General features: G+C 39.9%; 1 protein-coding gene across 2 annotated transcripts; it reads right to left on the bottom strand.

Annotated features, from left to right (window-relative positions):
* Window positions 1-23,056: 23,056 nt before the first annotated feature.
* LOC109242764 (putative protease Do-like 14) lies at window positions 23,057-41,366 on the bottom strand. 2 transcript variants are annotated; one of them, XM_019409610.1, is made up of 11 exons: window positions 41,151-41,366; window positions 40,956-41,055; window positions 40,747-40,866; window positions 40,470-40,655; window positions 40,024-40,148; window positions 30,599-30,810; window positions 30,285-30,366; window positions 26,999-27,141; window positions 26,407-26,527; window positions 25,318-25,410; window positions 23,057-23,749 (listed from the first exon to the last, which is right to left on the bottom strand). In XM_019409610.1, exons 1-11 carry the CDS (start codon window positions 41,163-41,165, stop codon window positions 23,633-23,635), a joined length of 1,314 nt encoding a protein of 437 aa, XP_019265155.1. In that variant the 5' UTR covers window positions 41,166-41,366; the 3' UTR covers window positions 23,057-23,632. The 2 variants fall into 2 exon arrangements, with proteins under 2 accessions (XP_019265155.1, XP_019265156.1); XM_019409611.1 differs by lacking the exon at window positions 41,151-41,366 and having other exon boundaries at window positions 40,747-40,879; window positions 40,956-41,036.
* Between the last annotated feature and the right edge of the window lie 29,578 nt (window positions 41,367-70,944).

The following is a 70,944-nucleotide window of genomic DNA, read 5'->3' as shown; positions in this document are numbered from 1 at the left end:
GCTCAACACGTCAAAATAAGCTCCCACACCAACAGGAGCATTCACCAAGGCAACCAACAAGAAGCCCAGAAAACCCCAGCTCGGGAAGAACGGGAGGTTAGCCTTTACGCTATTTTTGAAATGTTGCAGGCACAACAACTGGCTATTGCTCAGCTGCAAAGTCACCAGAGAACTCCTAGCACGGTAGCACCGAGGACGGCTCCTCCAGCCAGCAGGTACCAGAGAGGTCAAGCAACAACGAGTCGGCAGCCGACCCGGCCATCATAAAGATGCTCGAGGACCTCACGAGGAGGATCAAATCGGGCGAGAAGAAGATAGAGGCCAACGACAAAAAGTTCGAGACCTACAATTCCAGGGTCGACCAGATTCTGGGGAGCGCCCCCGATCCTGAAAGGTGTGGATCCAATGAAGTTCGTGCAAAAGCCGTTTGTTGATACCCAATTTTTCCCTATATATATTTTATATGCAGAGTACCTTCAAAACAGCATATGTATGCATATATAAGTATATCCAAGTGTTTCCTTATTTTTCCTTAATTTTAAAGATGTTTTTAAATCAATTTATTCCCCAATACTAAAATGATTAATAATACGTAATTATCAAATTAAAAATACAGGAGTTAATTTTATAATTATAAACACAATTAAACCTTAAAAGAGGCTAATATTGCAATTATATGCACTTTAGTTTTAGACATACTAAATAAATTTGTAAAAAATCTGCAAAAATTATGTTAGCTATATTTTAGTGTAAATATGAGAGTCCAATAAATGAATTACCAAAATGATAATTTTGGGAATAATTATTGGGGTTTTCTTGATAAAATAGGACAATAAATTAATTTAAAAATCTTTTAAAAATTAAGAAAAAATAATAAAACATTGGGACATACTTATATATGCATATACATGCTATTTGAAGGTATTTTGCATATTAAAATATACAGGAAAAAATTGGGTATCAACAAGTATAAAGATGAGTAAAAATTAATCTAGATATTTACACAAGTTCAGATTTTCTAGCCAAAAAAAAATTCATTGTGCATTCTGAGCTGGTCCTATTAGGGGATCTTAATCATCCCTAATTCCAACCTTTTCCTTTCAAAGTTTTCTCTACTTAGTGCTTTAGTAAAGATGTCAGCAATTTGTTTATCAGTAGCACATAATTCTATGGTGATCAATCCTTTCTCATAGTTATCTCTTAAGAAGTGATGTCTAACATCTATGTGCTTAGTCATTTATGATGAACAGGGTTCTTTGTCATACTTATAGCACTAGTGTTATCACAGAAGATAGGAATGCAACCAACTTCAATGCCAAAATCTATCAGTTGCTATTTGATCCACAACAATTGAGCACAACAAGAGGCAGCAATAACATATTCAGCCTCAGTAGTGGATAAGGCCATTGAATTTTACTTTTTAGTGGCCCATGATACAAGACATGAACCAAGAAAATGAGCCATACCTGAGATGCTCTTCCTATCCACAAGGAAACCTGCATAGTCAGCATCAGCATACCCTACTAGATTGAAATTACTACCTCTAGGGTACCAAAGACACAGATCAGTAGTGCCTTTCAAATATCTCAGTATCCTCTTGACAGCAGTCAAGTGAGATTCCTTAGGATATGCTTGAAATCGAGCAAAGCCCTACACTGAAAACTATGTCAGGTCTACTAGCAATGAGATACAAAAGTGAACCAATCATACACCTATACAACTTCTGATCAACAGATGAACCAGGTTCATCTATGTCTAATTTAGTAGCTGTTGCAATGGGAGTGTCTATTTCCTTTGATTCATCCATTTTAAACTTTTTAATCAACTCTTTTGCATATTTTTGCTGATGGATCATGGTTCCATTTGGGTTTTGTTTGATCTGTAAGCCTAAGAAAAAGTTAAGTTCACCCATCATACTCATTTCAAACTCACTTCCCATTAATTTGGCAAAATCCTTAGTTTGTTAGTGGTTGCCCCAAAAATTATGTCATCAACATATATTTGTACCACAAGAAGATCCTTACCTTTTTCCCTCAGTAATAGAGTACTGTCATATTTACCTCTTTTGTAGCCATGTTCAAGCAGAAATTTGGACAGTCGTTCATACCATGCTCTAGGAGTCTGCTTGAGTCCATAGAGAGTCTTGTCTAATTTGTACACATGTTTCGGACACTCCTTGCTCTCAAACCCTAGAGGTTGTTTAACAAACACTCCCTAGACAGTTGTTCCTTCTCATTATTGATTATCTCAAACTCATCGATGAAGTCTAACAATAGTTCAGATAACCTTTCTTTAGACAGAAATTTAATCTTGTCTTTGAGATGAATCACATTTACCTCTTGTTCATCATCTGATTCTCCGAATCACATTTACCTCTTGTGAACCTTGTGTACATCTCCTGGATAGTTTCTCCTTCCTTCATAGTGGTATTCTCATATTGAGAATATAGTAGTATTCCTCTTGATCTCTTTACTTGAGGAGTTCCTTCATGAGCCACTTGTAAGGTGTCCTATATCTCCTTAGCAGTGGTACATCTTTGAATCCTGCTGTACTCGTCTGGACCCAGTCCACACACAAGCCATTTCTTGGCCTTGGCATTCTTTTCCCATTTTTTCAAGTCTTCAGTAGTGCAGTCAACTCTTGTCTTTGGCACGTCCACTCCTTTAACATTCTTCTTTGTAGTAGCCAGGGGACCATCAGTAACTATGTCCCACAGTTCATAGTCGTCTCCTATGATGTGATCTCTCATCATGTTCTTCCACCAAGAATAGTACTGACCATTAAAGAGTGGAGGCCTGGTAGTGGATTGCCCTTCCCAGTTTCCAGGTGGTACACTCATCTTGATCTTTTCCTAAGGTGTTAACCTCTTCAAGGATAACCCGCTCTGGTACTAATTGATAGAAGGACATGGTTCTTCTATGTGTTCCAACTACTACTGTTTGCGAAATAATAAGTAAAGAAAATAAAGAACACAGAGATTTTTACGTGGAAACCACCTGGCTCAAAAGGTGAAAAAATCACGACCTACTACTCAGTAGGATTTTCCCACACTTCCACTAAAATCACTGAGCCAAAAACTGCATTTACAAAAACTCTTTTGTAAACCTAGGATTAACTCTAATCCCGTTGTGGCACACGGCCTCAACTGTTGCGATAACTTCAAGTTAACTCTAACTTGAACACTCTAGGTACCTAATACAATTGCTTCTATAAAAGCTGAAAGGTACAATATAAAATCTACTACTACAATTGAACTAGAATAAAAGATAGGCACTTGGAACTGGTTCTTCTATCTTGTTCAAGTAGCTTCAGGATTGCACGCTTGAATCACACATAAATTATTTGCAAAATCACCTTGCTATTTTGCTCTCAATTTAAGTTTAACTTCTGCTTATGTGCATTACCTGTAAAAGAGAACAACACTGATATTTAATAGGTTAGTAATTAGAGATTGACTGGGATACAGACGCTACTCTTCTATCGTAGAAGAGTTCTAGTTGATCTCATACTCTAACACTATTCTCTTCCTAAACTATGTTTTCTTCATGTAAGGAGTCTTTCTCTCCTTATCCAATATCAACCTTTTCGATCAGATCAGGAGATATTACTTCTGATAAGTTAGATTTATCTCCTTCATGTGCATCTCACATGTTTGGATTGATCATGATTGTGCTTCACAAGATGGACCTAGTCCATGTCTGAGTTCTTTTGTCAGTCTTCAAAACTTCACCTGTACTTGGGCTAACACTAAGTTTGGAAGGGTGCTAACAATGTTTATGTGGCGATGGATTGGCACTTGGAGAGACCACATCTTGGATAATGGATTAGAAGTAGACTTGTGCTCCAAGGTTCAGCTTTCAACATGAAGGGAGTTCCTCAAAGGAAGCCATGAGGCTGTATACCAGCAAGCTTGTTGGGTGTGAACGAAAAGCTTGGTTTGTTCTATGCCATATTCAGTCACGATTACGAGATATCTAAGTTTGGACGAAGGAGACGTATAGTCTCGGAAATTTGCCATCTCTTCGGGCTGCAAAGAAGAAATAAAAGTCATCAAAGTCCAAATCAAGAATATTAGGATGGGCACAAAGGTCTAAATGAATAAAATTGCCTCCAATATTCGGGCCACCTTGAGAGTAATCTCTTCGATAATTAGGTTATCTTGAGAGTAATCTCTCTGATAGTTGGGCCACATTGAGAGTAATCTCTCCGATAGTCGGACCAACTTGAGAGTAATCTCTCCAATAGTCGAGTCATTTTGGAAGTAATCTCTTCGATAATCGAGCCACATTGACAGTAATCTCTCCGATAATCGGGCCACATTGAGAGTAATCTCTCCGATAATCGGATGATTTTGAGAGTAATCTCTCCGATAGCCGAGCCACATTGAGAGTAATCTCTCCGATAGTCGGGCCACATTGAGAGTAACCTCTTCGATATTCAGGCCACCTTGAGAGTAATCTCTCCGATATTTGGACGGGATGAATATCCATCCCTTCACATACTATGGTCACCTTTTTCATGCCTGAATAATCTCGTTAAACAAGAATATATTTTTCTCATTTGACCTACAAAGAAAAAAAAACGCAAGAAAAAAGAAGAAGAAAAACTTTACCTGTCAGATACGAATTTGAGCAAGTTTGCAAATTGCACTTGATGCTTAATAAACATATGAGCAGGGGTTTATATAGATCTCCAAATACGGCTATTAGTGGAATAGTACCGATGTGCGATCAGGTGTTAAGAGGCGGCTCTAGTGTTCTTTTTCCTAGTTGGATTAAAATCCTTTTCCAATTATGATTCTTTAAGTAGAAGAAAAGTTGACTTCTGTACAATTTTCAGCATCCCGTATCGATGGAGTTGCTGTTGCAAGCCTTGTCCATGTATACTTCTATAATTGAGAAATGCAATCCCATGGAATCAAGGTACTAATTATCACGTGGATAGACATAATTGATCAAAGTGATACTTTTATGTGGGACCACTAATCAAGAGAAGGTATCTTTCTTTTTGAATATGCTGCTTAAGTTCTATAGCATCAATAATCCACAAGTATAAGCAAAGATGTCTTGAGACTGGCGTATTGTTTACCGTGAAAATGGTAATAACAATTAAATTTGATTATGAGATTCTAAAAATACGTGATCTATTTTTATGCCGATTGTTAAGCAGTTGATGCTATGTGAAAGACTTAGCGAGATAAGAGCTCAAAAACAAGATATTAACCAAACTGAATCACTGTCAATCGGGGCCTCGAGATTACTTATTTGGGGCTTCGAGGTCGAGTCTGAAGCTCGGCTAAGAGCTATCGGGGGTAATCGATGGGCGACTAACAGTTAGAATAAACACAATGACGGATCTTTATGGCCAATAATAAGCAATAAATGATGAACAACAAATAGAACACAATGAATGCAAGCAATGAATGGAGCAATGAACTCAAGAGAATGTGTTAGAGAGCAGAAAGAATGTTCTTGTGTATTTAAGTATGGAGCAATAGATTTTTACAAAATGACAAGGATCCCCTTTATATACGAGGGGAAATTCCTATATAGTACAAAAGCATTAATTACCAAGATATGGGGCAGGTATAGCCACCTAATGCCCAGATACGGGTCAGGGCTAGACCTCTAGGCTTGTCAGCCTCAGTTGTGCGCCTAGGGAACTTTCCACTTTTTTATCATAGCTGTCGACTTGCACCGTCTCGAGGTTGAGCATCGATGGCCCTTCGGGGTGAATCTCGGTCGTGGTCCCGAGCCTTTAGTGAGCTTTGCTTATGAGGCGTTATAACGGCCAAAAATCGGACCCTCCGATTTTACCGCATATAGATAGTCCACGCGTTTCTTAATAGTGGAACGATAAGAAAAGATTTTGATATTTATCTCTTCAAACTTTCCCGCGATGATGTCATACTTATGACGTAAGCCTCCACGATAACTGAGGCGTCACGTCGGTTCATCTTTTTAGTGTCATTCAATGTACTGCCGATTCTGATTCTCCAGAGTGACAATATCGTTGTCGATTCAGTTCCCAAGAAACGCATTGATTGCGCCTGCTTATACGTCCTTCAAGGGCATTAATGGGGCCGCCGGTCACGCTACCACCCCTATAAAAGGGAACCTCCTGGAACCATTTCCTCATTCAAGTGTTTTCCAATATCCTTCCACCTCTTCCTTCTCTTCATCTTCATCCGTTTATACCTCTCATGTTTGAGGCCCGCGGCCTTAAGGTTACACGGTGGCGTTCTCGCCAGTTAGACCAAGCCCCTTTTTCAGGGCTTTCCCTTACCGAGCGGGATCACACCGTCTTGTCATTGTTGTTGTTGTTGTTGTTGTAGGCTCGAGATGGTGAGACACGGGGGCGATTTATTCCGACCTGGGAAGATATTTGGATTCTACACCACTGCTCACGAGGGTGTTCGGACTATACACCGCTGCTCACCCTCCTACCCCGGCCCAGTGTGGCACTTCATCCCTTTTGCTTTTTGTGGGGTGAGGTGGCACTTCTGGCCGGCGACTTGCACAGCACAATGTCCAAAGAAGTGGACTCAAATTAGTCGTGCAAGTAAGGCCGACGCCCACCAAGTCTTCTACTGGGCTGTGATCTTCTTGGCCTGGTGGAAGCCTTTGATCTTTGGTGGGCTATGGCATTTTTTCATCCCTTTCTGCTTCTCCCACTTTCCTCTTCTTCATCTTTTCGCTCGAAGATGTTGTTTTGGAAGGTCGAGACGAGGCCGTCGAGGAGGCGGTGCTCGAACATACTACCACCGAGGATAGATCAGACTCTTGGTTTTCATTGTGTGTATTTTCTTTTGCTTCTTTGTCTCTGTGTAAGGACCCTTCGTGGGCTTTTTTAATCATATGTAAGGACCATTCGTGGGATTTTGTAATCGATTGTTTATGAATACAAAGATGTTCCTTCAATTTGTTTCTGATGTATGTTATATTTCCCTTTAACTACGCTTGTGGAGAATCTGTGTGTCTGACCCCATCGATTGGTGCAAATATCGAGCCCGTGTGCGAGTATTTCTTCTGACTTTTGATTCATTAACACGACTCCCCGTAGAACCCTTTGTCGTTCCTTGGATCGAGCCCGGGTTGGACTGATAAACTCGGGACGCCAGGACCCTGACTTCGAGTTGAATGAGAGTAGGGCTTCGAATCCTTAGACCGAGGCCTAGCCTTCGGACCTGGCGGTAATCTTCGAGGGGAATTTTGCTCAGAGGTCCGAGAATAGGGACTGCCTTTAGGCTTTCGAGAGAAGTCCCCGGGTGGTGGTTTGCTCGAACCCGGGCCACCTGGGAGCTTGTTTCGAACTTAGTGTAGATAGCCTTAAGGTGTTGTAGATAGATCCCGGAAGAGGGTTTACCCGAATTTAGATGGTATTCCGAGGCCTAGCCTACATGAGTAGGTTTTCAGGGCTTTTTTTCTTCTTGAGAGAAGTCCTGAAGATCAGGTACCATCTCGGGACTTGTAATGATATCAACGATTACTTGGAGCATGTATTCTTTTCGATGGAGGTCCTCGAGGTCGGGTACCACCTCGGGGCTTGGTTGACGCGGGGTTTTCGACCTTAAAGCGTTGTATGGCGACGTCGGGTGCAGGATGTGGTTACGAAATGGCCGAGTCGACTCCGCCGGCGTATCTTTCCAAAGTGACAAAAGCTTTAGTAAACATTTTTAATCGTCCTTTGAGGCAGGATGGTCGTCTCTTTTTCCATATAAAGGGTTGTCTTCGCCCTTTTGGAGACTCTGCTATTCTGAGTAGTTATCCTCTTTCACAGAGTTCTCCTTTCTTGCGCCAATTTTCCATTAACTCAAAGCTTTCACCCAAGTCTTCATTTCCCCTTCCTTTGTTTTACTATAGCCATGGCTTCTATGCCCGAATCCGCTCGGCAAGGAGAAAAAAGCTTTGCCTCTGGGCACTTTGCTTTGGGAGGAAGTCTCCTGCCAGAAGAGACTCCCCGTGTTTGAGGTTTTCGGGATTACACCTCGAAGCCCATTTCTTTAATAGGAGAGGAGCATCTCGAATTAGTGAGGAGAGACTGTGGATGGGGGGAGAAGGTAGTATTGCGTGTACTTTCCCGGGAGAGAGCGTTACAAACCACGCTGAGGGGTTCTTGAACGTATATACGTACCTCTTGACGCTAGGCCCCCCTGATAGGGTTGTGCTTGATTTCTGTCGGAAATACCGGGTCGCCTTGGCGCAGATTCATCCGTCATTTTTGTGGATATTACTGATGATGAGGTTCTTCGCGGAGAAGGCAGGGCTTGAATTCATGCTCAGCCATCTTATCAGGCTGTACCGGCCTTTTCACCATCGAGGCCTGTTAACCTTACGATGTCGGTCGGCCATGCCTTTCATTGTTGATGATGAAGAAGATAGAGACCGGGAGTGGATGAGTTGATTCGTCCGAGTTTGGACTGTTGATGTTATCCCTGTGGAGTTTGTGCTATTCCCTGAGCAATGGAATTATACACGTAAGTTGTACACATGTACCTTCGCAGTATTTCAATTATGGCGAAGGAGTATCCCGTAAATGTGCCTTCTTTTCCCTTCCTGCAGCGATTTTGGGGACGCCGGGCGAGGTTCCCGATCTGCCGAACTGGGTTCGAAAATTATCAACCCACTCGACTTACAATGAGCGTAAGTGGCGAGCTTTATCTAAGGATAGGTGGGAGGAAAAACATCATGGTATGTGTTGTGCAATTTTTTCCCTTCCCTTTTTTCGGTTGGAAAAACACTTTTTCTTTCTGCGTATTAACCCCGCTATTGCAGGCATAGGGGAGCCTTCCAATGCGAGGTCGTGCCCCTTTGGAGAGGGAGAAGGGTTGCTAGCTTCTGAGCTAAAAAATGATAACAATAAGAAAGAGATACCTTTGCAGGGCGACGGTGCTCAAAGCAAGGTGAACCTGGATTGGGGGCCCGGAGTGGAAATATTGACTGAGCCAGCTACGCCCGTGATTTCTAGCTTTGGAAAGGCGATTTCTCCTCTACTGTCGTTCCCTTTTTCCGTCGGAGGTACCTCGAGGGATACTCGAAACCCGGGGTCATATGTGCTGAGCGACCGTGCCTCGACCGAGGTCGACTCTTTCGGAGTTGAGGGATCCAGGCTAGCAAATGTGTGCTCGACCTTCGAGGAAGCCCAGCAGCTTCACTATGCGGTGAGTTTTGGCACAGGCCATTCGAGTTTCGTGCCTTCCCTTCCTTATTGGGTTTTCCTTTGCAGGCTTTTGACAAGCTTAAGTCCGAGCTACTTCGCCGTGAGGCCAGGCTGCGGAATGTTCTAGATGAGGAGAAATCCCTTAGGCTCCTTTGCGAAGAAAGGGAAGGCGAGCTGGCACGCTTAGAGTATGAGGCGAGTCGGAGCTTGAATTATGAGAGTTATTTGAAGGAGCAGGTAGTTTTTGTTCCGAGCGAGTGTGTGTTCTTTCTTCTAGCTCCTGAGGATAATGTTTCATTTATTTCAGTTGCAGAAAAAGACGGAGGACCTGGAGCGCCTTTAGAACGAAGTTGGTCGAGCCAAGCGCGAGTTGATGAGTTAAAGGCTCAGGCAGACGCTCAGGCTTCGGCGGAGAAAGGTGCTCTGGGCAAAGCCTTTGCCCTTGAGGTTCAACTTCGCTTAGCTCGTGATAATAGCTTGGTTCGAACAGATATGATTACGAAGCTCGAGTCTGAGCTTTCGAAGATAAAGGCCGAGGTCGTGGACGCCCAGGCTGAAGCCACAATGAGCCGAACTAAAGCCGACCAGAAAGTGGCGGTCTATTTGAAGGACATTGTTGATGCTCAAGCTGAGCTGAGGAGGGTTCTCGACTGCAAGGGCAGAATCAAGTAATATGCTCGATGTAAATCCCGGAGGGAAACCCTCGAGGAGATCCATGCTAGGGGCTTTGACCTCTCGGGAGAGGTGAAGCGGGCGAGGGCGAACGAGCGTGGTGCTCGGTTACTTCTGTCCGACACCGAGGAGAGCGAAGATGAGGCCGTTGGGCCATAGTCCCTAGGGGGGCGTAGATTTTACTTTCTGATTCTGCATATAGCATTTTCAAAGTACGTTTGTAACCGGAGCTTGTATTTTTTCGTATGTATGTATAAAGAAGAAACCTCGCGGTTTTGTTTCTCCTACATTTCTTTTTGCCTTGATTTTAGTCAGGTGAACTGATCTTTGAGTTAAGAGGAATCCTTAGATTCGTGGTATGGCCCTGGGGCTCATCAGGATGGCCCGTGTGCTCTTACGCGCTTGGTCGATGTGACCTTTTAGTATAAGCCGGCGACAAAGGCTCTTACGCTTTTGCTCATAGGCAGATTTAGTTAACTGTTTTGGGTTTGGTCTCCAAATCGGGTTTTGACTCGAGCTCATTCGACACTAAAGTTTTTGAATTTAAAGCTGGCCTTTAGGCTCTTACGCGTTGGGTCGGTACGACCTTTTGTATGGGCTGGCGATAATGGCTCTTACGCCTTGGGTCGATGCGACCTTTTATGTGTGGGCTGGCGACAGTGGCTCTTACGTCTTGGGTCGATGCGACCTTTTATGTAAGCTTTATTTTTCCCTCGATAAGGATTTTTTGAAATAGTGTTTGCCTGACTCTTCAACGGTTTAGAAAACCTCGATTGCGAGTCATTATATGGCGATGATCGAGCACCTCGGGAGGTTCGGCTTGGAAGCTGAGTATCTCGAAGCCAGTGTTTAGGAGCTAACATGGTCGAAGCTCTTTTTCCTACATCGAGGGTAGCCTGTTTAACCGGTTCTTTTCGAAGTTGATTCGAAGCAATTGAAGGCCTGTGATTTTGTAGCGACGGTCAGGCGTCCCCGGGTCGCGTTAGTTTGGCTGGTACAGCCTTGTGACCATAGTCATTTGTGTTTGGCCGGAGCCTTTTAGTCCCGAATGAAGTAGTTTTGGCGTCTATATCGAGGGTATGCCTTTTTAGGGGTCTTACAAGTTCGATATATAGCCTTAACTTTGAGATCGGGTTTATGCCTTTAGTAAGGTTTACAAGTTTTACATGCCTTTGAGGTCTTATAGTTTGGATACTTGGTACACGTATGGTTCATGCCTTGCTTGAGGTCGTACAGATATTGTCACCTGGTAAAAGTGTGGTTCATGCCTTGCTTGAGGTCTTATAGATGTTGTCTTTGCCTTATGTAGGTCTTACGAGACCGAGTTTGCCCCCTCGGGGTCTTATCGCCTCGGGTTTTTGATGGGTGGAGATTGGCGATAGTCCCCGAATTATCGAGGATTTTTCAGCTCGGGAGTCATTGCGATGGAGATGGCGATTGACGGCAATCCCCGAGTTATCGAAGATTTCTCGGCTCGGGAGCCATTACTTGCAAACTTGGTATTGCCTCGTTTGAGGGCTTACGATTCCGGAGTCTCCGACCCGGAGGTCATGTGGCTTTGAGTTTTCGACGCCAGTCCCCGAGTGTTCGGGACGTTTTTGGCTCTGGAGCTGTTTTTGTGATTTTGATGTTGCCTCATTGAGGGCTTATGAGTTTGGAGCTCTGACTCGGAGGTCATTCAGGCAGTCCCCGGGGGTTCAGGACGTTTTTGACAGAGGAGCCATTTTTGCAAAAGTACCGAGCTTCTTTGAAACACAAAATGCTTTTTGAAATTATTCTTCGATTGCTTGGTGCGAGCATACACGTCTTCGTTGTTGAGGGTTCAGTCATTCTATGTAGGCATGGTTCATTCGACCGTTTGCCCGGTACATTGTTTTTCCTATCGAGACCCTGTTTAGCATATCTTAGCTTCTCCGAGAAGGTGATCTTCCGTGGGGGATGGCCCCCCAGTATTCGGGGTTGATTGCAAGAGAAGCCTTGAATACTCGTTAGTTTTCCTTAGGTAGCATATAGGTGTTGCCTCGTTAAAAACCTTACCGGTAAAACCCTTATTGGGATAAAACCCGGGCGAAGGAAAAGAGTGCAATGCATGCTTTTGAAATCTAAGGCCTTTGAGAAGTGCTTCGGTCGTTTTGATTGGATACCTGCACTCAGGTTAGCATAGAGTAAAATTGAAAGAATCGGGAGGCGGTCATACCTTAGTGTAGAATGTGTCGGCGATGTCTCGAGCCCTGATATGTTTCAGTCGCTTGATGAGGATGCGGTACGGTCTTCTGCTTTGTTTAGTCGGGCTTAACCACTTGTGATGAGAATGTGTCAGCTTTGTTTATCCTTCAGCCCCCTTGACGGTAGAGATACTGGTGTTTCGGGCTGTGCCGACCATATTGACCGGTATAGCGGTTTCCACTTTCGTTGTTTTGTTCGCCCAATTGGGTCCGTTCAGGACTTCGAAAGGTGGGCATAATTTGGTTAAGCAGTCCGAGCTGATCTGTCACCTTTGACCTTATAATATTGGCCGAGCTATCTGGATTCACAAGCATATGTCTGATTCGAAATGTGTTTACAAGAAGAGAAGTTACCAGTGCGGCATAGCGGAGCCGAGATAGGGCCTCGAGTTTGCTTTTCCCTGTTGAGGAATGATTTTGCTTTCTTGGCCGGGGGTTCCTGTAGGGCGCCAAGACCTCAAAAGATCATATGGATGACATGTTGCGGCTCATCTGCTTCGTTCTTTCTGGCCGCCTCTCTTTCCCGAAACTGATTTTTGGCCCAGTCGCTTAGGAATTCTCGGAGGTGACCTTTATTGAGTAGTCTGGCTACTTCTTCTCGGAGCTGGTGGCAATCCTCGATCATGTGGCCGTGTGTGTTGTGAAATTCACACACTAAGTTATGATTCCATTGTGAAGGATCTGATTGTACAGGCCTGGGCCACCTGGATGGTGAACACGATGTCTGATACGTCGACGTTGAAGTTTTATTCTGACAAGCGAGGTGCCTCTATTGGCCCTGTGTGTATCAATTCCAGCTCTGTTGACGAGTCCCCGAGGATTCTGTCCTCGGTCCATCCTTCGATCGTTGTGGGGTACGTTGCGCCTCGGGGCGTTTCTCTTGTCTTCAATGTATGGCTAGTACCTTTCTTTGTTTGGTTTTGGTTCCTTTGCCAGAAGCTTGCTTGGGTATACCAAGCCCGAGGGGGCACCTAGTTCGTCGTCCTCGACCCTGATTTTAGATTGATATCGATTGTGAACGTCCGACCAGGTCACGATGGGATATTCAACCAGATTCTGTTTCAGCTGCTTTGAAGCCACCGAGCTTTGCTCATTCTAACCTTGAGTGAAGGCCTGTACTGCCCAGTCGTCGGAGACTGGTAGTAGTTCCATTCGTTCCATTTGAAAGCGAGATACGAACTCTCGCAGCATCTCGTTCTCCCTCTGTTTGATCTTGAAGACGTCGGATTTCCTTGTTGCTACTTTGATGGCACCAGCATGTGCCTTTATGAAAGAATCCGCCAGCATGGCAAATGAGTCTATAGAGTTAGGAGCTAGGTTGTGATACCACATCATGGCCCCTTTAGAGAGCGTTTCCCCAAACTTTTTCAGCAGGATGGACTCGATCTCGTCGTCCCTTAGGTCATTTACCTTTACCGCACAAGTGTAGGCAGTGACGTGCTCGTTGGGGTTCGATGTTCCGTTATACTTTGGAAGGTCGGGCATTCTGAACTTCTTTGGAATGGGTTTCGGAGCCGCTTCCTGTGGGAATGGCTTTTGCACGAACTTCTTTGAATCCACACCTTTCATAATCGGGGGTGCTCCCGAAATCTGGTCGACCCTGGAATTGTAGGTCTCGACCTTTTTGTCGTTGGCCTCTATCTTCTTCTCGCCCGACTCGATCATCCTCGTGGGGTCCTCGAGCATCTTTACGATGGCGGGGTCGGCTGCCGACCCGTTATTGCTTGATCTCTCTGGTACCTACTCGGCTGGGGGAGCCGTCCTCGGTGCTACCGTGCTAGGAGTTTTCTGGTGACTTTACAGCTGAGCAATAGCCAGCTGTTGTGCCTACAACATTTCAAAAATAGCGTGAAGGCTAACCTCCCATTCTTCCCGAGCTGGAGTTTTCTGGGCTTCTTGTTGGTCGCGTTGGTGTATGCTCCTGTTGGTGTGGGAGCTCATTTCGACGTGCTGAGCGTCGCGTGAAACCACGTCCACGAGAATCATTTCTGGTGCGTTCTTAGAGCTTCCTGGTGGTACACCAACACCTGGGACGTCAACACCATTTTCTCCATGGTCTTCAAGGTTGATGTATTCTCGTGCGTTTACTGAGTTAGACATTTTGACCTGAAATCAAAGATCTTGGGAAAGAAAAAGTGTGAAAGATAACTTGCGTTACGTAGTTAAACCAGCAACAAAATAATCACTATTATTTTTAGCCCCACGTTGGGCACCAAACTGTTTACCGTGAAAATGGTAATAACAATTAAATTTGATTATGGGATTCTAAAAATATGTGATCTATTTTTATGTCGTTGATGCTATGTGAAAGACTTAGAAGCGAGATAAGAGCTCAAAAACAAGATATTAACCAAACTGAATCACTGTCAATCGAGGCCTCGAGATTACTTATTCGGGGCTTCGAGGTCGAGGTTGAAGCTCGGGTGAGAGCTATCGAGGATAATCGATGGGCGACTAACAGTTAGAATAAAATTAATGACGACTCTTTATGGCCAATAATAAGCAATAAATGATGAACAATAAATAGAACACAATGAATGCAAGCAATGAATGGAGCAATGAACTCAAGAGAATATGTTAGAGAGCAGAGAGAATGTTCTTGTGTATTTAAGTATGGAGAAACAGATTTTTACAAAATGACAAGGATCCCCTTTATATATGAGGGAAAATCCCTATATAGTACAAAAGCATTAATTACAAAGATATGGGGCAGGTATACCACCTAATGCCCAGATACGGGTCAGGGCTAGACCTCTAGGCTTTGTCAGCCTCAGTTGTGCACCTAGGGAACTTCCCACTTTTTTATCATAGCTGTCGACTTGCACCGTCTCGAGGTTGAGCATCGATGGCCCTTCGGGGCGAATTTCGACCGTGGTCCCAACCCTTCAGTGAGCTTTGCTTACGAGGCGTTGTAACCGCCGAAAATCGGATCCTCCAATTTTACCGCATACACGTATGTATTTTGAAAGTGCACTTGGCCAAAATGTACCACGCTAGCTGATTGGAAATAATTATTTTCAAGAGGTGAGTGAACAAATATATGTTCCCAGTATGTTATATATGCATATAGCTAGACCTGTAGGCTTTGTCAGCCTCAGTTGTGAGCCTAGGGAACTTCTCACTTTTTTTATCATAGTTGTTGACTTGTACCGTCTCGAGGTTGAGCATCAATGGCCCTTCAGGGTGAATCTCGACCGTGGTCCCGAGCCTTCAGTGAGCTTTATTTACGAGGCGTTATAACGGCCGAAAGTCGGACCCTCCGATTTTACTGCATACACGTATGTATTTTGAAAGTGCACTTGGCCAAAATGTACCACGCTAGCTGATTGGAAATAATTATTTTCAAGAGGTGCGTGAACAAATATATATTCCCAGTATGTTATATATGCATATAGAGGATATATAAATGTATTATGTACGTTATACTTCCAGACCATCACGGGGTTAGGTGATTTCATACCCTTACAAGCTTTGAAGTAGGGGGCATTTGCGGGCAGTGAAATATTATTAGATTTAAATCCATAAGAAATTTGGATTTAATCTTAAATTAAATATATTTGGTCCGAATAAATGTTATGGGCTAATATAATTAGATCAATTATATGAATTCAATATATGTGGATTAAATAAATAAGTCTTAATCCATTGGGCTAGCCCATTTAGTTGAGCTAACGTGATGAGCCCACTTCATTAAGCCCAAGATACCATCTTCCTAGAGGCCCAATTTGGTGTCACGTGTCAAATGACGTGGTACGCCAAGTTAAACGGGAAAGCAAATAGGATCATGCCACGTGTCAAAATGACGAGGCATGCCAAGCCAAATTAAAAAGCCAGTGAAACCGCGCCACGTGTGCATGTGACATGTTCTGGCCAAGCAAATTCGGCCTTGTCACACTTCAATTTGATTGGTCGGAAAGAGTTTGTTCTTATCATAACTCTTCCCTCCCACAACTATAAATAGGGGTCTTCATAACTCAGAAAACACACCAGAAGTTATAACAAGAAGCAAGAGAGAGCTCGTGGATCAAACGCCGCAAATTTCTCTAGAAGTTCAAGAAATCAAGTTCAAGCTCAAGGACGAAGAACAAAATCAAGTTCAAGCTCAAGAACGACGAACAAATCAAGATTCAAGGACTATGAGTTTAAATCAAAGTCTGTGCTAGTTGAATCCAATATCATCGTCCATGGCAACAAATATAGATTTAAGATCAAGCTCAAGGACCCTTGAATTTATTTACTATTGGAAAGAAGAATCGGTTCATGGATATTGTACACTTAATTATTTAAAATCAAATACTACGATTGTTGTAATATTTTTCGGACGCAATTTATTGTCAACAACATCTAGGTAGATATATGGGGACAAGTGTTTTAGTCATACTTGCTTAAGGGAGGTGAGTCGCTGACGAAATTGTGTTCTAGTACTCTTGAAGAAGCTCGTAGTTCTTTTTAATTTCAATACTGTTCAGCAATTTCTTTCTTTTATTTTTATTCTGAAAGTTTCTTCATCCCTTGCAGGTAATTCTCTATTTTAATGATTCGTCTTTCGTTTGATTGTTTCGACCCGTTAAAATGCCGACAGTAGCCGAAAAGGCAAACAGAAAGGTAAAACATCTGAAAAGCTATCATAGATTAGATTTTGTTAGTGTATGTATTGTACCATAATTTAGCTATAAAAAAGCCACTAATATATTATCCCATTTTAACACGTAGAATAATACATTGGACATTTATGTTGATCTTGGGAACTAATCCATTTTATTAAATAAAATCCTTTTACGTTGTGCTACTAGACTACAACCCCAATATGTTTAAGTTTAATTATTTGTTATATTGGCAAAATTAATTTGGTTCTCCAAATGATATTGTCATAGGAAAACGCAGAACTACTTGTTTGTTTTTTTCCTTAATTTTGGATGAAGTACTTGTTGGTGCATGGAGCAGCATTTTATGTACATATTTTGGATAATGATCTTTCATTTTCTGTTCTTTATGAGCAGTGACAATCTATAAAAGCAACCAGCACGGAGTAAGAGATTATTTTTTCGTAGAAATAGCATGGGGTAGCCACTATTTGAGGTGATATTTATTTTTTATCCAGCAATTCTAATATTGAGCAAAAATAGTCATTACTTTATTAAAATTAATATGAAAAGATATTTTTACCCTTTCTTCCATTGTTTTTCTTTCCAAAGCCTCGCTTCTCTCGCTCAGTTCGATGCATGCCTATGTTCATAGATAAGCCTTGTAACTTTGAAAATCACCTACCTACTTGGCTGTTGGTTCGATTAGACTTTTGAGTACTTTTGCTACTGAAAAGCATTTCAAATCTAACTTACTCTCTGAAGCAAAGAACACTAGTAGTAATAAATAACCAGTACTTGCATTCAAATCTGATTTCTTGCTGCTTTGGGCAAAATTGTTTATGATTAGTGACATTTCTGTCGTAATAGTTGGTTGTAGTGGAACAAGTAAATGAGTGGCCAATAGAGAAACTTATACCATTGGAATTTGGAGATACAAATTCATATTAAGGAGTTAGATGAGTAAAGGACAATTGGTTCAGAACTTAGAGTTGGAAGTTCAAAAATTAAGGACATTGGTCCTTAACTTAGAGTTACAAGCACAAAAATTATGGAAAGTTAATCCTTAAATTAGAGTTACAAGCACAGAAATTAAGGACAGGTTGTCCTGAACTTCGAGTTCCAAGTTCAAAAGTTAAGGACATGTAGTCCTAAACTTAGAATTACAAGTTCAAAAGTTAAGGACGGGTAGTCCTAAACTTAGAGTTACAAGTTCAAAATCTAAGGACAAGTAGTCCTTAACTTAGACTTACAAGCTCATAAATTAAGGACAACTAATCCTGAACTTACAGTAACAAGCTCATAAGTTAAGGACACTTGGTCCTGAACATAGAGTTGGAAGTTCAAAAATTAAGGACACTTGGTCCTTAACTTAGAATACAAGCACATAAATTAAGGACAAGTAGTCCTTAACTTAGAGTTACAAGCACAGAAATTAAGGACAAGTAGCCCTGAACTTCGAGTTCCAAGTTCAAAAGTTAAGGACATGTAGTCCTGAACTTAGACTTACAAGCTCATAAATTAAGGACAGCTAGTCCTGAACTTGCAGTAACAAGCTCATAAATTAAGGACAGATAGTCCTGATCTTAAAGTAACAAGCTCATAAGTTGGACACTTGGTCCTGAACTTTATGAGCAGAAGGATATTTTCGTCCGGACGGGTAAAGTTTATTAAAGCAATGGCTAAAGACTAAAGACATTTTAACCAGTGGCATAAAAATAAATACATGTCTTATTAGTGGCTAACTGTGCACTTCCCCTTATTCTTCAACATAAATACCGAATGTAAGTTGTAAGTGCTTTCTGCTATGGATCCAACTGCATATCCATAAATAGAGTCCAAAATTTGATTATCCAGTAATTTGATAGATATAATAATGGGGTTTAACACCGTATACCCCTCTATAAATCTCTTTACTTACTATGCCTTAATTATGAAAGTTACACTGTATACCTATAAAGAAATCAACTTTAAACTCTTTCATTCTACCCATACCCTTAATGAGAAGCTTTTATAGCCACACAAATGCCATGGCCCCACAAACTTTTTACCCCTTAAATTTTTAAGACCACAAGTTTCAAAAGTCTTCTTCTTTTTTCCTAAACTCCGTGCCGAGTCAAACTACCTCATTTAAGCATTTCCTAGATTTGGAATACAGTATTCTAATTTGGAATACAGTATTCAAACAGAACATACTATAATATTCTAATTTGGAATACAATACTCAAACAATATTTTAATTTGGATTACAATATACAAACCAAATATTCTACAATTTTTCAATTTGAAAAAATCTGGTTTGAATACTGTATTCCAAATTAGAATAGGGATAATTTCACATAAATACAACTCACACACCTGACTTGCAACATAATAGCCTAGATACCACTTTGCAAATCTATAGCCCAAAAAATAATAGGCAATTCCCGAAAGACAGCTTATTTTGCTCCCTCTGTATACAACCAGTTGTTTTCATTCTGTTGATTTCCTTTGATTATTAAGCATTTGATAAAAAAAATGCAGATCAGCAACAACGCAACTCAAAAATCCTGAATAATACATATTATCTGAAGGTAAGAAATTCAAACACTTTTATGTGCAATTGCTGAAGCAATCCAACAAGATTAAAAAAAACTTGGTAAATGAATTGTAGAATCCCTCCAACGCTCATACAACACATTACACGAAAAAGAAGAAGAGAAGGAAGTGTCAAACTTCTGTAGAGGCCTCTTACACACTAACAATGCATATACATCCTTATAAACTGAAAAAATATATAATTATACAATATTATACACAAATATACATATTTATACACAATTATACAATACTGTATAACTTGTATAAACATGTATAATAGTGTATAAGAAGTGTTTGTATATCTATATACACAATTATACACTAGTATACATTGTTGATACAAACTGCTACATAATTATGATTTTTATTCAAACCCAATTTCAGATTCGAGACTTCAAGGTCATAATAATAATGACCGGAACTTCAAACTTCAAAATCTTCCAACATTAGTGGTTAAATTTTGGTGCAAATCAAGTTTGAGAGCTATTTATTTTCAGATCTGTGTGTATTTTCATGTTTCTTTCAAAAATCTTCAATATTCTTTTGCTTGCCACCATGGATGATGGAGTAGGAGCCCGAGCCTTCTTCGAGCCATTAATGGCAGAACTGCGTGGGGGGTAGAGGAGGGGGAATAGCGGGGACTAGGTTAAGAAAGGATGAGGGATCTATGTGGGTTAGAAAGAAAGAAGTGAGAGGCGGTGAGAGAGAAGGGAATGAAGAAAGAAGAAAATAATAAAAATCCTAAAAGTATGTCTTTAATAGTGGACTAAAGGCTGAAAAATTTCTTTCAAGTTATGTACAACATGGGCTAAATAGGGTAAGAGCTTCTAATGTGGGCCATTTTCAGTTGGGCTGTTAAGCCAAGTGACATGGGCTGTAATTCTTTCATTAGAATATTGTAGTATGTTTCATTTGAATATTGTATTCCAAATTAGAATACTATGTTATGTTTGATTTGAATATTCCAAATTGGATTATCATCGTTGTTTGATTTGAATATGTATTTTTCGTTAGGATATTGTGTTATATTGGTTTGAATATATATTCTAATATTTTATTTTAATTTATATATTATATCCCAAATTAAAACATTGCCCCGTTATTTTATTTTTCTTTTGATTACATAGATGAAAGAGAAGAAAAAGATTATGTAGGACTTAACCCTCGGGGGTTGGCCTGGTGGCAATAGACTTGAGCCTTGGGGTTTGCTCCCTTTCAAGGTCTCAAGTTCGAAACCCACTGGGTGCAAACAATTTCTGAGGACCATCGGACTGGGTAAAACATGAATTAACCGTCGTGCACTTGCGGGAAACTCCTTGCTGAGGGTCTGTGCACCCCCGGAATTAGTCGGGGCTCTTAGAGACTCAGACACCCGGTGCAAATCAAAAAAAAAAGATTATGAAGGACTTCATAGAGAAATTTCTGGGGTGGACTTTTTGGTGAACATGTATAATTCCAGTTCCTTAAAACGTGGGATGAGGGAGTGTTTTAAGGGATTTATTAAGTTGGTATGAGAGATAATTTAGTTCCTTAAAAGGTGAAATTTATTTAATGGCATATAATGATATTAAATGTTTAAAAAGTAATAAACTTTTATAAAATAGGTATACAAGGTAAAATAAATATTTCAAAGGTATATGGAGTTAACTAGCATTTTCAGTGGGCATACCGTGTCCTTTTTTTTCTTGCGATACTGATGAACCAACGGACATCAAGTCAAAAGCCCATAGCTACAAATTAGTTGGAAGATGGTTTTTCCTGGTGAAAAAATCCAATCAATATAGAGATTTTTTACATTGTTGCTCCCTTTTTAAAAACTATTCTCATAAATACCTGTTGCTGCTATGTTTGCGAAATTTTTTCTTAAACTTTGTCTATTTATGTTTTTTGCCCTTAATTTAAATTGAATTGGGTATTAAGATACCCGGATAGGGGTGTGCATTCGATTTATCGATTCGATTTTGATCCTTATCGATAACTACTTATCGATTATCGATTTGTACATATGCTTATCGTTATCGTTTCAATAAGGTTTCGATTTTTTCGATTTCGATTTATCGATTTTGGGGGCTTATCAATTCGATTATCGGTTACACCAATAAGAAAATTTGCGGGATTACACGGAAAGTATATCGCTATAAACGTGCCTAACTAATATGGACAAAAAGAAGCTAAAATAAGACGAACACCATTTATAATATAAAAATTGTGTCAACAAGCACATGCAACAAAACTAAAGTAAGGGATCAAATGTATGTCACCAACACTCCAACGGTATAAAAAAAACAAAACAAAACAAAACACATCATCACGGCTAATTCTATTTTCCATTTTTGAACTTCATTCCCTTGATCTTTAAATATGATCATTCCTTAAATGTGGTAGAGGAAATAATAGGGTAAGGGACTTAGGGTAAAGGAAAGGGTATAGATTAGGGAAAATAATATTGTACAGCCGCTTTCAAAATAGTAGCGGAATATATATACATTCTGTATGTTATATTAATCTACACAAATAGGTAATTACTCATTTAACAAGTGTCTACAGTCTAGGGGTGTGCATTCGATTTATCGATTCGATTTTGACCCTTATCGATAATTACTTATCGATTATCGATTTGAACATACGCTTATCGTTATCGTTTCAATAAGGTTTCGATTTTTTCGATTTCGATTTCGATAACAAATAATCGATTCGATTTATCGATAAACCGATTCGAATGCACACCCCTATACCCGGATGACTCATATAATTTTAGCTAATTATACTCATGTATGCACAGTGTTATTCCAACAAAGTCAGCGAAGTGGATGCACATTTTTCGAAATAGGGCGGTATGGGTGGGGAAGGAAGGAAAGAAGGTTAAGTCAGCTAGAAATTGCGTATAGTAAGATGTGATTGGTTCATTTATGTGATGATAACAAATATATAACTATTCTCCAAGAGTTCAACTCTTAAATAGTGGCAGACGAAGGTTTTATAAAAACATAGTATTTGAGAATAATCCTAAAGTCGAATCCATGAGAACTGCAGGAAAAAGGGCTGTTGCAAGGAGGCACTGTTGGTGAACGGACTGAAACATTTACCAAGCAGAGCACACTCAAAGTTGGTTCTATAGTATTAATGCAGTAGTAGCAATGTACTGTTATTGGTGTCATCTCCTAAAGCAGCAAGGAAGGTTTCCCTATGGGAAATTTTATCAAACACATTATGGGCACCAGTATTACTCCCTAATTAACAAATAGATCTGGACAATCGAAATGTAAGGAAACCCACAAGGAATACAGATTAAGTGACAAAAAATATCCGAAAAAAATTTAACCATATGCATGTACACGTTTCCACCAAGAAAACTGGAGAAAAACAGGAAAAAATGTGTATCTACTATCCAAGTTCCAACATCAAAATTAGTAGCACAAATTATAGATAACTTAATAAAGGTTTTAAGATCAATAATTTTGAAGGAAAAAGCATCAAAGGTCTACAATATTTAACATCAATCAACTGTACAAACAATAATAACCAAGGACTAAGTCCGGAGAAAACTTGCCAGAAAAGCTGAACAACCAAAGCTATAATGGAGAAGCGCTCAAACTAAAACACAATTAGCATGATCAACAGGTAAAAGATGATAGCTGAGAATCGACGAATGATCAACAGGTAAAAGATGATAGTTGAGAATCGACGAATGATTGGTAAAGATAAACCAGTAAAAGTAGACAGAGAAAAACAAAGAAAGATGTCGATGGTATGTGGAAAATGAAGCAAACTAAGGGGTTGCTTACTGGAAGCAAAAAGTCAAGTGCTGCCTGGTCATTTGAATATTTTACAGATAAGTGGCATAAGAGGCGTTAGTTTATTTTCATTTAATAGTGTATTCAGATATAAAAGAGGGGTATTTGTAATTTAACTTTTCTCTTAGGGTCCTGCTTTTGATATACTATAGATGATATACATTCGACAAACGGGAATAGAATTGGATGTCATGTTCATTTTGTCTACTAACCTCTTATTAGGTTTCCATAGCCCAGTATCTCCCCTCGTATTTCTAAATGAGGATAGAAAAGGCAAATCCTAGAGGAGAAGTCCTTTGGAAGCATTTGTCGCGTTCTCCATAACACGATCAATGTGTTCAGAATCTAAACTTCCTAATTTGTGTCACCAATTACATGGGAAAATATTCCTTCAACCTAAATTTTTCCACCAATACCCGATGAATGTGGCATAACGTAACATTAGCCAAAAAAAGACCATTGGCATAGTACAGTTATGCATAGTAAGGAAATATGTACCCCAGAGAAATTGACACACATGGAATTGGTTCTGAATCAACTTCAACGAGGTAGCAGGCCAGTGACGGAAAGTGGTTGAACTCACAGGCCACATTATAGGAACAAAAGCAAAATGGTCATTTCACATGACAGGATTGGCTTCTTCTGGAATCACAGTCAACGTGGCAGTAGCATTATTCGCTCTTTTCACCACAGCTGTCAATTGTTTTCCAAGGTTTTCGCCCATTATATCAATGATCTGTAGCAAAATCAGAGAATTAAAAGTCACTAGCGCTTAGTACAGAGTAATGCCGGTAATTATTATTATATAAGAGCCAAGCAACCAATTAAAATAATAATATATTGCAGGTAATTGTCATTATATACCATCACACTCAGGTTTCAAATTTTGCACTTCACATGGATGTCTTAACTTTTCATCAGTAGAATGAATATTTGTCTTTTCATCTATTTTGTTCGGACTCTCCGAAAATGTTGCCGGGTGCGCGCCGGATCCTCCAAAAATAGTGTATTTTTGAAGGATCCGACACGGGTACGGCATCATTTTCGAGAGTCCGCGCAACATAGCTTTTCATTTTCAACTACAAAAATTTGCAGAGTAACCATGACACCTGCATTGTAACAGTCAAAATTACCCTGATCATCGGTAAAAGCACGTAGAAGGGGAGCCTTGGAGCAATGGTAAAGTTGTCTCCATGTGACCTATAGATCACCGGTTCGAGCCGTGGAATCAACCATTGATGCTTCCATCAAGATAGGTTGCCTACATTACACCCCCTGGGGTGCAGCCCTACCCCGGACCTTGCGTGAATGCGGGATGTTTTGTGCACCGGATAGCCCTTTTCCCTTTTTATCAGTAAAGCACGTCTACTGCTCCTTCGCCCCAATAGTAAGGAGGAAGAAACTGAAGGCTGTTAAACCATTTTGTAGTTTCCATTTTGCTGGAATGAGATTTTCAGAATATTTGTGGGAATGAAGAATTTACTAGACGCTAGATGGAACTACAAGAATCTCACCATCTTCTTCTATGCTGCTTTTCCAGCGCAGTTGCTCTGAAGCAAGCATATTGACACCTAACTCTCGTCCCGTTTTTATTGGAGCCTTCTACCCCCCAGACCCAGCACCACAATTCCACAATCAACCCACCTACCCCTTCCCCTCCAAAAGTAACACAAAAATAAAAAGAAAAGCAGTGACAAAAGCACCCAGTCATTGCCTTGTCTTCAGTTCTGGGTGCTTTTTCTTTCTTTGGTGTGTGCGTGTGAGACTATTTCAAAGGAGGTTTATGCATGCTAGGGTGGAAGCAATAGGTGGAAAAGGAGGAGCATTTGACAAATAAAACAATGAGAAAAAGGTAGGACAATTAATAATTACACAAATAACGATAAGGAAGGAAGGGCTTTCGACAATGTGCCAGCTGGAAGTAAGGGTAGAGTTACCTTAAAAGAAGCAACTGGTCTTCAGAAGAAAATCCTAAGCAAAAGGGCTCAAAGTGGTAGTGTGTGAAATGAGAAGGTAATGGCTACAAACTCTGACCAGGTTCTGGTGATTAATACAAATATAGCATCAGCTGAGGGAAATCAGGTTGCTTACATGGGACCAACTTAGAGGAGATAATAAAATGTCATCTGGTATTTTGCAAACCATAAAAATACATATCCCCAAGAAGTATTACAAAGAAATAAGAAACTTGTAGATCACCAAGTCTGCAGGTGGAAAATTATCAATTTTTTATTCTTTTCGTTTTGTCCGTTCTGTCCCTCCAACCGGACGTCATTAACATTATGGCTCTTAAGGTGATTTTACCTCCTTTATACTCCCAACAGGCTTTCCATCAAATTCAACAACCACGTCGCTAGGGTGAAATCCAGCACGATCAGCAGGGGACCCTGGAGTCACCTGCGAAAATAAATGATCCACTGTCTCAAAAACATATTCAACAGACAAACATGTAAAGGTCCAAAGAGAGCAATAAGTTATGTACATAACCCAGAAAAAGACCAACATGTATGTTCGCTACTTTAACATCCTCCCTATAAAATAAAATGACAGCGAAAATGATTGGCAGGTCTCATCATAACACCAAAGCATCAAAAGGGTGAATATCTAAAGACTAAAGATTCGCGATGCAGCAGTAGTGCCTAAGAATCCATGAAATAAATTAACAAGTTTAATGTCACAGTTCAAACCCCATACACAAACAAATGGCAAAGACATGTACCTCACGCCAGTGCGCCTTCAAATTTATAACACGGAGATCTATTCAGAGATGTACTAGTATACGAGGAAAAACAAGACAATGAAATTTATTGTTATTGAAATAGTGCAAATGCCCGATATCATTGATCATCAACAATAAAAAATAGTGGTGACAAAGCTGGTGATAGTTAAACACCAGCCTAACATCCATCTGTGTAGCAGCATTCAAAGATATAACAGGAAGTTCCAGGCAGGAAGCTGATTCTAGGTTTGATCAAAAAATAGAATAAGCCAAACTAAAGAAAAGCTGAACTCTCATGTTTGAGCTGCCACACTTATAAATCTGAATATTCCCTGGAAAATGCCACAAATCAAATGATAAACAAGCAGAAAGCTTTTTACAGCCAATGAAACAAGTTCAGATGGTAAAGAGGTTCACGTTAAATTAGTTTTGAGTCCATGACACGAAATATTTCATGTCTTCCCTGTTTTTCGGGAAAATAAAAATCTACTACAATCTAGAATTCAGTACCAGAGTTGTCTTACTTCATCAAAAAAAAACAAGTACCACAGTCGCTTCTGCGCAGCTGTAGTGCACATACTATCTGCCCCTAAGGTCTGTAAAAGAGAGCCTACTTCACCAGATAAAAGAACAATCTATAAATAAGGAAAGAGGAAAAACACAAGATGCCATACCATTGATACAAGAACTCCCTTGTTGACTTTTGGAAAAGATGGATCTCTTTCCTGAAGCTGTGCAACAACCATATCATTTAGATCGAGCATTTTCAAACCCAACCAAGGTCGAATAACTCTCCTGTGTAAGATCAAATTCCATCACTAAATTTTTTTAAAGAAAAGTCTCAAAATCAATTAAAAAAGAGTCTCAAATACCTCAGAAAAGGAAGGAGTAACTCTTAAATGCCCATGCAAGAAGAATGATTACATGGAAACTTATTGGTTCTTATCAATTAGTCAAGTTTGTGAGACAAGAGAAGAAAAGTGTCCTTTAAAGCCAACAGAGATTAAAAAAAAAAAAAAGAGAGATGTCAGTAAAATTATGGTAGAAATGCTCACGAAATCTCCAAATATACATTCAAGAGTGACAGAGCCTCTACGGCTCTATGCCTGCATTTAGATCTTTCAATATATTCAGTATTCATATCTTTTGATCTTTCCTGTTAGTGCGAGTGAATCGGGAGAGGGGGAAGGAAATGTTAAAATCAAGCCTACACAAAATGCTGATAATTTAGCACCTGACGACAACTATAGTGTTTTGATATCATACCCCCTTTTCTTGAAGTGGTCTATAATCTTGGTAACAGAATCAATTGGTACAGCAAAGCCCAAACCATCAGCTGCCAATACTTTCATGATATTAACTCCGATTACTTCTCCATCGACATTTACAAGAGGTCCTCCAGAATTTCCCTACATTGGGGAAAGACTAAAAGTTATGCTATATGTCAAAACAAAATAGGTAGTTTCATATTTTGAAAATTGAAGCTGAAAAGAGGAAATTTTTTTCATCTATCATAATCCAGTCAATCTGGAAGAGATAATAAAGCAAGACATGCTTCTCAGGATTTCATAGATCCATGCAGACGTCAACACAATTAGAACATTTTTCCACCGTTTCGATCTGTCAAACGGGTGTTCGACTTACATACAGGATTGCATTATGCAGGAAAATTAGCCCAATTAGAAGGCAATAAGAAATTCTGACATTACTGGACAAAATGACTTAAGATGCCATTCCACACACACTCCTCAACAATCAACTTTTCCTGCTCCCTCCCGATATATTGCTCCTACGCCTCTGTTTATTTATAAAAATAAGAAAACGATAATATCTCCTTTGCCAGTTTGCCTGCCCTTAAGCAGGTATAAAATCCAATGCCTCAAAGCTCTCGCGTCAACCATTTTTTTTTTTCTGATGAAGTAAATTAGATTCATTAATATCAACCAGTGATTTTCTCCTTCCCATATTCAACTGTAAGGGGAGAGGACGACCCATCGCCTCTAAGCCTCAAAAGGTATTAAGCAACTAACAAGCACATCTCACTCCTGAACTAGTTCGATCGAATATATGAATCCGCTATAATCATTTGACTCCCTTCGAATCCTATATATATATATATATATATATATATATATATATATATATATATTGGGAGTGTTTTTCAATTAAGATTATTAAAATATCCCACATATCCAATACAAGTCTCAAACTAGACTAAAGCATCTGACAAACACTGGACCAAAATAAACGATCTGAGTGCTACAATAACAACTGAAGTTTAGTCCCGATTAGTTGGTCACCCAGAAAAAAGGATGTATAGAATTGGCATAATTAGCAATTTACCAACAGTTATTGATTCAAGGGAACCTTCACAGCAGCAATTTTTGGGACCACATGTTTATTGGCAGATTCCAGAAAATTACTTCTAGTCCCAAAACCCAAATCAGGTTTCTTAATTATAGTCCATCGCTGTTAAAGCAAGATCGGAAGTATATCATATTCAAATGTGAGCGACAACATAAGTGGGTATAAAATAATTTCGTGATGGATGGAATTTTTCTTAGTACATAAATGGTTTACATAGACCCTTGTGGTCCGGCCCTTCCCCGGACCCCGTGAATAGTGGGAGCTTAGTGCACTGGGCTGCCTTTTGTTTTACATAAAAGGTTTACATTACCTGTGAGGCAGTTTGAGTTTTAAGAAATATGCAAAAGCACAAGAACAAAAGTTCTTTGTTTGGAAAATAGAAATATATATAGATTATCCAAAAGGGAATATAATATGTTGTATTTTGGATAGAGGGAGCATTTGTTTGTTGTCTATTTCCCTTACTATTGCACCTTTATCTTAGTAGGCTTAAATAAATATTTAGGCTTAAAGACTAAATATTTATGTCTAAACTGTATGTCGCTGAAAACTTTAAGCCACTGATATTTAATTATACAGATAGTAAGTTTGCAGTATTTAGAAGAGACATGCATAAGCTGCAGGATAAAAAATTAGATGCTACAAGAAGAAGATATGGAACAGCATTCCATTATGCATTGTTATGTATTGTTTAGCTAATAGTATAAAAGTGAGGAATAGATGAGCTTTTGAACGACTTGAGAATTCTGTACTAAAAGTTAAAAGAACCCTTGTTTCATTTACTTTAGGCGTAAACATGACATCCATTTTGTGTAGATAGTTGGCAGGAGTTTTGGATGATCAATGCAATCTTGTAGTATAACTTTCTTTTATTGAACATCATCTTGGTGTATATCCAAAAAATTTGATTTATAAAAAAATTAAATTTGAATTATTTAGTAAACTACTTAATATAAATCCGTGTTATCCATGGCTAGATAATATAACTGGAACAGCTATATTATACTCCTTGGTTCCAATCTAGATGATACTCTTTCTATTTTGGGGACGTTCAAAACGTTTGACACTATTCCACTAATAATTTAGAATTTTGATGTAATGTTCTCTACTAAACTAATCAACTATCCCTTCAATTTTTTTTCAATAACTATAATATAAAAGTCAAAGTAACATCTTAAACTCCATATCAAACACTATCATATAAAATGGAATGGCAGTCTAATTTCAGAAAATATCATTCCACCTGAGAAAAGTTCTGCATCCCAAATGTTTTCCCCGGCAATACACATTTGTAAAAGTTGCACAATTGCCTGAATTAATCATACACAATCATGTGAAAGAAATGAAACTTCTTGGAATCTTAAGACATAACTGGACCAGACTTCAGTTCAGATTTCACAGCATGTGTCGCTTTTGGATGACATGATAGATCCTAAGGAAGCACTACAGCTAAAGTTTTCTTAATATCTAATTTTCAACTGGGGATTGTCTTCTGCAAATAGGACACTAAATTCCCAGAAGTACTCTTTCTAAGAAGCTCTAAATCCACGTAACAGGGACAATCAACACCACAGGGAGCTAAGGTTCAACGAGAAATAGATCAAAGCAAAGTAAGCTATGTTATGTATCTGATTAGAACTATGCAATTGTATATCCCTCAAAAACCTGCACCTCCTATGGAACTACAAAAACTAAAATCTATTATTTGTAGGGAAGAGGACTGTATAGATGATGAGTCCCAAATGCTAAACCTGATGAGGAGGTTGGTTGTTGAGGTGGGATGACTAAGGCCACAATCCTTTACTGAAGCTTCTTGCTGTAAAAAAGAAAGGAAAAATATTCAAGCTGCACAAATTCCATTGACAGCCAATATCCTTAAAGAACAATATGCACTCTAATGCATTGAGACTGCAGATGTTGATAAGCTTAGATTAAAGAAAGAATAGGACTCTAATCCTACACATACTGACCGCGAAAATTACACTTCGTTACTGGCATTATTCATTTACTCTCTCTACTAGTAAAGTCTTGAAAGCTCATCGTTTGATGTGCTTCTCATGGAAAAATTTAGATATGATTTGCACCAATTACAGAAACCCCCCACCCACCTCCAAAATAAAAGAAATCTAAAGAGCAAGGAACATTAGAAATAAGAAAATATATACAAGAACAATGAGTAACTTACAGCATTAATAGCACAATCAGTCTGTAAATACTCTCGCCGCATGCCCCCGAGTCCAAGATCGCTACTTTTACGATCGACACAGCTACATGGAACAGGGAAAGAAAAAGTTGGGATCAATAAATATTAATCATTTACGCATCATCTTCTCAGAGTAGAGATAATTAGGTCTGACAGCAGTGGACATTTCTCTGGTTCATGTTATTCTGCATGCCCATACAAACTTATCTTTGACCGAGACTTCATGAAACAAATAGTTTTGCACCACTACTAAAAGAAACAGAAGAAACTTCCATGTTGCTTTCTGCTCATATTACCTCACAATGCCTGCTGTAATTGTATTTTGAAGGGAGAGGGGGCAACCCATAGCCACCACCCAATCCCCAGGGCGAAGCATATTTGAAGTGCCAAGTTTGGCAGTTGGAAGTGGAGTTTTGGATTTTATCTTTACAATTGCAATATCAGAATGTAGATCGGCATTGACCACAGTACCCTCAAATACACGGCCATCTTGCAAAGTCACATCAACCTACAAAAAAGGTTTTCAAAATTGATTGAAATAAGGACAACAGCGAAAGAATACAGATGATAGATAGATAGATATGGACAAGCTACTTTAACATAATGACCCATGCATACCACTCCAAAAGAAAAAAGAAGAGGATCATCCTTCGGATTTCAAGGTCCAAGACAGAAGATCAAATACACTAATTACAACCAAAAAATAAAAACGGAGGAAAGAAACACAACCCTATCCACTTGCATACAACGGTGTATCTAGGATTTCAAGAACATGGGTACGCTATTACGAAGAGGTAGATTCAGGATTTACATTTGACGCATTCAACCTTTGCATTCTTACCATGAATTCATTATACTTCCAAAATTATAGGTTTAAAAATAAAAAAAATTTGGCAATTTTAGTGATTTTCCACATATTTATATAATTTGTACCGGAAATTGTTAGGATCAAGTGAACCCATTGCCTATACGCTACATCCTCCACTATCGCAAATTTTGATAAAGACATTCAGTTAAATTATACAAAATTTATCGGTGATAACAAAAGAAAAATAAGAATTTCAACTTATTAGACTTGGGAATTTAATTTATTTGAGAAAGGGTAATAATTTTATCATCAGCACCAATAGGGCTAGTATCTAATAATTACAAGAAGAAAACCCCTGCAATTCTTACAAGGAGTCAAAAAAGTCTAGCAATGATTCTGCATCGTCTACCAACTGTTCTTTACACCAAGGTCATCCATTACGAAAAGACCTTCCTCTGAGTGGATATGTGGAAGTACGCTATGATGATCCAGAGAAACGTGTGGTTTCTGAACCCATTGAGATGACCCAAGAATTTCGCTATTTCGATTTTGCTAGTCCTTGGGAACAGCGTAGCGACGGATAATTCAGAATCAGAATAGGTCCAGTCCAGGGGACAAATCAATAGGAAATGCTATTTGCTTCGTAAGAATAAGAATTCACTTCTATGAAATGAAAGAGTTTCACGGGAATTGTCTTGATCGTCGGATATCATTGAGAAAGAAATAGGAAGAAGTGTTATCGAACGATTTCCTGCAATTCTTCCCAGTATGGAATGAGTAAACAATCAAGCTACAAGTCTCGATCTATACGAAACGCAAAAATGAAAAAGAGAAATGCATGAACTCTCGATTTCTGGGTTGAGCTGCTCTCGCCTTCAAAACATCTTGCATCCCTCTCTTTCAAACTATCCACCATATGCAAGCTAGAACAATCTTCCATCATACCTTGTGACAAGTTCTTCCTTTTATACTATTCCAGCTGCACATCAGACCAATTATGTCTTTAGGCATCACCCAAACAGTTCCAACTAGTGTTACAAAGAGCTGCCAAAATTGTCTAGTAACGCAGTGTAGGAACAGATGTTTCATTGGTTTCAGCACCCTGCAAGCATAGAAAGCATGTAGAATTGGTCTGAATACCTCTTACCCGTAGAATTTCCAGTGTAAAGCAGGCTTTTCTTACCACTAACCATGAAAAACATATAACTTTGAATGGTACTCTGATCTTCCAGATCCTTTTCGAAAGCTAGGGGTGTTGGGCTGCCCAACAGATGAAAGATAGGTGTATGCTGCTCTTGACTGTGAATTTTGAGTTACTGCCTCCTTTCCATGTAAGAGACTCCTCTTCCCCATCCAATCCTGCAACCTTCTAGCATTTTGAGAATTTCAGTAACTCTAGTTACTTTCCAGTTACTGATAAACCTTCTGAAAGTTAAGTTCCAAACATGGGGCATCCAAGATTATTTTATTATGGTATTAGGTGAAGCTTAAAGGATAAATAGATTAGGAAAGAGGTCTTTCAACGCTCCATGCCCAAGCCAATCATCATTCCAGAATGAGACAATCCTTCCATCCCTATCTTAAGACCTATGTATGCTGAAAACTCCTTCCATAGGTTCCTAATGAATTTCCCGTTGCTAACTCCATAAGGAGTTCTCACTGGTTTGGTACTCCAGTGTGCCCTGACTGCTCATACCTGCACTTGATAACCTGTTCCATAAAGCTTGTTTTCCAGTGTTGTATCTCCAAATCCATTTCATTAAGAGACTTTTGTTATGGAGACTTAGATTTATAATGCCTAAACCTCTAACTCTCTTTCTTGAAATAAGAGCCTTCCAGTAAACAAGATGAAGGCATTGGGTTCTCTGTTGCCTTCCTAAATGAAGTTCATTCTAAGCTGGTCAATTCTATTCCTTACTTTGACTGGAATAGACGATAAGGACATGATGCATGTGGGAAGGGAATCCAAGACAGTGCTTACCAAAATGATCCTTCCCCCTAGGGATAAGTACTGAGTTGTCCTTCTTGTAAGTCTTCTCTCACATTTATCAAGTACCCCTCCCCATATTTCTGCAGCTTTGTTCTTAGAACCCAGTGATAATCCCAAATATTTGGTTGGTAAAATTCCTACTTCACAACCCAAAATCACAGCTAGAATTGGACTATGTGGAACTGCATTAATTGGTACCAGCAAATTCTTTCTCCAATTAACATGAAGACATGAGATGCTTTCAAAAATTGTGAGGACCAAGCTCAAATGCATTAACTGAGCGGGTTCAGCATCATAAAGAATTAATGCACCATCAGCATGCAACAGGTGTGAAATCTCCATACTGGTGTTCCTGTTCTGGACTATACTATAAAACCCTTCAAGCATCCGCTAGCAGTGAAAATTCTCAGCACATTGCTTACCCCTTCCATGGCAAGTATGCAAAGGAAAGGGGATAGAGGATCTCTTTGTCTTAAGCCACTCATTGAAGGGAAGAAGCCTTCAGGAGATCCATTAGTAAGGACAGAGAACTTCACTATGAAAATGCAAAAAATATCCAGTTGAGCCATTCATCCCCAAATCCCAAAACTCTCGGAATATTGATTAAATACCTCCAATTACATGATCAAACGCCTTTTCAATTTCTAATTTGCACAAGATCCCTAGTTTCTTCTCCTTTTGCCTAGCATCGACACACTCATTGGCTATAAGGGCAGCATCAATAATCCGTCTTCTTTTGATAAAAAACATTTGATGCTTGTTCACAATCGAATCTATTGCCTTTTTGAGTCTTTCTGCTAAAATCTTGGAGATAATCTTGTAGATGCTGCCACCACCAACAACAACAGACTCAGTGTAATCCCACAAGTGGAGTCTGGGGAGGATAGTATGTACACAGACCTTAACCCTACCTTCAAGAGGGCAGAGAGGCTACTTCTGAATCTTGTAGATGCTGCCGATCAGACTAGTTAGTCTGAAATCTCTCAATTCTTTGCCTCCATTCTTCTTGGGTATAAGAGCCATATGTGGCATTTAGGCTCTTCTCAAAGATTCCCCGAGAGTGAAAATTGGCCATGGTTTATAGGATGTCATCCTTCAAAAAATCCCAGCAAGTATTGAAAAACCCCATTAAGAAGCCATCAGGGCCAGGAGCTTTGTCTACAACACAGAGCCTTATACTATTGAGAACTTCTTGTTCCTCAAAAGGTCTCTCCAACCAGTTTTGTTCCTTCACTGTTATTGAAGCAGCATTCTGAAGGTTATAATTAGGCCTCCATGCTTCTGACTCAGAATATAACTGGTTATAAAAAGATATGATTTCTTCTTTGATCCCAACTGGATTAGTGACTTTCAACCCCATTGATCTCCTGCTTGCCTATGGTGTTGTATCTTCTGTGTGCATTGCCTATCTTATTAAAAAACTATGTTCTTATCCCCCTGTTTCAACCATAGAATTCTGGATTTTTGCCTCCATGATGACTCTTCATATTAGGGGATTTCCTCAAAGTCCAATGCTATGTTGGCTTTGTGTATCAATTCATCATCAGTGAGGTTTTTTTGTTCTTTCAAAACATCAAGAACGGCTAAGTGGTTCAAAAGCTCTGTTTTCCTCCTTGCTAGATCCCCAAAGTTAGCAGCATTCCACTCCTTCTACTTAACTTTTAAAAGTCTTTATTGCTAAAATATAATCTGGATAACCCTGGACTATAAAAGATGACCGCCATTCCTTAACCATCTCTACTACCTCCAACCACCAATTGGCAAACTTAAAGTATGATTTTCTTTGTTCCCAATCACCACAAGAAAGCTGGATAGGACAGTGATCAGATGTATCAGATGTGATTCTTGGCAAAGTAGACTATCTGATATTCCGGGAAAATTCATTTAATTCAGTGATAAAAAGAAACATATCAAGTCTTGAAGCAATCCCCTGGTTGTTACCTTGTTCCAAGTGAAGGAGCCCCCAAAAAGTGGAGGATCAACTAGCTGTAGATCATTAATTAAATCAGAGAATTTTTTCACAGCTTTAGTGAGGTGGTGATTATTGCTCCTTTCATTTGAATCTCAAGTTGTATTGAAATCACCACAAACCACCCATGGGCCACTACAAAGACCTTTTGAGGCTGCCATCTCCCACCACAAGCCTTGCCTCTCAATTCTGGAAGTTGATGCGTAGACCCCAATGATAAACCATTAGCTATAGCAGTCAATTTACAAGTGATGCACTGATTTACAGTAGTAATCACCTCCCCTTGAAGTATCCTTTTATCCCACATGCTAAAAATTCCATCATTGGTACCATAAATGCCTGGCTATATAGGTTATATCCCCTTCTATCTTTGTTTCTAGAAGAACTACATCACATATGGATTCATTAAGAACAGTTTTAATAACTCCCATTTTTTCTCTATCATACAATCACTATACATTCCACGAATGTATATTTATCTTCATTAATCTACTTTAATGGAAGAGTGGAGATGGAGCACGATGGTTCCTTTATACAAGAATAAGGGTGATATCCAAAATTGCAACAACTATCGGGGTATTAAGCTGCTTAGTCATACTATGAAGGTGTGGGAGAAGGTGATGGAGCTAAGGGTGAGGAGAAGTGTGTCAATTTTCGAGAACCAGTTTGGGTTTATGCCGGGGCGTTCGACTACGGAAGCCATTCACATAGAGAGAGAGGAAGAGGGACTTGCATATGGTGTTCATCGACTTAGAAACGGCTTACGATAAAGTCTCGAGAGGTTTTGTAGAGATGTTTGGAGGCTAGAGGGGACTTGTGGCCTACATCAGGGTGATTAAAGACATGTATGATGGAGCGAAGACCTATGTGAGGACAGTGGGAGAGGTTTCGGACCATTTCCCGGTCATGATGGGGTTGCACCAGGGGTTGGCACTCAGCCCTTTTTTGTTTGCCTTGGCGATGGACGTACTGACTCGCCACATCCAAGGGGAGGTGCCGTGGTGCATGTTATTAGCAGACGACATGGTTTTGATTGGCGAGACGCAAGACGGTAACGCGAGGTTAGAGGTGTGGAGACAGACCTTGGAGTCTAAAGGTTTCAAGCTAAGCAGAACCAAGACAGAATACTTGGAGTGTAAGTTTAGAGGTGCTACTCAGGGAGTGGAAGGGGGAGGTAAGGCTGGATTCACAAGTCATCCCTAGGAGGAAAAGTTTTAAGTACTTTGGGTCTATTATACAGGGGGATGAGGAGATTGGTGAAGATGTCACACAACGTATTGGGGTGGGATCGATGAAATGGAGACTTGCTTCCAATGTTTTATGTGACAAGAAGTTACCACCAAAACTTAAAGGTATGTTTTATAGAGCTATGTTGTATGGGGCTGAGTGTTGGCCAATCAAGAGCTCCCACGTCCAGAAGATGAAGGTAGCAGAGATGAGGATGTTAAGATGGATGTGCGGCACACCGAGTTAGATAGGATTAGGAATGAAGTTATTCGGGACAAGGTGGATGTGGCCCCTATTTGAGGTCAAGATGCAGGAAGCACGGCTTAGATGGTTTGGACATGTGAGGAGGAGAAGCACAGACACCCTGGTAAGGAGGTGTGAAAGCTTGACATTGGAGGGCCTTAAGAGAGGTAGATGTAGGCCGAAAAAGAGTTGGGGTGAGGTGATTAGGCATGACATGGCGCAGTTACAGCTGACCGAGGACATGACCCTTAATAGGAAGGCGTCGAGGATTAGGATAATAGGTTTGGTAGTCTAGATTATTCATATCGGTAGTGTTAGTACGTACTCTCGCATTTGGTTGGTATTAGGTTTCTTTGAATTTTTGGCCATTTCGATCATGTTATTATCTTGTTATGTATGCTGCTTGTCTGCTTCTACATGGTTTCTTGGTGTTGTCCCATCTTGTTTTCTTGTTATTATTGTGGTACTTATGCTTTCCTGAGCCAAGGGTCTATTGGAAACAGCTTCTCTACCTCCACAAGGTAGGGGTAAGGTCCGTATACACTACCCTCCCCAAGCCTCACTATGTGTGATAATACTGAGTATGTTGTTGTTATATTAATCTACTTTAAGGTTGCCTCTGCCCCTAACCTTAGAATGCCCATCTTTGTATTAAATACTTGATTGGAGACCTTCCAATTGTCTCTGGCCTTTTGATTTGGTTGCAGAAAAATTTCAGTTTGTGGTGTTCTCCATCTTCTTGTGCCTTCTGCTATTGATCTTCATAAATAAAGAAATGGCTTCCCATTCACACCCTTCAAAATCAACCCCAAATAGTTTGCTTAATTTGAGTACATTCAAGTGCATCCATAGTGTCGCTTCTGATTCTACCCTTTGAACTTGAATTTCTATTGGAGTGACTTCTTCATCAATGCTTGTAGTCGATTCCCCAAACACAACCAATTGTTTGTTACCTTTATCATTTTGGCTTGATTCCCCTGCTCCAGTGAGTTCAACATTTTTCACCTCTTGGGTCGATTGCATGTCTATGTGAGGGGCCCGGGGCAGACCTTCTTCTGGAACTAGACCAGAGTCGGTAGAAAGAGAAGAAGAGTTGAACACCAAAAACATGATATCAAAAGAAACTTCTCTATCTCTGCCTCATGTTCTATCAAGATAAATATTGGTTCTCCTACAGTTGGAGTTCGTGGAACAAAAGCTGGGGTGATGACTAGAAGATCCTTGTCGGATGGGCCATTAAGAATCGGCCCAATACTTTCATTAAAGAGTAAGGAGAATCTGGGCCTCACCTATTTGGGCCCAAACCTGAAAGATAACGGTTTAGTGGGCACGTGCTCCGCTTTTCTTTCCGGACCCTCTTACCCCACGTGTTCCTTTTTCAAAATTTTCCCCTTCTTTCGATGTGCCCATGTGACCTAGCCCCCGCTTTGCCAAGTAAGTCAATTCTCCCCCTATAGAGGATAGACTTCTCGTATCATCCAAAGGTCTTTGCCTATCTCGATCTCCAGGAAAGATTCTAGTTTTCAGAATTTCACACCAGATTGGAATGGTGTACAAAAGTCCATCCCTTTCCACCTCGATATCTCTCGAGACTTCTTTACTTAATGCGTGCCCAGTGGAGATAATTTATCAGAGTAGTCTCCTTCTCTATTTTGATCCATCCCCCACAATGATCCCCTATTTATTTGAATACCTTCTGAGATCATACATTCATAGGCAATCCCAGCAACCTTATCCAAACCTAGTTTCTTTCAACTTCATTTGGCCAGCAGCCAGTGGTAGAGCTCCACCATTCAAGCTTCCACTTCATTTCCTCCAACTCCATTCGCCAGACAAGTTGTGTTCAGTTATTTTCTTGATATTCAAACAGAAATCGATGATCGTTCATCTCAAAGACATTGACCCACATGCTGAATTCCATGAGTTACAGGCCCATCTCCGGACATCATTCAAAGTCGTAGTTTCCTGAACAGAAGCCTGAAATCTGCCAATAAGGCATCTACCTAATAGATCTTTGTCTGAGACTGTTGTGCCACCAGGGATGAATATTCTAGAACTGCTGCTTCTGATTGGCGAAACTTTTGCCCCTTTTGTCGTCCATCTATTGTTTCTGAAGGCTTCCATGAAAGAAGACTCCACTTGAAGGTTGCTGATGAGAGATAGCACCTTTTCTTTATCTGGAACATTAATGAAAGTGGATATCTTTTGGGCTATATGTCCCCACCCTTCCTTATATGTAGTCTTCGATGTAATAATGATAGATTTGCTTTCTCCTTGAATAGCAATAAAGCTGATCTATCTACCATGCTCATTGTATTTGAGAGTGCAGAAGAACTCTGGAAAGTGATCCTTCTTGTTCCACCTCTTCAGTCTTCATTGTCTTCTTTTGCTCCTTGGATGCCAAATTAAATACATATAAACTATCCATTTAATAACATGTTGATAGTAACTTGTCTTATTGAATTCCTGCTATGTTCAACCCAATCAAACCACTTCTCCACCTTGGAGCATCTCCTTGTGATGTCATATGATTTAAAACCTGCATTATAATAAACCTTATCTTCTTCCATGCTCTGAACAAGCATTACTTTGTCGAAAATAACTGAAGATGCGAATAAATTCCAGTCTAAACCGTCGGAATTTTCCCCTGAAAAAAGTGGTTGAAGAAAAAGGAACGCTAGAAAAAGTTAGCCTTGAGAAGGGTGCTTGAGAGCATTCTTCCTTTCTATCCTCTGATTCCGATTTGGATGTATGACTTGGGAATTTTGAAAAAATAAAGTAATAAAGAAAGAAAGAAAAACAAAAGAAGTACTTAATTGAAACGCCAAAAGGATACAAGACGTGTTCATCCCCTATTGATTGACCCAATTTTAGAAAAAGAAAGAAAAAAGTAACAAGATAGAAATAAGATTTGAACCTCCTAACCTAATTCTAGAGGAACAGTGAGATTTAAAACTCCGACTTCACTTTAAGGTGCACCCAATAATCATTGCACCATAGAACTCTTTGAGCTTGGGTGCACGCATGTAAGTTCAAGTAATCTTGAAAAATTATACCATTGTTATACATGATTTAGAGATGAGTATGGGTTCACGTGAACCCATACTCATACCCTTACCCATACCCATAAATACAACCCTGCTTGCACACCTATTCTTAGTCCTAGGAAGCAGGATTAGAATAAGCAACAAGAATGTAAAAGTATTTTAATGTGAAGAAGTGTGAAGCAATAATACAAAGTTCCATGCACACTTTGGAGCAAAATGCAACAGGTGTAACCTATATCGAAGTCTATTTGATGAACATACTAGAGAAAGAATCTCATTCTCATGAATCAGAAAGTTAACCACCAACATAATGCAACCATCTCTAACATAAGCACAATAGGACAGAATTGATTGAATGTAACGGCATTGCAGTAATGTGACAGGAATGACGCTTTGTCCCCGCAAATGTTTGCAATAACACTTTACAACACACTGACCTTTCCTTTTGATGAAATACTCAAGCCTTGAAAATCGACCACATGAGCACAAGTCAAAATAGTGCCGTCAGCATCTATTATAGTTCCTGATCCTATACTCTTTCCAGCGCTCAACCCGTGAAAGCCTACAAAAGGACCAAAAATATACGTTATAGCATATTACAGGCAGTCCCCATATTGAAAACTCTGTCCATCCCGTTTCGCATGACAGTATTATACACTAAATGATAGTAGAAAAATATTCAAGAAATGGTTAAAAGTTAGTCTGATCGAGAAAATATTACATCAAAGCTAAAATTTGATTACTTTAAAAACTAAGATTTTTATAAGTTGCGAAAGTTGTACAAAAATAGATTATGTCAACATCTTAGGATGTACTAATACAGAAAGAAAGACAAAAAATTGGAAGGGAGGAGTAATTAAGCAAATATAGTTAAAAAGCATACCCCTTGAAACAGAAATATTAACAACAGCAGGACCAACGGCGGCAGCTGCATTGGCAATAGTATCTCGTCCAAAACAATTACAACATTTATGTTGCTTCTCATCATCTCCATCTTCCCCACTACCTTCTTTCTTCACATTCTCAGGTGGGTCCAAACCAGTTCTAGCAAAAGATAATGGGACAATACCTAAAATTAAGTGGTATCAGCTGAATAAAAACAAAAACAAAAACAAAACAAAGTAGGAGAAATTATAAAACAATAATTTATGACAACATACAAAGTTGCGATGGGTCCCAGGAAAGAAAAGCAGGACGAAGAAGTTTGTCTTTCATATACGTCCAATGCAATGTCAAAGTATCTTTTAAAGGTTGCGGTACTGAAACCGAAACTGAGGTTCCTGAAATGGACCTCTATCAGAAATTTAGGGCACATTTGATCGCTAGAAAAAGCTAGAAGAATAGCAAAAATCTTAATTAAAATTCTCACTTGAACTGGTCTCGTTGCCAGTAAAAACTACTGTTGATCCAGCTGCTGCCAAAGCTAATAAAGGAATGAAGGATTTGTCACCGCAATCTGATAATTTTTTCTGCACAACAGTTAAAAAGTTTACTCAAAAAGATAGAAAACGATTGTATTATCAAGATATATGAAAATTTTGAGGAATTTGGGAAGTGTTTTTACCAGAAACCGTTTCATGAGTGCTTGATATGCCAATTAAATATTCGGTTCAATTGATTATTCGGAAGGAGGTTTGAGCAGTTAATTGGGGATGCTCCACACTCCGCTCTAAAACCCCCCACTTTGCAAAACCCAGAAAAAGTGGTTTCCTTCTCGAACCTACTGACACTTGGGGAGCAAGGCAGCTGACATGATAGATAGGACTTTAGTGCTGGGCTATTTTCTGAAAAAAATGTAGAAATATGATATTTTTGTTATAAATATATTATATTATAGATGTTTATGTTGAAATCGCGTGGCATAGCCACTTTTACGGTTGGCTATCGAAAAATAGCCACTGTTTACGAAGTCAATGAAAAATAGCCACTATTTGCTGCAATAGGGACCGGTCCCGTATAATTTACGGGAGTTCTGGTGCATTTGTGTACGAACTCTAGCATATTATGCTGGACCGGTATACTTTGCTAACTCCTGTAAAATTTGCGGGAGACTGGAGCACTAGTGCTCCAAACTCCAGTATATTATACTGGATATTTATACTTGCTGGAACTCCCGTAAAATATGCAGGAGTTCCAGCATAATTATGCTTGAACTCCCGTAAAATTTGCGGGCGTATTTTCCGGATTTTGAACAGTGTTTCGCTCAGATTTCTCTTTACATAAAAAGTGGCTAAATTTCGATGACTTTTGAAACTTGGCTATTTTTCAACAACCAGTGGTAAATCTGGCTATTTTTGAAAGGATTCCGCCGTAAATATGTTTATCTATTTAGTACTCTATTGGAAATAAGCCTCCTTAAGAAGCTCGATTATGGATAAACATTACCCACGGTAGAAGATTATCCATAGCGGGTACAATAAGCTTATCCTTTCGATACTCCGTTATGGATAAACATTACCCCCGATAGAAGATTATCCCTACCGTGTACAATAAGCTTATCCTTTCGATACTCCGTTATGGATAAACATTACCCTCGGTAGAAGATTATCTATACCCGGTACAATAAGCTTATCCTTTCAGTACTCCGTTACGGATAAACATTACCCAGTTGAAGATTATCTATATCTGGTACAGTAGCAGCTTGCAGTAGCAGCTTACACAGCAGCTTCCTTTCTTCTATAAATAGAGGAGATTTCAGTTTATTATGTACATAAGTTTGAGGTTGAATAATATATCAGTTTCTCTCTATACTTGTCTTTATTTTATAGTCTTTATTTTATAACACGTTATCAGCACGAGACGCTGCCATCTCGAGCAAATACTTTGAAAGTATCGGAGGTACGAACTTTCTTTTTCAAAATAATGTCAAATCTCTCTAAACTTGAATTTGTAGCCCTGGATATATCGGGCAAAAGCTACATGTCTTGGGTACTTGATGCTGAAATTCATCTTGATGCGATGGGTCTGGCAGACACCATCAAGAACAAAAATCAAGCATCGAACCAAGACCGTGCCAAAGCAATGATATTCCTACGCCATCACCTTGATGAGGGCCTGAAAATGGAATATCTTACTGTTAAAGATCCAGTCATACTGTGGAATAATTTGAAAGATAGATATGACCACCTGAAGATGGTCGTTCTTCCACAGGCACGTTATGATTGGACTCATCTAAAGCTACAAGATTTTAAATCTATCAGTGAGTATAATTCTGCTTTGTTTAGAATTATTTCCCAATTGAAATTATGTGGTGATAATATAACTGATCATGATATGTTGGAGAAAACTTTCACCACTTTTCATGTCTCGAATATGCTCCTGCAGCAGCAATATCGAGAGATGGAATTCAAGAGTATTCTGAACTTATCTCACATCTTCTTGTAGCCGAGCAACATAATGGGCTATTAATGAAAAACCATGAAAGCCGACCTACTGGTTCTTGTCCATTCCCTAAAGTGAATGAGACGAGGTCGTGGCCCCAGTCGTGGTCATGGCCGTGGTCATGGAAGAAACTTTAATCATGGTAATAATAACACATCAAAGAACCCTCCTCACCACCAGCAGTGGAAAAGGAAGGAACAAAAGCATGAAGCGGTGCAAGCACCAAATGTAGAAAATGCATGCTATAGATGTGGAGGAAAAGGGCACTGGTCACGTACTTGTCGTACGCCAAAGCACCTGGTTGAACTTTATCAAGCCTCCGTAAAGAAGACAGAGAAAAATGCTGAAGCAAATTTTATTTCTGAAGATAATTTAGACTTCATGCATTTGGATGTGGCTGTTTACTTTGCACTCCCAGAAGGAGAAACAAGTCATGTGATCGGTGGTGAATCTGTAGAAATGTAAATATTTTAATTTTTGTTGTTTGTAATAGATAGTATGGTTATGTAATTGTTGTACATAAATAAAAGTTATGATTTGATAATGATGTTTACTATAATATATTTTATTTATGTCATTTTGAAGAATATGGATAACATTATTAGATCAACTTAAACTCCAGCAGAGTTTGCAAGAAATATACAATCACCAGAAGTGGTTATATTTCGTATATCTCATTGTAACTAAATTTTGTTAAGCACCAGAAGTGGTATATGCCTATGATCACCAGAAGTGATAATTTAGGCTTTCTATGGTTACAATTGGAGATAGGTTACATAAATATTCTCTATATTAAATACACGCCTCGATTTGCTCCTGAAGTAGTAAATATTTTAAAAGAGGTCGAAGCATCACAATTTGATGTGATTAATGCGCGTTCAGATAATTATGTTCGATTTTCTGAAGGATGAGAACTTTTGATAATATTAATCCATTTTTCGAAGTGAATGTGACTATATTAATAAATCTCTATAAATATATTACAATTCACCTCAAGAAGATGTAATATAATTGAGAGAATATATATACTCAATATTTCGTACTTTAAATTTGCTCCTGAAGAAGTAACACAATTGAAATTGCCTCCTGGAGTAGGAAAATATTATGAAGAGGAGTTTTCTTGTGCGTAAACAATTGTTTTAAATTGTTTATTTGATTGTGATTTTCTCTCATGATACCAGAAGTGTCTGAGCAGTATTTGATAGTACAAAATGTATCAACAACTCCTGAAGAGCTAACCGTTTGCCTAGAAGACACATGACACCAGTAGTGTCCGATAAATATTAGATTGTGGATAATAAATGAAGGCTCTCGAAGAGCTTATATACAAATATGTCATTCATATTATATGATTATGATCAAAACATATGTTGTATTAAACCTGAAGTTTACTAATATAGATGACTATCATATCGAGACTACAAATGACTAGAAGATTGAAAATCTTCATGTTTCCACAATCACAGGGGGTAAAATAATATGTATGTGAGAAGTTACTCGCCTTATTCTTCAATTTATATTATATCATCTATCACAGTAAATCAGAAGTTTACTAATGCAAAAGTAGTCACGGTAAACCAGAAGTTTACTAAGAGATAGCACATGCCATGATAAACTTGAAGTTTTCATTTGCCATTTTTGAATGAGCTATTTAAGAATTCAGATAAGCATATATTGAAGAACTAGAAGATTCTTCAAGAATTCTCAAATGTTGCTTGTTCTCATAATAAATTGATTATACCAACTAAAGTTGGGACTAAGACCCCTGAATTCTGAAATATATAAAAGGTGAACATGGGTCCATTCACCTGTCGTGTAAACCACTTATAGATGCATATATGAGATGGTTACATGTGTGATTATTGTCAACCTGCAGTTTGACATTTGAAATTGCTTTTCTCAAATAAGAGAATGATTTTCAATCTTGATACTGCTGGTTTATATTCAAGTTGGTTTAGCATTGAATACCTCCTATTACTCGCTAAACTATTTCTTATGAGAACAAAGCTTCATGTATTGGTCTAAGATTTTCGAAATTGCATACAACAGCACTTATATTCATCAGACCAACAATATATGATATGTCCTCCCCTCACAATTGGTTTAGGATCAGAAACCAAATATTTTTACTATCTAATAACTTTTGATGCGTGGTATATGATTAATTTCTCTACCACAAAGCACAAAGATAGGTTTCCCAAAGAAGATTTGGATATATGTTAGTTTTTCTAACATTAGGGGGATGGAATAAACAGTTGGAAAATATGTTATATGAATCAAATTATCATTAATATGATTCTCACTTGGAAGATAATTCAAGTCAAACGCCAGAAGCATTTGCTAATCCAAAATTAAATATCATATTTCAGCTGCAAATGCTCCTATTAAAATAAAAGTCCCAGAGGATAAAGTTTACTAACGCATGAAGCGTAGTAAATTGATCGATTCCAAAGGTAACAATCCTTGAAAAATGATAGGAGAAAATGATCAAAATGATCATAATGAGGAGGAAATGAGCTCTAGAAGAGCCCACAACATAACATTTCATGAAACTCCAGAAGAAATTCAGGTACCTGAAAATAAAGAAAGTGATGAGATCTCAACAAGTTATGTCGCTTAGGAACCGATACAAAATGATCGTCGACGATATTTGATACAATATAGTGCACAATATTATAAAAGATTGTGAGGATCGGACCTATAGTCCAATTGTCCGGACACATGATGTCATGCCATTTAAATGCAAGTCATAACCTATATGACTCATTTGATTTAATCTATATGAAGATCCCTGAAGTATTTAAAATACTTGAAGCATGTAATTCAAAGTCTTGATAAATGTACTCAATCAAATTATAAAGATCTTTACAACAACAACAACAACAATAACTACCCAGTATAATCCCACCAAGTGGGGTCTGGGGAGGTAGGATGTACGCAGCCTTACGCCTACCCTGGAAGGGTAGGGAGACTGTTTCCGAATGACCCTCAGCTAAAGAAGGTGAATGAGGCCCAATTTATAAAGATCTTTGTACGGTTTAAATCAATCTGGGTCGCATGTGATATAATCGCGTCAGTAAATATTTGCTGAGAAAGTTACATAAATGATGTTATTTGTCCATGTATTTTTTTAAAGAAATAGTCATCAGAATTTGTTACACTTGTTGTTTATGTTGATGACATAAATCTTATTGGAACTCCAGAAGAGCTCCAAAAGGCAATTGAATATCTTAAGAAAGAATTTGAGTTGAAAGATCTTGGAAAAATAAAAATTTGTCTTGGTCTGCAAATTGAATAATTAGCATACGAGATCTTTATCTATCAATTTGCCTATACAGAAAGGGTCTTTAAACGCTTTTACATGGACAAAGTGCACCCATTAAGTACACAAATGGGTGTGCGATCACTTGAAGTGAATAAGGATCCGTTCCGACCTCCAAAAGAGGATGAGGAACTCATTGGTCCTGAAATACTCTATCTCAGTGCAATTGCTATGCACTTATATATCTTGCTAATGCTAACAAAGGTGGTGCAGATCCTATTGGTTATGCAGATACAAGATTAGAATGCGGAGACTCAAATATTTGAAACATGATTTTCATCAGGGGGAGTAAAATACGCGATGCACTCTTTTTTCCTTACTAAGGTTTTTTCCTACAGGGTTTTCCTTATAAGGTTATTAATGAGGCACCTAGCAATGCGTATTACTAAATATGTGTACTCTTTTTCCTTCACTAGAATTTTTTTTCACGGGGTTTTTCCTAGTAAGGTTTTAATGAGGCACATTATCTTTTAATGAGCATCCAAGGAGGAGTGTTATAAATATATTATATTACGGATGTTCATTTAGTACTCCGTTGTAAATAAGCTTCTTGAAGAAGCTTATCCATATGGGACTCCGCCGTAAATATGTTTATCTAGTTAGTACTCTATTGAAAATAAGCCTCCTGAAGAAGCTTATCTCTTCGGTACTCGGTTATGGATAAACATTACCCACGGTAGAAGATTATCCATACTGGGTACAATAAGCTTATCCTTTCGATACTCCGTTATGGATAAACATTACCCCTGGTAGAAGATTATCCATACCGGGTACAACAAGCTTATCCTTTCGATACTCCCTTATGGATAAACATTACCCCCGGTAGAAGATTATCCATATCGGGTACAATAAGCTTATCCTTTTGATACTCCATTATGGATAAACATTACCCCCCAGTAGAAGATTATCCATACCTGGTAGAATAATCTTATCCTTTCAGTACTTCGTTATGGATAAATATTACCCCAGTTGAAGATTATCTATATCTGGTATAGTAGCAACTTACACATCAGCTTCCTTTCTTCTATAAATAGAGGAGATTTCAGTTTATTATGTACATAAGTTTGAAGTTGAATAATATATCAGTTTCTCTTTATACTTGTCTTTACTTCAAAGTCTTTATTTTATAACAATTTTCTTGTTGTGTTCTTTAGCATTTGACCCTATTTATCTTATAGGTAAGATCTCGAGGTCAAAAGGTAAAAGTATTAATCATGGAGCAAGCTTATTATACTGAAGTTTGGAAATTTTATCTCCTATAGTAAAGTTATTGTAACGATCTGGCCGGTCGTTTTAAGAATTAACGCCCCGATCCCCTATTAACTGCATTCCCCGTATTTGTTTCTGCTATTGTGAGTTGTCGGGAAGATTCGTTTTGAGTTTCAGAGTGTTTTGGGACACTTAGTCCCTAAATGAGCTTAAGTTTTAAAATTTGGACCATAGTCGGAGCAGTGTGAAGATGACCTCGGAATGGAATTCCGTCGATTCCGTTAGCTCTGTTGGGTGATTTCGGGCTTAGGGGCGTGTTCGGATTGTGTTTTGGAGGTCCGTAGCTTAATTAGGCTTGAAACGCCGAAAGTTAAATTTTCGATGTTTTCGGTTCGATAGTGAGATTTTGATATTAGGGTCGGAATTGAATTTCGGAAGTTGGAGTAGGTCCGTTGTGTAATTTGGGACGTGTGTGCAAAATTTCAGGTCATTCGGACGAGGTTTGATAGACTTTTTGATCGAATGCGGAATTAGGAAGTTTTGGAATCCTAAGGCTTGAATCCGAGGGTGTTTTGATGATTCGATATTGTTTTGAGTGTTCCGAAGATTGGTACAAGTTTGAATAGTGGTATATGACTTGTTCGTACTTTTGGTTAGGGTTTCGGGGGCCTCGGGATGATTTCGGATGGTTAACGGAGAGGTTAGATAAGGAATAAGGCAGCTGAAGCTGCTACTTCTGATATTTCCGCACTTGCGGAGTGGGAACCGCAGGCGCGATGATCGCAGATGCGGAAGGTGATCACGGATGCGGGATTTTGAAGAGCTGAGGCAGAAGTCGCATGTGCGGAAGAAGGAACGCACCTGCGTGACCGCTGGTGCGGATATTGCGTCGCAGGTGCGGTTAGGGAATTTAAATGAAAAATCGCAGAAGCGGTTGGATGGAGCACAGAAGCGGCCCCGCTGGTGCGGGAAACGGACCGCAGGTGCAGTATCGCTGGGCAAAATATATAAATAGTTGCCTTTGCGAATTTTTGGCTTATTTCATCAACTTCTCATTCGGGTTGGAGCTTGTGGGAGCAATTTGAAGAGGGGATTCAAGGGAATTTCGTGGAGGTAAGATTTTTGGAACTAAACTTGTTTCTATGGTGATATTTTACTAATTAGGCATGAAATTTGTGGAGATTAGTGGTTAAAATTGGGGGTTTAGGACTTGGAATTGGAGACTTTGATTTAGGAATTTGAGGGGATGTTTGTGGTCGGATTTTGATGTATTTGGTATGCATGAACTCGTGAGAGTGTAAGGAGTCTAGTTTTGTGAATTTTATCCGATTCCGAGACGTGGGCCCGGGGGACTTTTCGGGCGATTTTCCTAATTTCGCGTGTTAGCTTCAAATTTATTAGTTGGATTAGCTACATGAAGTTATGTTTACATCATGCAATTAATTTGATTAGATTTGGGCCATACGGAGTTGGATACTCGTGGCAAGAACGTGATTTCGAGTTGATTGAGCTAGTTCGAGGTAAGTAGCTTGCCTAACCTTGTGTGGGGGAACTCCCCTTAGGATTTGGTATTGTTGATATATGAAATGCCTTGTACGTGAGATGACGAGTGCGTACATGTACTAGTTGTTGAAAATTATGTTTTCATTAAGTAATTATAATTGTGTTTTTCTTCCTTGTGCACACTACTTGCAATTTAAGCCTACTATTAGTTTAGGGAAGCATGTCTAAGTGACTTAATTGCTTTACTTGCTCAAACTTCTTTATTTGAATTCTGTGCAGCATGTTAGGATAGAAATATCTGTGTTTCCTTGGTACGAAATTGGATAAAATTGAATAATCTTCGTGATACTGTCGTGTGTTTACTTTGGGACTACGGGCGATATCCCGGGAGATCCCCCTTGCTTTTTTTTTGGGACTACGGATTGGTATTCCGGGAGATCCCCTGCACATTTATATTGGGACTACGGGACAACACCCGGCAGATTTCCCCCTGTACTGGATATTTATATTTGGGACTACGGATTGGCATTCCGGGAGATCCCCTGCGCATTATGAATTGGACTACGGGACGATATCCCGCGAGATCCTTTGTGTATTTACATTTGGGACTACAGGACGATATCCTAGGAGATCCCCTGTTGCCATCTCGATGTGGAGTTACATTCTTTCTATGATTTTCTTTCCGTTATAGTTGTCATTATCTTTATTTTTCCTGCCTTATTTCATATTGTTTGTTCTTATGCCGTATATATGTATATAACCAGTAGAGCCTTGACCTTCCTCGTCACTACTCGACCGAGGTTAGGCTTGGCACTTACTGGGTATCGCTGTGGTGTACTCATGCCCTTTCCTGCATATATTTTTCGTGTTCAGATCCAGGTTCTTCGGCTCAACCCTACCGTCAGTGAGCCGAGGCGATCTTTAGAGACTTCGAGGTTTATCTGCCGCGTCCGCAGACCGAGGAGTCCCTTTTTATTCCCTCTTTTAGCTATAGATCTTCTGTATTTTCTTTTGACTAGACCTTCTGGAGTTAGAGCACTATGTAGTATTCTCAGCTTGTGATTTCATGAGATTCCGGATTTTGGGAGTTGATTCAGTTTCTGAGAGTGTGTATTGGTATATGCCGAGCGGCATCTTATACGTTTTATTATTATTATTATTATTATTTATCCTCAGTTTTTATTTGTTTCGTATTTTGTTTCTTTTCCGCAAATTGTTAGGCTTACCTAGTCGTAGAGACTAGGTGCCGTCACGACAGTTCACGGAGGGCAAACCTGGGTCGTGACAAGTTGGTATCAGAGCTCTAGGTTCATAGGATTCATGAATCACAAGCTGGTTTATTAGAGTCTCGCGGATCGGTACGGAGACATCTGTGCTTATCTACGAGAGGCTATGTAACTGTTAAGAAAAATTCCACTTCATTTCATTTCCTTGTCGTGCGAGATTTTTGATATCGAAATTCTAAACTTCTGTCTTCTATTCTCTCACAGATGGTGAGGACACGTGCTACCGGAGGTGACCAGACACTCGCGCCCCCTGCGAGAGCCGTTAGAGGTCGGGGCCGGGGTAGAGGCCGATGACGCGCACGCGGTGCAGCCAGAGCACCCTTGCGAGCTGCTATAGAGGAGCCACCAGCAGCTCCAGTTGGAGCCCAGGCGCCTGATACGCCTACTGCCACTACTACTCCAGCTCTCCACGAGACTCTTGCACAGTTCATGAGTATGTACACCACTCTAGCTCAGGCAGGGTTGCTTCCCCTTGCTGCAGCCACATCCCAGGCCGGGGGAGGAGCCCAGACTCCCGTCGCTCGCACTCCTGAGCAGCGAGTGCATGTTGAGAAGGTCCCAGAGATTATACCGGCACAGCCTGTAACCCCAGTTCAGCCCGAGGAGAGGGCAGTAGCTTCAGAGGAAAAGTAGAGGAGGCTTGAGAGGTTCAAGAAGTACCAGCCTCCTACATTCAGTGGACTAGCATCAGATGATGCTCTAGGATTTCTAGAGGAGTGCTACCATATCCTCCGTACCATGGGTATATCAGGATCGAGCAGGGTTTCCTTCACTATCTTCCAGCTTCGAGGAGCTGCCTATCAGTGGTGGCGTACCTATGAGTTAGACATTCCAGATGAGGCAGCTTCCCTGACTTGGACTCAGTTTTCAGATATGTTCCTGAGAGAGTATGTTCCTCAAAGCCTCAAGGACGCATGGCGCGCAGAGTTTGAGCGTTTGCGCCAGGGTACTATGACTGTCTCGGAGTATGCTGTCCGTTTCACTGACTTGGATAGGCATGCACCAGCCTTGGTTTCTATAGTTCGCGAGAGAGTTTGCCGGTTTATTGGGGGGCTCATTCCCAGCATCAGGTCTAGCATGGCCTGGGAGTTAGAGATGGATATTCCTTATTAGCAGGTGGTAAGCATTGCTAGGAGAGTAGAGGGTATGCATGCTCGGGACAGAGAGGAGAGGGAGGCGAAGAGGTCTCGAGAGTCGGGCCATTATTCTGGTGCCCCTGCCCCAGCTGCAGCTCGTCATGGTAGGGGTTATATGAGTCGCCCCGTTCACTCAGCTCTTCCAGCAGCCAGTGGTATTCTAGCTCCTCCTAGACCTCAGGAGCCTTATTATGCGCCTCCAGTATCTAGTGCGCCTCCTGCACGAGGTGCTTTCAGTGGCCAGTCATAGCCGCCCTGTCCTCCCAGAGCTTGTTTTGAGTGTGGTGACACTCGCCATATGGTGAGGGATTGTCCCAGACTTAGGAGGGGTGCACCTTCACAGACTTCTTAGCCACATCGTGCCCAGCAGAGTTCCCAGGCTATGGTTACAGCACCAGTTGCTACCCCACCTGCCCCGCCAGCTAGGGGTGGAGGTGGGGGAGGTAGAGGTCGTCCTAAAGGGGGAGGCCAGACCAGATACTATGCCCTTCCTGCCCGTACTGAGGCTGTCGCCTCTGATTCTGTCAGGTATTATCCTGGTCTGTCATAGAGATGCATCGGTTTTATTCGATCCAGGCTCCACTTATTCTTATGTGTCCTCTTATTTTGCCCCGCATTTGGGCGTATCTCGGGATTCCTTGAGTTCTCCTGTTTGATGACCCTCATTTGCTTGTCCTCAAGGACAAGGTTCTACATGGTGATGCCAGAGATGCTACCATTGGTGATGACGGGGTATTGAGGATGCAGGGTCGGATTTGTGTACCCAATGTTGATGGGCTTTGGGAGTTGATTCTAGAGGAGGCCCATAGTTCGCGATATTCCATCAATCCGGGTGCCACGAAGATGTACCAGGATTTGAGACAGCACTATTGGTGGAGGCGGATGAAGAAGGATATAGTTGGGTTCGTAGCTCGGTGCCTCAGTTGTCAGCAGGTAAAGTATGAGCACCAGAGACCGGGTGGTTTGCTTCAACAGATAGAGATTCCGGAGTGGAAGTGGGAGCGGATCACCATGGACTTCGTAGTTGGACTCACACGGACTTTGAGGAAGTTCGATGCCATTTGGGTGATTGTGGATCGACTGACCAAGTCCGCACACTTCATTCCTGTGTGTACTACCTATTCTTCGGAGAGGTTGGCGGAGATTTATATCCGGGAGGTTGTTCGTCTGCATGGTATTCCAGTTTCCATCATTTCAGATAGAGGTACTCAGTTTACATCACGGTTCTGGAGGGCCGTACAGCATGAGTTAGGCACTCGGGTGGAGTTGATCACATCATTTCACCCCTAGATGAACGGACAGTCCGAGCGCACTATTCAGATTCTTGGGGACATGCTCCGTGCGTGTGTGATGGAGTTTGGAGGTTCTTGGGATCAGTTCTTGCCAATGGCTGAGTTTGCCTACAACAACAGTTACCAGTCCAGCATTCAAATGGCACCGCATAAGACCTTGTATGGTAGGCGGTATAGATCCCCGGTGGGTTGGTTCGAGCCGGGCGAGGCTAGATTATTGGGCATAGACTTGGTTTAGGATGCTTTGGAGAAGGTTAAGGTGATTCAGGATAGACTCCGTATAGCCCAGTCCAGACAGAAAAGTTACGCGGACCGGAAGGTTCGTGATGTTTCCTACATGGTCGGAGAGCGGGTCTTACTTCGGGTCTCGCCTATGAAAGGCGTCATGAGATTTGGGAAGAAAGGGAAATTGAGTCCGAGGTTCATTGGTCCTTTTGAGATATTGCGACGGGTTGGGGAGGTTGCTTATGAGCTTGCCTTACCTCCCAGCTTGAAAGGAGTTCATCCAGTATTTCATGTTTCGATGCTCCGGAGGTATCATGGTGATCCGTCGCACGTATTGGATTTCAATTCATTCCAGTTGGACAAGGATCTATCTTATATGGAGGAGCCAGTGGCGATATTGGACAGGCAGGTTCGGAAGCTGAGGTCAAAGAACATTGTATCACTGAAGGTTCAGTGGCGGGGTCATCCGGTCGAGAAGGCAACTTGGGAGACCGAGCAGGATATGCGCAGCCGTTACCCTCATCTTTTCACCACTTCAGGTATGTCTCTATGCTCGTTCGAGGACAAACGAATGTTTTAAGAGGGGGAGGATGTACCAACCCGACCGGTCGTTTTAAGAATTAACGCCCTGATCCCCTATTAACTGCATTCCCCGTGTTTGTTTCTGCTATTGTGAGTTGTCGGGAAGATTCGTTTTGAGTTTCGGAGTGTTTTGGGACACTTAGTCCCTAAATGAGAGCTAAAGCTTTAGAATTTGGACCGTGGTCGGAGTAGTGTGAAGACGACCTCGGAATGGAATTCCGTTGGCTCCGTTGGGTGATTTCGGGCTTAGGGGCATGTTCGGATTGTGTTTTGGAGGTCCGAAGCTTAATTAGGCTTGAAATGCTGAAAGTCGAATTTTTGAAGTTTCCTGTTCGATAGTGAGATTTTGATATCGGGGATGGAATTGAATTCTGGAAGTTGGAGTAGGTCCGTTGTGTAATTTGGGCCGTGTGTGCAAAATTTCAGGTCATTCGGACGAGGTTTGATAGACTTTTTGATCGAATTGGGAATTCGGAAGTTTTGGAATCCTTAGGCTTGAATCCGAGGGTGTTTTGATGATTCGATGTTGTTTTGAGTGTTCTGAAGATTGGTACGAGTTTGAATAGTGGAATATGACTTGTTCGTACTTTTGGTTGGGGTTCCGGGGGCCTCAGGATGATTTCGGATGGTTAACGAAGAGGTTGGATGAGGAATAAGGCAGCTGAAGCTGCTGCTTCTGATATTTCCGCACCTGCGGAGTGAGAACCGCAGGTGCGACGATTGCAGATGCGGAAAGCGATCGCAAATGCGGGATTTTGAAGAGTTGAGGCAGAAGTTGCAGGTGCGGAGGAAGCAACGCACCTGCGTGACCGCTGGTGCGAATATTGTGTTGCAGGTGCGGTTAGGGAATTTAAATGAAAAATCACAGAAGCGATTGGATGGAGTGCTAAAGCGGTCCCGCTGGTGCGGGAAACGGACCGCAGGTGCGGTATCGCTGGGCAGAACATATAAATAGTTGCCTTCGCGAATTTTTTGCTTATTTCATCAACTTCTCATTTGGGTTGGAGCTTGTAGGAGCAATTTGAAGAGGGTATTCAAGGGAATTTCCTAGAGGTGAGATTTTGGAACTAAAACTTATTTCTATGGTGATATTTTACTGATTAGGCATGGAATTTGTGGAGATTAGTGGTTAAAATTGGGGGTTTAGGGCTTGGAATTGGAGACTTTTATTTAGGAATTTGAGAGGTTGTTCGTGGTCAGATTTTGATGTATTTCGTATGCATGAACTCGTGAGAGTGTAAGGAGTCTAGTTTTGTGAATTTTATCTGATTCCGAGACGTGGGCCCGGGGGACTTTTCGGGTGATTTTCCTAATTTCGCGTGTTAGCTTCGAATCTATTAGTTGGATTAGCTACATGAAGTTATATTTACATCATGCAATTAATTTTATTAGATTTGGCCACCCGGAGTTGGATACTCGTGGCAAGAACGTGATTTCGAGTTGATTGAGCTGGTTCGAGGTAAGTAGCTTGCCTAACCTTGTGTGGGGAACTCCCCTTAAGATTTGGTATTGTTGTTATATGAAATGCCTTGTACGTGAGGTGACGAGTGCGTACCTGTGCTAGTTGTTGAAAATCCTGCTTTCATTAAGTAATTATAATTGTGTTTTTCTTCCTTGTGTACACTACTTGCAATTTATGCCTACTGTTAGTTTAGGGAAGCATGTCTAAGTGACTTAATTGCTTTACTTTCTCAAACTGCTTTATTTGAATTCTGTGCAGCATGTTAGGATAGAAATATCTGTGTTTCCTTGGTACAAAATTGGATAAAATTGAATATTCTTCGTGATAGTGTCGTGTGTTTACTTTGGGACTACGGGCGATATCCCGGGAGATCCCCCTTGCTTGTTTATTTGGGACTACGGATTGGTATTCCGGGAGATCCCCTGCACATTTATATTGGGACTACGGGACAGCACCTGGTAGATTTCCCCCTGTACTGGATATTTATATTTGGGACTACGGATTGGCATTCCGAGAGATCCCCTGCGCATTATGAACTGGACTACGGGACGATATCCCGGGAGATCCTTTGTGTATTTACATTTGGGACTACAGGACTATATCCTGGGAGATCCCCTGTTGCCATCTCGATGTGGATTTACATTCTTTCTGTGATTTTCTTTCCGTTATAGTTGTCATTATCTTTATTTTTCCTGCCTCATTTCATATTGCTTATTCTTATGCCGTATATATGTATATAACCAGTAGAGCCTTGACCTTCCTCGTCACTACTCGACCGAGGTTAGGCTTGGCACTTACTGAGTACCGCCGTGGTGTACTCATGCCCTTTCCTGCACATGTTTTTCGTGTGCAGATCCAGGTTCTTCGGCTCAGCCTACCGTCAGTGAGGCGAGGCGATCTTTAGAGACTTCGAGGTATATCTGCCGCGTCCGCAGCCCGAGGAGTCCCTTTCTATTCCCTCTTTTAGCTATAGATCTTCTGTATTTTCTTTTGACTAGACCTTCGAAGTTAGAGCACTATGTAGTATTCTCAGCTTGTGATTTCATGAGATTCCGGGTTTTGGGAGTTGATTCAGTTTCTGAGAGTATGTATTGGTATATGCCGAGCGGCATCTTATACGTTTTATTATTATTATTATTATTATTTATCCTCAGTTTTTATTTGTTTCGTATTTCGTTTCTTTTCCGCAAATTGTTAGGCTTATCTAGTCGTAGAGACTAGGTGCCATCACGACAGTTCATGGAGGGCGAACCTGGGTCGTGACAGTTATACACCCTATTTATTATAAAATAAAATCATCTTAAAATATTATTTTCTATAGTTACCTTTTATATTTTATATCAAAATAGGCATTTATGGTACGCGTAAAATATGCTATTTATATTTTTTCTCTCTCTTTCTTTCAATTAACACACGATTTTCTCTCAAAATCTCAACAAAAATTTTCTTCTTTCTCTCCCTCTTCCTTATCTCTCTCTTCGAGCAAAATACCTACTTCTAATCGTGAGTTCTCTGGCCAAATCCTCTAGGGTTACTGCTATTGAATATACTTCTAAACTATTAGGACGAAGAGGGGAAAGACAGACCTTTTCTTCAAAATCAGATTCCTCCATTACAAGGAAGGGCTCGTCGCTTTAAGGTGGGGCCATTGTGCAGGGAGCAAAAATGATGTCGGAATAATTTACTCCGAGTATGGCATGGGTACTGTAACATGAACGACGGATACTGCAATATTTTCTATGTCGGATAAGGTTTGAGGGCCGGGGTTTTTGTGCGTCTCCATTTTTTTAATTTTAATATAATGTATGCATTATTTTGCTCGGCCAAAAAATGCCATCTTCGGCGAACATCCTTCTCTTCTTTGCTATTTAGTCACATACAATGATACAAATACATTGTATTCTGTACAAATTCACTCATATATATGTATTTTGTATAAATACATTATTTTTTGCTTGTATTTATGTATTTCGAAGGTCTGTATTTTTTTAATACAACTGAATACACATGTATTAATGCATACTGTACATAGAGTATACATGAATACAGGATATAAACATTGAAATACACTGAATACAAATATTGAAATAGAACAGAATATAAACAGTGAATACATTTAATTTTAAAATACATTAAAATACACTGAATACAAATTGAAATACAGTGAATATAACCAATAAAATATACTGATCACAGCAATAATAGCATGTATTAGGAATAACTAAAATATTGTTAATACAAATACATTTGAATACAATAAATACAAACGTTGAATCTAATGAATGCAACAGTAAAAAATAAATATTAAAATACACTAAATACAACAGTTCCATACAACTAAATATAGGCAGTAGGTTGATTACAACTGAAAAAATTTCTATCAATGACGGTCAAATCAAAACCTCAAACTATATCAGAAAAAAATTGTTGAATCTCTGAAGCTCTGCAGATTGTGTTATGTTGAAGCTGAATATACAATGCTCTGTTTTTTGTGTTTAACGTCTGAAAAATCATTCTAATTAATTGGGTTGATAATGAGGCGTGTTAGAATTGATTTTGTTGAGTTATATTAGGAGTGTATCATGCTAATTGATCTTATTTTCGTTATTAGATAGCTGGATAGGCCTATTTTTAAGGTGATTGTCTTTACTGTATTCATGAATACATGGCGCGAATACATGTGAATACAGTCGCGTACAACTGTAATCCCCTATTTTTAGGCGACTTTTGCTACTGTATCATGAATAAAGTAGCGCGAATACAGTGAATACACTATCGTAACAACTGAATAGAAGTAATTATGTGTTTGGAAGCTATAGAATGTTAATAGCCACTAAACAATAGTGGTATCTTAAAATTGCCCATGAAAAATTCAAGACAAAAATTTAAGACCTTCCACTTTAAGCGCTATTTTTGTACTTCACCCCATGCTTTCTACCTCCAAGCCCATTGGAAGGCCCATTATGTATTATGTAGATGCAAGTTACAAAGCCCGTTGGAAGGCCCACAACATTTAGTAGTGTTTGCGCAATTTTTCAGAAAAATTCCTGACAAACAGTTTGTATAGTCTCTGTCATTATAATTTCTGCGACTTTGGATAATCTAAATTCACTGAACTATTTACTCTTTAACATTATCAATTTTGCTACTTCTATTTTGGTGTGCCTAAAGTTTGTGTAAGCATCACAATATGGCTTTTATTCTTTTAATATAAATAGAAACTGACAATGTCCCTTCCCCCGAATTTCTCCTCATATCTTTTTGCTTTGCCTATCTTCCCATACAAGAAGGTATGCACTTGTGAAGTCTTCTTTGTGTTAGGAGAAATAACCTTTTACAAGAAGCGCATCTGGTGTAGTAGTATCATAGTTGTCACGACCCAAAATCAATCCGTCGTGATGGTGCCCATCATAGTACTAGGCAAGCCGACTACTCAGACATTTCCAACATTTTAATTCTTTGAAAGATACGAAAACAGTTAATTAAAGGAAAGATCTTTTAAAAATAGGATATGAAGTCACAATTCAATACATAATCTCTCTCAAAACCGGGGTGTCACCAAGTACATGAACATCTACATAAAGATATAGTCCAGTACACTGTCTAGACAACAAAACTGAACAATAAAATTAAAGATAAGGGAGGAGAGTCAAGGTCTGCGAACACCAAGCAGCTACCTCGATGATCTCCGAAGGTCCGAACTCCGCAACTCAGGAACCACCGTGATCGGAAGCACTTGGATCTGCGCACAAGGTGCAGGGTGTAGCGTGAGTACAACCAACTCAATAAGTAACAAATCTAACCTTTGGACTAAAAGTAGTGAAAAACTCGACATGTACAATTTAGAATACAAATAACAGTACAGAAATGTAGGCATCTTTTCAAGTTCAACAGTTAAACTCAATTCAAGTAAGATAGATCAATTCTGAATGATATGAGGAATATGACCTCTCTATATCTACATATTAATGTACGTGTTGTACGTGATGTACCATGCTGGAAGCCTCGTGTACTCACACTCTTAGAATAATAAATCACTTAGTACTGTATATGGCCAAATGAAGCCCAGGGAAGATCCATCCTAAATCTATATATATAACGATTGACAGTCAGTCACTCAGTAATGTATAAGGCCAATCCAGCCCAGGGAAAATCCATCCCCAAATATAAATAATTCGGGCAAGATCCATGCCCAGGAAAGATCCATCCCTCAATATAAATCAACTACGCTCACTGTGGGTGTGCAGACTCCGGAGGGGCTCCTTCAGCCCAAGCGCTATAATAAGCCAGATCCAGGCATAAATAAATAAACATGCTGCAGCATGCAACCCGATCCCATAATACCACTCACCATCAGGCCCTTGGCCTCGCTCAATCATCAATCTCTCCAGTCTCTCGGGCTCACCACGCTCATACTAAGCAGCCTTAATCATTAATACGAGATGTGACAATGTACAATAATAGAGACTGAGATATGATATGAATGATGCATACGACTGAGCACAGAACGACAATTAAACAATTAACTCAAGAGCAAAGAACGACCACTGTGGGTCCCAATAGTACCAGCATATAGCCTAAACATGATTTCTAGCATGATTGGCAGCTCAATTACTTCACATGATAAAAATACGACTAACAACAAAGATAAGTCAATTATATAGTTCCATGGAATCGACCAAGTCACCGTTCTTACGGTGCACGCCCACACGCCCGTCTCCTAACATGTGCGTCACCTCAGCACCAATCGCATAATACATAATTCGGGGTTTCATACCCTCGGGACCAAGTTTAGAAGTGTTACTTACCTCAAACCGTACAAATCTCTACTCCAATACACCCTTGCCTCGCGAAACGGCATCTGAATGCCCCGAATCCAGCCACAAATAGCTCGATACAATCAACACGAGTAAAAGGAATCAATTCTATAAGAAAACATTAAGTTCTGAATAAAATTCAAAAGTCGACTCGAAAATTGGCCCCGGGCCCACGTCTCGGAATCCAATAAATGTCAGAAAACCGGAAGCCCATTCAACCACGAGTCCAACCTTACTAAATTCACCAAAATCCAACACCAAATCGATACCCAAATCCCCTATTTGAACTCTCCAAATCCCTGGCCTCAAACCCCCAAATTACACCTTAAAACCACACAATCTAGGAGTATTAATGGGGAAACATAATTATTGAGCAAATTAAACCACAAGTGACTTACCTCAAGAATCCCTTCGAAATCCCTCTCAAAATCGCCTAATCCCGAGCTTGGAATGTTAAAAAAATGAAGAAAATCTCGGAACCCTCGTTTTAAATAATCTGCCAGGCTTTCCGCACCTGCGCCCCAAAAATTCGCTTCTGCGGTATCGCTTTTGCAGTCAATCATCCGCATCTCGGAACCACTTAAGACCGGCCAACCGTTTCTGCGGTAAAAATCACGCTTCTACTTGAGCGACAATTAAGCGAGTGGTGGCCCCAGCAATCGCTCACACTTGAGCGACAATTTTTAATGAAGGATTTGGACATTCACAACCCAAATGTCCTTAGACAGTTCCAGGAGCGAAAGGGATGGAAATGGTTCACCTAGAGTGTCATCGATGCAAATAAGCACTTGGTTAAAGAATTATATGCCAATGTGGCTCACATTAAGAAGGTGTTACACACCATGTTTTCGTACGTGGAAGTACGCCATAAGTAAATTGATATAAGCTCGAAAATGAGATGTTACATTCCGCATTTTCGTACGTTAAAGTTTCGTCGTAAGCTAATCGACGTAAGTTCGGGAATGAGATTATTTTGAGATTATAAATATTATGCTATTTCAAACAAGTGATGAGTAAATTCGTGAAGGTGAGAGGGTAAGCAAATAAAAAAAATAAATTTTTGTCAAAGTTTGATATGTTGGGATAAAATACGGCCCGAGCTAAAAGACCCGGTATTTATGGACTAGTGCCATACAAGGTACCACATGACCATGATAGTAAGGTGTATAAGGTGTGTTAAAAGTTAATAGTATTTTAAGTAATTTGAGATAATTCTTAGTTATGTGGATAACTAGGTAATTATTGATTGGAATGGGAAATTAGCTAATTAATCAAGATTTTTGAATAAGATTAAGGGGGGGGGGGGGGATCACCCCTTAACGTGGCAGCCCAAAAGAAGTAACTTTTAAGTCACATTTCAAGGTGGTAATTTAGTGGCTTAGTCATCCTAAAGTGGGGCCCACAAGGACCAACAATATTAAGAGATCCTTTATCTCATTAGGGTGATTCTAAGCTTGTAAAAGTATATGGATGAGCTTCAACAAGTTACGGATGAAATCTCAAAACAAGGAGATTATATGAAATCTTCAACAAAATTTGCATCTTAGCATCTTAGTAATGTGATTTTCTTGAAACAAAATTCAAACAACATCTCTTAGCATCTTAGCAACGTGAGATTTGGCAATTTTAAGGGAGTATGGTGCAATCTTTCTCAAGAATATCATACGGATTTTCCCTACTTCGATCCGCCTTTATGTGTTCTTCGCAAAAGACGTGTGTTAGAGGTATTGTCAAGAGAATCGACTCAGGTATGTTAAGGCTATCCCTTCTTTCTTTTTGGCATGATCCATACGATACAAACGAAACGAGAAAATGTACAACTTTCATAAATGACTCTATTCGTAGAAATGCTAGAGATGCCTATGTTCTTAATTCTCCATGTGTCCTATTATTTTATCATCTATTCATGGGTCTCAGAAAATACGTAAGTTGATAAATTACTTCATGACATTAGTCAAAGGTATAATGGTCGTATGATGTTCCGAGAGATTTTATTGACATACTTCTCATGCACTGCATTCATTCATACATGTGCATTGACCCATGACCAGATGGAGTTATATACGCACCACCACCTGATCAGCTGGTATACGTTGATGATTTTGCCCACAGTGGTATGGGATGCCCTCAGAGGCTTGATGATGTTATGAACACATGTACCTATGCACGACATGACATTCATACACATATGCATGACACTATAAGTATTTCATGATTTACAGAGTTATCCAAACTTACAGGTTGAGCCATTTACTCCATGTTTCTTCCATGTCTTTATATACTTATTTATGTGCCTTACATACTCGGTGCATTATTCGTACTGACGTCCTTTTGTTGGGGACGCTGCATTCATTCCTGCAGGTATAGACAATCAGTTTGACGAGCCCTCATAGTAGACGAGGTTAGCATTCAGCGAAGGATCGATAAGACTCCACCTCATTCGGAGTGCAGCCGAGTCTGAGTCATCGTGTCAGGATTTTGCTATAGACTTACGGGTAGGCCGGTACCCTGTCCCATTTGATGTCAAATACTCTTAGAGGTTTTTATAGACAGAGGTTCATTTTGTACAGTATGTCAGAGGCCTTGACTGCCCATATGTATTCATGTCTTACGAAAGTTGGTTAATTGATACAGTGCTTTCCCGCTTATCGTTATACATTACGAGTTGTGACCATGTTGGCCTAGTTACCAATAATAGTATGATAAGAAAGATATAATACGTTGGTACTCGGTTAAGTAAGGCACCGGGTACCCGTCATGACCCCTTCGGTTTGGGTCGTGACAAAAGTGATATCAGAGCAGATGGTGCACTCTAAAATAGTACAGCTGGATATGAGTACTACAAAGATAGGCACTGGAAGCCTTGAAGGGATAAATATTACCTTAGTGTGGCTCGCGTCCCTAGTAGAGCGAGAACGTTAAGCAACCCGAAGAGCCACTAGATGGAGCAAAGGGGAGCGAAAAGCAAAAGAATGTCTTGTTCAAGTTTTCAGAATAAAGTGATATACATAAATGTTAGCGGGAAATAAGAAAAGAGTTAATGAAGCATTATGAGTAAGATGTGATACATGGATGACAACGGTAGATCAAAAAAAATAAATGTATTACAAAGTCTATTATCAAGTGAATGAAGAGACGAGAGGTGACAGGCCGTAAGACAACAAAAGAGTACAGGCCATACAGTCATATCCTCATTTTGAGAAACAAGTTCGTGACTCTAACATAATTACCAAAAGGAAAAGTTAGACCCCAAAGTAATACAAATAAGTATGGGCTGGTGAACAAGGTAAATTAAACATGAATTAGGGACTGAGTGATTTGATAATAGTCAGCATCATGAGAATTTCATATTGCGTTCCGGCGATAATAGAATGGACAATAGAAGAAGATACATGAGAAATCCAGAGAATGGTCATTCAGGAAGACGCTTCCCTAAAGCAAGCAATGTGAGCAAAGTTAAGCTTAAGGGAATGTATGTGCCAATTACACTAATTGTCACCATCGCAAGTAAGGAATTTTGTTATCCTCGGTACAGAAGGATTATGGCAAGGTGAGTAAGGGTCATCTATGATGTGAAAGGACGCCAAAGATAAAGAGGTAAAACATCTATAGGTAGGTCATCGTAGCTCCAACTCTTAGTAATTCCCTAAAGGGGGGAATATGGAGTGATATGGCATTAAGTCATAATTAAGTGGTTCTAGTAATTATGGAATGGTAAATGAAGAATGCAAAGATGAGATTGCACTTATTTATAGCCTATAGATATGCTACAATTCCAGAACATTATGCAAACACAACGTCAAGGAAAGGAAGTAAGGGTCCCTGCCCGAGATGTTATTGATAAATAAGGAGCCAGTGCGAGACGTAAGTTAAGACAAAGGAAATAACCCAAGAAAGATTACGCAGAATATTAATATGATAATGGGCCAACGAGTAGTTAGTAATTGATTCAGGAAGTGCCTAGTTATGGATAAACAGGAGGTTACATACGAGTCAACAGATCGTGCAAGATAAACATAGTAAAACCCAACATAGTGAATTCTGTCTCGCAGTAATGTCATTGTAATACTTGAGAAATATTCAGATAGAAGTTGGGGTAGTTAAAGGTACTGTATAAGTATTACGGAAATAAAAGAGAGTGCCACTGGGAAGACAGTCAAAATATCAGTTCAGAAGCAACCTTACAAGCACAAGGGCATGGAAATAAGTAACTACGGATAATTATAGGCAAGGAAGGACATCAAAAGGTCCGTCGAATATACAATGTAGTAAGCTCACAACTTTACAAGAGTTAGATGATCCTCCCAAAATACTACAATGAAAGACTAGCTGAGGATGTAAGGAAGAAGGCTTCAACCTAAGCTCAGTAACCTAAGGAGGAAATGGTCTTATAACAACAGTCTCACAACAACATTATATGTACTCCATAAGAAAATAACACCTACCGTGGCTAATGAACGGGAAGTAAAATCAGAAGTGATATTCAAGATCATATGAGTTGTATGGAATTTCAATGTGTGTGGGCACTAAGGTAAGCTAAGTATGTACGCAACAAGGAGGCAGAAAGACCAGGAAAAGTAATTGCTTACATTTTAAAAAAAACTGAGAAGGAACGAAAAGAATTATTCGATTAATGACCTAGAGTACGTTATAAACGCACTTAAGAGTTTGGAGTTTTTTACATGCAACATATATGTGGATCAATCTAATTACTCCAGATGTCCCCGATGAGACGTGAGCCCTAGCGGGAGTGTTACATAAGAGATCAAGTTATCAGTGGTAGATAGATCAACATTAAGGTGAATCAACAATGGATGGACAAAAGTCACAAAGTATGAGGTGAGATTAGGTCGTCATTCTTAAGATGAACATTAATGAGGAAGCATAAAAGGACATAGCTTTATACATGTAGGATAAGCAATGAGAATAACATGGAGTTTGGTAGCAGACCTCAGCAACGGTAAATTGAGGTAAGAGTTATGGTATATTATGACCTACTTAGATGCAGTAAAGTCATGTAGATAGATAATCGGGTCTATGAAATAAGATATATCGTGAGTTCAACAAAGTACCGAGCGAAGAACTTCAGTATACCTATAGATGCCAAGAGGGATATCTTGTAAAGCTCTGTATATGTTTACAAAGTGAGGCCTATAGATGGGCTAAAAGCTGGAGGAAAAAGGAGAGAAGAGTCGTATAGGCGCACTTACAAGGCCAGAGTAGTACAAGCTTCATGATAGAAAGTAGCAACAGTTACGAGATTGGAAGGATTCCGACCATAAGTCGTGGTGTGTGAAAGAGGCCTAAAAGGAGAAATGCCCCAACCTTTGGAATTATTCACTGAATAGTTGCCTAGATGGTAAGGAGAGTACTAAAGTATTCGGAAGACATAAGTCATGAAAATGATAAGTGCATCAGTCAACATTCGAGGACGAATGTTTCAAAGGGGGGAATGATGTTACACCCCATGTTTTCGTACGTGGAAGTACGCCATAAGTAAATTGATATAAGCTCGGAAATGAGATGTTACAATCCGCATTTTCGTACGTTAAAGTTTCGTCGTAAGCTAATCGACGTAAGTTCGGGAATGAGATTATTTTGAGATTATAAGAGTTATGCTATTTCAAACAAGCGATGAGTAAATTCGTGAAGGTGAGAGAGTAAGCAAATCAAAGAAAATAAATTTTCGTCAAAGTTTGACATGTTGGGATAAAATACGGCCCGAGCTAAAATATCCGATATTTATGGACTAGTGCCATACAAGGTACCACATGACCATGATAGTAAGGTATATAAGGTGTGTTAAAAGTGAGTAGTATTTTAAGTAATTTGAGTTAATTCTTAATTATGTGGATAATCTGGTAATTATTGATTGGAACGAGAGATTAGCTAATTAATCAAGATTTTTGGATAAGATTAAGGGTGGGGGGGGGGGGGGATCACCCCTTAACGTGGGAGTCCAAAAGAAGTGACTTTTAAGTCACATTTCAAGGTGAAAATTTAGTGGCTTAGTCATCCTAAAGTGGGGCCCAGAAGGACCAACAAATTTAAGAGATCCTTTATCTCATTAAGGTGATGCTAAGCTTGCAAAAGTTTATGGATGAGCTTCAACAAGTTACGGATGAAATCTCAAAACAAGGAGATTATATGAAATCTTCAACAAAATTTGCATCTTAGCATCTTAGTAATGTGATTTTTTTGAAACAAAATTCAAACAACATCTCTTAGCATCTTAGCAACGTGAGATTTGGCAATTTTAAGGGAGTAGGTGCAATCTTTCTCAAGAATATCATACGGATTTTCCCCTACTTCGATCTTGCATTATGTGTTCTTCGCAAAAGACCTGTGTTAGAGGGATTGTCAAGATAATCGGCTCAGGTATGTTATGGTTATCCTCTCTTTCTTTTTGGCATGATCCATACGATACAAACGAAATGAGAAAATGTACAACTTCCATAAATGACTCTATGTGTAGAAATGCTAGAGACGCCTATTTTTTTGATTCTCCATGTGTCCTATTATTTTATCATCTGTTCATGGGTCTCAGAAAATAGGTAAGTTGATAAAGCTTACTTCATGACATTAATCAAGGGTATAATGGTCGTATGACGTTTCGAGAGATTTATTGACGTACTTCTCATGCACTGCATTCATTCATACATGTACATTGACCCATGACCAGATGGCGTTATATACGCGTATATATGTATATATATGTATACTGGATATGGGAAAAGGTTATGGCGTTATATACGCACCACCACCTGATCAGCTGGTATACGTTGATGATTTTGCCCACAATGGCCGAGATGATATGATGGGATGCCCTCAAAGGCTTGATGATGTTATGAACACATGTACCTATGCAAGACATGACATTCATACACATATGCATGACACTATAAGTATTTCATGATTTATAGAGTTATCCAGACTTACAGGTTAAGCCATTTACTCCATGTTTCTTCCATGTCTTTATATACTTATTTTGTGCCTTACATACTCGGTACATTTTTCGTATTGACGTTCTTTTGTTGGGGACGCTGCATTCATGCCTGCAGGTATAGACAATCATTTTGACGAGCCCTCATAGTAGACGAGGTTAGCATTCAGCGAAGGATCGGTAAGACTCCACCTCTTTCGGAGTGCAACGAGTCTGAGTCTCCGTGTTAGGATTTTGCTATAGACTTATGGGTAGGCGGGTACCCTATCCCATTTGATGTCAAATACTCTTAGAGGCTTTGTAGACAGAGGTTCATTTTGTACAGTATGTCAGAGGCCTTGACTGCCCATATGTATTCATGTCTTACGAAAGATGGTTCACTGATACATTGCTTTCCTACTTATAGTTATACATTACGAGTTCTGACCATTGTCTCGCCCTTTTCTCGTGAAATCGGGCTTCGATGTATGACAACTCTTTTAAGGAAGGAAGTATTAAAAGAGAGAGTCGCCACCTAACGGATTAAGGTGCGTTAGGGCAACTATTTGCAGATAACTCTGTCTAACCAATTTGCATCATGAAAGATCGGGTAAGGGCTCGAAATTACCCCGAAGAGAAGGTGTTAGGCACTCTTCGAGGTCCACAACTGTGGGTCTTGGCCGAACTCAATTATATGAATTAGTCTATGTGATCAAAGATAAGAAAATAGAGGGATTTGGGGAATTTACTGTTAAACACAAATAATTGATTGAAAGGCAAGGTGGGGGGTCCTAATTTTTTTAGCCTAAAGGATTAGCCCGTGCAACATAAATAATTCTTCGTAACTCCCTCAAGGTGGGGGTGTTACTCTTATTATTCAGCGGGCACAGACTATCATCTCCTGCTACTCGATTACTATCTTTAAGTTGTTTACCTAAAGCACACTAGTCAATTCTAAGTCGTACCCTATGCGTGCACTACCCGTCCCGTGCCTATGGTCCAGGAAGCATTTGGACCTCTATCTCAGGGTGGTTCTAGACTTTACCTTAGGCTGCTCAAAATGAAAAATTCTAGGCGACATACAAAAATATTTTGGACTTTCATTTATAAGCGAATAAGGGCTCAAGTTGGCCTCCGCACCTAGACAACGAATGCACGCAAGTCAGATTAACAAAGCCAGTTGCTGATTTTAACAAGTTGAGGTTGCAGAAACCTATAGGCAGGATCTCTATATGAATCTGGATTTAATGAGCGGGCAGTTTACAATCTCTGAAACCTACATAGTTGCCTACTAATTACATGTGTAAGAGATTAAAGCTATAGGCATGATATCTTGGCATTTTATGCAGTAACTAATAATGGTGATCACTGGATTATGTTCAGAATTGGTTAATTGAGTCCTATAGGCATGATTTCTAATGATGATAATTAGCACAGTGTTGAAGAATCTTAAAGAAACGAGTGAGACAATTAATTAAACTGATTCGGATCCTATAGGCATGAGTTCTATAATTAAAACTGATTTTAGATCCTATAGGCATGATTTCTATAATTAAAACTGATTTTAGATCCTATAGGCATGATTTCTAACACATGATGGTTGGACATGTTTGAACATAATAGCATATTTTAACCAGGTAATGGACCTATAAGCAGGATCTTTACCCATTTCAGTGCAACTATAGGATAAAAGCCCTTTCCCCAATTTCACTAATACCCCAAAATATTATTACAAGAATTATTACAAACCCAGTATGAATAGAGTAAATTGTAGAAATAAGTAACTATAGGGAGCCTACACCTGGCCCAAAATACACCTGGCCAGGCCAGGCCTTTGTTCTCACAATTCATCACAACACCAAAGTTACATACTCATAGACATAAAGCAGCCAGGAATTGAATGATTCCCCCATTAGCCTTAAAACAGAATTGAGCATATAGAACTAAGACCCTAGTGTGTCAGAGTTCCAAGGGCTTCAAGAACCCAGGGCAGTGATCACACTAGGGAGGTTAACAGAGATAATTCAGAGGAGGAACTAGGGACCAAGTCCTAGTGTGTCAGAGTTCACAAGGGCCTCAATTAGACCCCGAGTAGTGCTCACACTGGGGAGGTCAAAGGACAGAACCTAAGTAGCCTTGGCTTTCAGCCGGCTAAGAATGGGATTCAAAGAACTTAGGTGACAGGTGAAAGAAAGGATCAAAATTGAGAGACAGGAACTGAAAGGTTTAGCAGACACAACCAAACTGAGCAAATTAGGCAGACATTTGATTAAATCACAGAACAAGCTTAATACAAATTGAGGAAAACAAGTTCAACACTTAGCATAGATGCAGTCACATGCTAAAAAAAATTAAGGAAAGAACATGTTTGCAGGATTTACAAGGGTTATTATACATAGATGCACATTACTAGACAGGTTGAAACATGGTTGGAAATTATGCTAAGTATATAAGAAACAAGGTATATTGTGATAAGCCAAGTAATCATTGAAGGAACAGGGCATCATGTTAACAAAGGTGTTTTGTTCAGCTGATCAATGACCGAGTATTCCTTGGCCTGTATCTTTCTCCAGAGATCATCCGGCCCGGTCTCAGTGATGATTGGCCGGCTAGACGCCTGCTTGCTTGACTCAGCCAGATGTTCCGGGGTATAAACTCTACCAATTCTCGTATACCCTGTGCCGCAATAGCTTCTCCGAACATAACCTTGCCTTTCCTTCTTGCCTCGGCTGTGTAGTCCCATGGTATAGCCTTTGTATGGAACGATGTTATGGCTGACATTATCACTGGAATTGGCGTGGCTATCTTTATTCCGAACGGAGCCTGCACCTTGGGAGGTAAAACTGCAACCTCGAATGGTGTAGGTGCCTTTGTTGGAGACATGAATTCAACCTCAATTTGCGTTGGCGTCTTTGCAGATGGTGGCGCTTCAAACTCCAGCGGTATGGACATATTTACCTCGGCATCCCCAGAGGGCTGAATCTGGACTATGATCGGATTAAGGGTGATTATTGGTTGCTTTGGGTCGTCACCTTCTGTGATCAAACCGATCGATCCTTTGGGATCCCAATCATCCTCTATTTCAATCATGTGAACGCCTCCTCCCTTGTGGTCAGGCAGAGGGTTATTGCGGACATTTGGAGCAGGCTCCTTTGCCATAATAGTCTTGTTATCAATTAGAGTCTGGATTTTATCATTAAGAGAATGGCATTTGTCAATGGTATGTCCTTCCATGCCGGAATGGTATGCACAAGATTTATTTGGATTAACCCACTGAGAAGGGTTCTCAAGGGTTACAGCAGGGATAGGGGTGACATAACCAACAGCTTTAAGTCTTTCATACAACTGGTCGATAGGTTCAGCAATAGCCGTATACTGTTTTGGAGGTCTTCGGTCAAAATTTGGTCGAGGTCTAGGGAAATTTTAGCGTGCAGGCAGGGATTGATATTGGGCTGGTTGAGTATTGTAGGCTTGTTAAACATGTGCGGGTTGGGAATATTTGGGTGAAGTAGGCTGATATGTGGGTGGTGGAGGTGATTGAAGTGGGTGCGGATGCTTGGTAATTCGGAGTGGGCTGATATGTTAGTGGAGGTGTCGGGTAGGTTTGGTATTTGATAGTCGATTTGGTTTTTGTGCAACCATCACAGCTCCTACGTCTCTCTTTTTGGACACACCACCGGACTGCAAGGCCTTGTTTGTAGCTTGCAAAGCCTCAAAGTTTGTGACCATACCGCTCTTAATGCCTTCTTCGATTCGTTCCCCCAGCTTGATGATGTCAGAAAATTTGTGGCTTTCAATCATCATTAGTCGCTCATAGTATTGCGGGTCTTGTACCCGGACAAAGAATTTGTTCATTTTTTCCTCCTCCAAGGCAGGTCTGACATTAGCGGCTTCCGACCTCCAGCGAGTAGCATACTCGCGAAATGTTTCTGTAGGTTTCTTCTTCAGATTCTGGATGTAGAACACATTCGGCGCATTTTCTGTGTTAAATCTGAACCTGTCCATAAAATCAGAGGCCATACCGACCCAACTTGGCCAGTGAAGGAAAATGACAGATTCGCCAGATTCCGGACATGATCAAGTTCTTCCTGAAATTTCAGCAGCTTTAGTTCCAGTTGGGATGCATTCTCCTTGGGAACCAAAGTACCATGACCGTGAGTGGCCTCTACCCGTTCAGTTGAGTTTCCTTCTGGCGTTGTCAATTTCCATCTCCTTTGTTCT

The sequence above is a fragment of the Nicotiana attenuata genome, unplaced genomic scaffold (assembly GCF_001879085.1).
Source record: "Nicotiana attenuata strain UT unplaced genomic scaffold, NIATTr2, whole genome shotgun sequence".
Classification (NCBI taxonomy): Eukaryota; Viridiplantae; Streptophyta; class Magnoliopsida; order Solanales; family Solanaceae; genus Nicotiana; species Nicotiana attenuata.
The sequence above is the reverse complement of the archived record's forward strand: the minus strand, read 5'-3'. Positions and strand labels throughout refer to the sequence as shown.

Bases quoted from the DNA above. Each gene is read 5' to 3' on its own strand.
- LOC109242764 (XM_019409610.1), bottom strand. The intron at 40,149-40,469 runs GTATGCTTTTTA...GTCCTTTTGTAG, and splicing joins TAATATTTCTGTTTCAAGGG to GCTTTCACGGGTTGAGCGCT. The intron at 25,411-26,406 runs GTATGGCATCTT...TTATTTTCGCAG, and splicing joins AGGGAGTTCTTGTATCAATG to GTGACTCCAGGGTCCCCTGC.